General features: G+C 40.3%; 1 protein-coding gene across 2 annotated transcripts; it reads right to left on the reverse strand.

The window, feature by feature from the left end:
• Nucleotides 1–24645: 24645 nt before the first annotated feature.
• Nucleotides 24646–55320, reverse strand: RAMP3 (receptor activity modifying protein 3). Of its 2 annotated transcripts, none has more exons than XM_030445639.1 (4): nucleotides 55127–55320; nucleotides 40661–40690; nucleotides 36648–36735; nucleotides 24646–25045 (listed from the first exon to the last, which is right to left on the reverse strand). In XM_030445639.1, exons 1-4 carry the CDS (start codon nucleotides 55176–55178, stop codon nucleotides 24790–24792), a joined length of 426 nt encoding a protein of 141 aa, XP_030301499.1. In that variant the 5' UTR covers nucleotides 55179–55320; the 3' UTR covers nucleotides 24646–24789. The 2 variants fall into 2 exon arrangements, with proteins under 2 accessions (XP_030301499.1, XP_030301498.1); XM_030445638.1 differs by having other exon boundaries at nucleotides 36648–36780.
• Nucleotides 55321–72089: the final 16769 nt, after the last annotated feature.

Below are 72089 nucleotides of genomic sequence, written 5' to 3' on the forward strand. Positions count from 1 at the left end.
CCATACTGTCATAATATACTTACGCTTGGGATTTTAAAAACAACAACAGGGGGAAAAAAAGTCATTCTTTGTTTTGCATGGCATATTTTCATAAAGTATTGAAGGCTTATACTACCATCTCACAAGACTGTATTAATGAAGTACCATACTGGCATATGCAAGATTTTGACCACTGGAAATAGTATGCAAAACCTTTCTTCAAACCTCCTATTATCCTGTTGGCTAGTTAATCCTACATGTAAAAGCTGAGAAGTAGTTATGCATGTAAGACATCAAATCTATGTTATAGACTAAATAAATTCTAACTACCCACTCATATAAAACACACATTTTTCTTAGTATAGTCCCAAACCTTCTCAACATTACCAATAATCTCTCATTGAGTCCACCTACTGGTCTCAATGAGAGCATAATTTTCTCCAGCATTCTCCCTATAGATTCAGGGATTCCCACAATTTGCATTTAGTCTGCCTGTTTAAAAAATGTTAATTGCATCAGAATTATTTCTGTTGCATGAACCCTGTGGATAGAATCTCTTTCAGCAGCACAGAAGTTGTCTTAACAGCTTTTCAAGTATCTTTGAATTTGAAACGAGACTTCACAATGCTGTGACTCTCCAGCTGTGTTATCACTACTCACATCAGAGACACTCCCTTATTTTCTTGGCTTTTTCTATTTTTTTTTTTATGCCAAAAGATCTCATTTGAAGTGTCATTTTCCTGAAGCACGTTTCCTACTTCGCAACAAGCCTAGACAGAGCTTTTTCATACACACTGAGAGAAACTTAGCATGAAGAAGATCTCCATGCATTGGTTAAGTACTACTTGAGAAATATCATCTAAGCAATACAGCAATTATAATTTTTCTGTCACCAAGAAAAACAGTGAAAGTTAACATCTTACAGGATATCAAGCACGCAAACAAAATATACTGATGCCACACACTGTTCATTTTGTCTCATGAATGTCCTGTGTTGATACACAAATGTTTGCAAACTATCATCATAGTTTTCTAGTTGAAAGGTCTGCATTATTTCAAGGCTGTCAAACCCCACTTTTCTAGTGAAGTACTTGAGGTATTAGCAGCAATTTATATGGTGTTTGAAAAACATTGTCTTCCACAGACAGTACTCAATGTGCATTTAAACACATTCTTTCTTTAAGGCAAAACTGACAGATCCCAACAAACACCAGGCAGAACAGTATTTTTATGATGCCTTTTATTTTAAGAAATTATTTCTTCTGTCATCAGTTTAAAGTGGAGACTAGTTCTGCGAAAGAGGTCTTGAGTTAAAGTTTACAGCCACAACTCAAATGAAACAGGATTTTTGTTCTGTTACTGCTGAACACTTGAAAACTGTTCAGATAGAAATGCTCTATACCTGAGGTACATACCATGCTGGCGTATCTGAAGTACATTGAAGAGGAATGGTGCCAGACAGAGACAGCAGTTTAGTTGTAGAACAGATTTTCCTGCAATTTCCATGGAAAAAAATCATGTTTCTGTCCTGTTTTTATGAGGACTCAATAGAACCATTATGGCCCAAAAAATCTCAGTCCATTCCAATTTTGCAGCTGTGCATCATATGCACCCCTGGTAGCCTGCAGATAGATGTGTGTTCAGACTGTCGGTAGAACAGTCTGTATTCAGACTACCATCAAGAAGGAAATTTTAACACAGTCTGGAGCCCAGGACCTTAACAAGTTCAGCACTGGTCTCAAACTATTCAGCTTTGCAACATTACTTCGGCTTATGTAGCCAATTCCTCATGAGTAGCATGTATGTATCAGTATGGACTTGGAAGGACCACATTTGAGAAAATCTTGAGATAGTTATCATTTTGCAAAGCATCATATCCGTGCCTATCTACATGGGCACTGACCTCTTCCAGCATGACCTCATTTTTGGCCAAAAAGAGGGTCTTCTGGTTACAGATGACTTACTTTTGACCACTTGTGAAGACCTGATTCATCCTCTTATGTTTTTCTGATTATTCAACTGTTTTCCACTCTGCAGATAGCTCTTTACTCCTGCTTCAATGAAAATTTAGTATATTTAACACCCATCACTCCTGTGTTTCTCATTTCACAAAATTGTTCAAACTGTTCTGGGATGGTAATTGTTTTCCTTTTATCTTTGCTCTGTGCATGTCCCCCAGAACTCTTCTGTCACTTCCCCACTCTCTTTCTCTTCATCCTTGACAACCAGTATTTTTATCTCCATTCATGGCACATTTTGTCATTTGTCAGATGACAAACCATTGTATTCCTCTTTTCATTCCTTCTCTGTATTTATCTTTGAATTTATCTTTGATTTTTTTTTCCTTCTTGTTTTTCTAGGTATGAAAAAATTTGCTACCATAATTTGATTTACCTTAAAGCATATATTTTCATGGCATATTGCCATATGACATAGAGAAACCTGATCTAACTCTTAACAGACAAGCTCAGGACATGGGAGAACAGAAGATAAGCAATTGTTCCTGATACCCAAATTAGCTTATGAAGAGCTAGCTACATGGCTACATATATATATATATGGACCCATGTAAGATGCTGATACCTTGTTCCAGATTTCTCCCATGCCCCTGTGTCTCATGTGTTATCACTGAGGACATCACTATATAATGTAGTGAGCTAGACCACTATTAAGAGGATTGATTTACGGTAATGCAGCAGAAAACTACACTCTGTTCGTGGATTAAATGCTTCTCACAGGCCTAAAACAAGATATGTACTCCATCATGTAATGCTCTGCCATTTTTAGTGAGAGATTAGCATTATCTAGAAAGTAACAATAAGGATGAGATCATGATCAATTGCATTTTGGTACTTGAAGGGGAAGAACCATCAGGCCTGGATGCTTTTTAACACAACCCAAGTCTGACCCAGGTGCTCCTATCCTCACATATATCTTTTCTTCAAAAACAAAACCATAATTTATCCCTCTGTAGAGTGAGTGGCAATGAAAGATCTCAGAGTAGACGATTTAAACTAATAATACAAAGTTCAAGAGTCTAGTGCTATTCAGCATTGTTTTTAAAGGAAGTGCAGTTGTCAGTGGAATTATGTTTCATCAGAACTTACAGTACATTTCTTCCCCTGATGAGCCACTAAAATGAAGATATTAAGACTAGGACAGCAGATTGCATATATTCTGGATACAGATTATCCCATGAAGGCTAGGTTTTTATCCCCTTAGAAAAACTACATGAAAGCACCAGATTCCATCATCATTCCTTTTAAAAAGAAGCTCCAAATTCAATATATTTTAAGCCAAAAGAATTTACAAGTTCATTTATTTTTAATTTTCAAGCATTTATTATTAGATGGATTTTAAAAGGATTGAAAGGTAAAAACAACAACAACAACAAAAAACCCAAAAAAACAGCAAAACAACAAACCAAAAAACCCAAACCAAACCAACAAACAATTGAATACACAAACCAAACAAATAACCAACCAACAAAAAAAAAAACCAACAAAAACTACACCACAACAACCAAGAAGCCACAAATCAATCTTGGAGCAAAACATTTTGACTTTGGAGGTCAAGGACAAACAATTAAAAGTGTCAGATACTCTTTCCCATTTAAGTCTGATAATTGCAAGTTTATTTCACTACATTTGCAAAGATTACTGAGTCACTTTTAGCTCTATAATTACCAGCAAAATGCATGCACTTTCTCTGACTTCTCAGCTCCCCCAGTTCAAGTACTTTGTCCCATGAAATTCTGGGTTTCTCATCCAGCTATGCTCCTATCTCCCTTGCTTCCCACTTCTCTGAGTGTTTTCTTGTGGAAACTGTTTGTGAGGCTCTTCCAGATCTCCCAGAAAGGACACGTATTGCCCAATACTCAGAAGGCTTCTCCAGAACAGCCTCCCATCCCTACAGCCACTGTTGATGTTCAGTCAACCCAGCCAGGTGGCTGAGGATCTCCACGAGAAGAAGGGCTCCTCATCTTGTGCCTATGATTGTAATACCTCTTCAGAGTATGAGGGAGCCATAGCAGCTGACAAACTTCTTTTGTTTTATAGGCAGCTGCTCATACAGCCTTTATGCCTATCTGCACATCCTAAGCACATCCAAATTGTGAAAATGGAATCCATTACCATCTCTCCTAGGGGCCTCTCCAGTTCTGGAGTGAGTTGCATTTAGTCAACCAGCTGGCAACAGCCCGTTCTGATTGCAATTAAATCAAAGGCATGTACAGAGAAGAACAATCTTGAAGAAATATGCTTCCACTGAGATATTATTTATTTGGATAAAATCCAGAATTTTTTAATCCCCAGCAAACACTCTGCAATTAAATCCTTAAATAAATTTTTGAAAGTTCATGCTTACATCTTAAGCCCAGCTTGCTATTAATAATCCATTTTGGATTAAAATACTGCATGAACAGTTGCAAGCTCATTCTTTATTCAATAAATTTTTATCCACAAAACATATTTCAAGTGAAGTATGCTTTTTGGCTCCTTTTCCATAATGGCAGCTTTGCAATCTTTCATCTGAAACCTCCATACAGGAGGCAATCATCCCTAGTGGAAATAATGCAGAAACTAAAATTAATACCTCGTTACTCATAAAGCTTTAATAATCTCCCCTGCAGTAAATTGATTTGTGGAATATCAGACCCAATTACTGTTTCACTGTACAAGAGGTATTAAATTAAACATGGATTTTAGCCTTTTAAAATACTTCAGTTTGTGGTTTCCTCCCCATTTCTCCAACTTGCTCTAGGACACAATGTTTTCAGGCATAAACTTGCCTAGAAATAGTTTTTCCAGCCACAAGTATTGTAATTTTGGTAAATCCATGTGTTTTGTTTTTTTTTTGGTTGGTTGGTTGTTTTTTTTAATACTGTGGAACTACTTCTGAATGCAGTATGCAACATAGAATTCTTCCACAAAAGATACAGAAAATTAAAGCTCAAATTTACTGAATTTTATTAGTGCTCTTCAGACAAACTGCTTCATCATCTTAAATTCTCTAGCTACCTTCACATTTCTCATGTTCATAAATTAAGGCTTTGAATATGCACGTCATACAATAATATGTAGTAAAATCAAAAAATGAAAATTGTTGTAGTTAGGACAGCAGAAATCAAGACAAGAACACACAAATCTTCATCTTTCTGTCACTGTCACGGTTAAACACTGGCCCGGCGATTAAACTGAATAACAGAGGCTCTCTATTAATCTCTCTCTCCTTAATAAAGAAAGGAGAGAGAATAAGGGAGAGAGACTTATGGGTTGGAAACTAAACTACAAAACTTTAATGAAACAGTAATGATTTAAAAATTACTAAAGAAAAATTACTAAAATTAGAAAAATTACTAAATATATACAAATATACAGGAAAATGGAAACCACATTCCTCCCCCTTTTCCCCCAATAACTCTCACGTCCCCACCGAGGCTGCAGGGCAGCCCTGGGAAAGTCCAGGCTGGACTCCTGGAGTCAGCAGCAGTCGGGAACCGGAGGCAGGAACACACAGATATGGGCTGGCACTCTAGCAGTAACTATAAACATGGAGTGTTATCAATCCTAGAAGCACACACTGTCTGAGAAACTTGCTGTTAATTTCAGCAAGTGCAACTACTTAAAGAGACTCAGTTAAAAGCAAAAGTACAAGACAGAAAATCACCTTTATCCTGGCCCAAACCAGGACAGTCACCTATAAGGAATAACATGTGAAAGAATCCTAGTAATTTTCTACATACACAGAATTTTACATTTACAGTTATATTTTTTACATTTTCATTTTCACAGATCAGACAAAGCAGGGCATCACTGAAGAATAGTGATCTCAGGCTTGCAATAGAGGGTTAAAAAACAAACCATAATCTGGTGTATCTGCTTTAGAATCACAGGTTTCAGACCACAAATGTGCAGTGGGATGAAATTTCCATCTTCAGTATCAATGACAGGATAATTACTTTACCAGCTAAAAATTCTTTACACACAACAGTAAGGCAAAGTAATAGTCTACCTTCATATAAAACTATAAAAAATAGTAGAGGAATTAAAGGCCAGCCCTAGATGCAGGAAGGTAAATTATCCCTGTATTATAATAATAATGATCCCAGGGCTTGCTGCAGGAGAGAGAGAATTTTTTCACTTTTTTACAAGATAGGTTAAGGGAAAAATTGTTCCCCTAAAGACAAGGCAATAAAGCCTGAGGCAAGAAATTAGTTTTTCTTTGACTTTTGTCACAATATTCCTAGAGACAAGTCCTTATAAAGACCCCATAATCTTAATGTCTTCATAGTGATCCCATAATGAAATCAAAACAAAGATGGTCCCTGGATTAACAGGACTCTTTGCATGGACATTTGTCAGGAATTATGTCAGGAAGGGTCAAGACTACTTGGCGATCATGAAACTAGAAAAGTTGATTTTCAGTTGTGTCAAATCTGAGATTGTACAGGCCAACATGGGTAAGCTACTTTTCATGCTGACATCCCTGACACAACAAGACATGAGCTTCACCATAGTGCTTGTGGGCATAGCTGAAAGTCACAGATTAGATTGAAGAGCCCAAAATTGATACCACAAAGAGTAAACAAGGTATTAGAATAAAAAGCATATTTGCACTGTCTGCTAACATTTGATGGCTTGAATATTAAATTTTTGCTGAATAAAAATAGCTACACATAATAGCCTAAGCCAAAACCAGAGCTGAGATGAAATAATATTGTTTTCAAAGTTTGAAAGAAACATGTTGATAAGTGACTTGTTTCAGTCTGGAAAGGTAGTTCTGGAAGCAATCATTTCAGTCACTCTTCAACAATCACAGAAAACTATTAAGTATATTGTGTGCTCTTATCAAATGGTCATACCGCCCTAAGTCTGAAACTGGAAAAAGGGAAACACTTGAATTTTTTGGCAGTCATAATCTTGTAGCTCTCCTCCTTATTGTTTACTTCTCTAAACGAAACCATCTGTACTGTTCAACTCATCTCATCAGCTGAGTCTTGCTCACTGTCACAGCTTCAGTTCCAGGCTGAATAAGCCCTTCTGGGCTGTGACGGATTAGATATATTCAGTATTCAAGCTAAGGTCTCATGAAAGTACTCTACTCAGGAAATAATTCTCTTAAAGTAGCACTAAGATGGTGTTTCCCACTTTAATGACCTTAACATATTGGTAGTTTATAGTTAGGTTCTTAGTAATGGACTTTTAAAATCAGTATTTCAAAGCTGGCACTAACTCTAGCTCTGTTAGGATACTTTGGAGGGGGTTCATGCACAGGGCCATAATGTTAATTTTTTAATTCACCAATAATATGTTATGTGCATTTTGAATAACAGGTTACCTTAGGCCTGACAAGACTAATTGCATTTTCACAATCCAGCCCTTATTTACCACACTTTCCTTTTACTGAGGCTATGGAATATATGACCCAGCATATATTCCATAGATTAAGATCTCATGCTGAACTTCATGTATAACTTAATAAAACAAGCTGTGATCCTTATTGCGAGTGTAGTTTATCCTAAGTAGCAGCTGGCACATGGCTTCATTAAATAAGAGAGGTAGCTATGTTTTGGAACTGCCTTATCCACTACTGAGAAATTTAAAATCTTTTCTGGGGATCCTTATTTGCCCAGAAGAGAAACCACGTGCCCAACAGGCTTGCCAACATGACCAGAAAGCATCCTTCCTTTCCATCCAGAATTAACATGTGGGACAATGCAAGAACTTTCTTTGCTGCAAGAAAGCCCAGCCTGAAACAATTTTTTTGTATTTTTAGCTTTGCTAGTAGTGTAAACAAATAGCCTATTATTTAAGACGTTTATCTCCAGCAAAGAATGACATCATTAAAGCAACCTTACTGTACAAGCAGCTTCAGGATTCACTTCTACACCAAAGAGTTAATAAATTCAATTTTTTTGCTATTGCCAAAACTTCATCCAACAATTCAAGAAAAATTCCATAAAATAATTGCAAGGTAATTGTTCTCATTGCATCATTCTATATTCAGAATGGTTTGTTTTTATGATACCTGCATCCATGAACTAGAAGGATATCTGTACAGGTAAAAGGAAACTTAGCCTTGAAGCTCAGACTAAAGTACGTTGAGCTTTGGTGTTACTTGTATGCAATATCCCACAGCTGTAGCAAGTAAATAAATGCTGTCCTCTATATTTTTATATTATTAGAGGATAGTGATTGCTAGATTCATGTGATTGTGACAGTGAGATACCTCGCCTCTCCTACCATCTGAACAACAAAACGAATGTACGAATTGGGCATCCTGTGGCATAACTGACTTTTGCTTTGCTTTTATCTGACTAAAGAGGAATACAGCACAGAATTTGCAGAAGGCAAGGCTGGGGTATAATAATCTCTAGCCTGTACTGGTGTCAGAAAACTTCCAGAGATGATAGATCTTTTTTATTATTATAGGTAAAAAAACCCCAAAACTATCTTGCAGCTGTGGCTATCCATTCTCTAACACCCTCTAACCTGAGATGCGACATACCAACTTTCATAGTCAGCACTTTGTCCCAGATGATGCCTATGTGAATTTTTCTGGGATCTAACTCCTTCTAATCTTTGTTCTTGTCCCAGTAACTACTGAAATCTAACCACTTGTAGTAGATGCACTTTTAGGGATGGGGAGACAAAGCTGAACTTTATAAACTTTATGTATTAAGAATAGTTTATTTTTAACAAACACCAATATCCTGCACATAAGAAAGAGGATATCTGCGTAAGTCAGAGATAAAAATGGGTCATTTCTATCCATGCACACACTGGAAATTAAGCTGCTCTTTCTATCATTGCCATAACTGTTTTCTAGATAGAAAATATTAAACTGAGTTTGTGTAGGAACAGCAGATGGATTCTCAGTCCTTATTACCCTCCTGAATTTTATATAGAGATTAAAAGCCAGTTGGCCAGCTTCCAAAGCACTAACTAAATTTTTTTTTTTCTTTTCTATTTTCTGAAATATTCCTACACATTGGAAATGGAAAAGTGTTCTAAAGTCTACATTGAAGTCTTTACAACTTTTGATGCATTTAGCAAAATACAATTATTACTGAAATTGCTCTATACGTTTAATGTATACTATGGTTTATACTAAAACTTTTGCTTTTTCTATTTTATGGAATGTACCCACAAAGGTGTGAGATCACAATCTGAACAGAAAACAAAGTGGTTTTCCCACAAATATTAGCTAGTGTGTATGTAATTTTCATTTTCAAATTAGACTTCTCTGCGAAAAAAACAAAACACATACAAAAAAAAACAAAACAAAACAAAAACTCACAAATACCACAACCAAATGAAAATCCAAATCAAATAAGGTTTATTTTACCCCTCCATTTTGTGGACAAATAGATAAATGATTCTAAAAATCTTACAGCTTCCATATACTAGATGCAAACAGACATCCCTGGTCTATTGGGCAGCCCTTGGACAGCCCAAGCATCCAGAATCTTAGAATACAGATAGGAACTGAATTCCCAAGGGACATGAGTAATAGGGCAGCATTTATGTGTCTTCAGACATCTGAGGCACAGTGGTGGCAATAATGGTATCTAAAAACATCCAAAGAACAAGCTTAGATCCTATACAGCCACTCAAAACAGTCCTCTGTCCTGGCAGAAAGCCCCCCTTACACTGACACTTGCCTTTGAACATCACCTTACACACTTTGCCAAGTGTGTATACAGCTAAATTCTCAAGCTGCGAGTATTTGTACTGAAACTACTAAATTACTTTGATCATCTTTTCTACACCATGTTGAATTTAACATACTTGAAAGTCTACTGCAAATGAAACACTGGAAAAGTCCTGAGGTTAAGCCACTCTCCATTTATCCCCAGTCCTGGCTAACCAGGGAGGTTCCAAATGACTGGAGGTTGGACAATGTGATGGCCATCCACAAGAAGGACTGGAAGGAAGATCCAGGGAACTATAGGCCTGCCAGCCTGACCTCCATGCCACACCTCCATGTGATTCTGAATCACAGAACAACACAATTATTGAGGCTGGAAAAGACCTCTGAGATCACGTCCACCCTATGAACTAACAGCACTACATTGGCTAGATCATGGTACTAAGTGCCACATCCAGTGACTTCTCCACTTCTCTGGGCAGACCAGTCCAATGCCTGATCACCCTCTCCAAGAGGAAGTGCTTCCTGAGATCCAACCTAGCCTAGTAAGTGCCAGGCAAGTGCCTGGAAAGGTTATGGAGCAGATCATCCTACATGCCATCAAGTGGCATGTAGAAGATAACCAGGGGATCAGGCCCCATCTCATCTCCTTCTATGACTGACTGAGCCACCTAGTGGATGAAGGTAAAGATGTGGATGTGGTCTACCTCAACTTCAACAAATAATTTGGTGATTCTGTGACTAACCTCTATTCCTCTTTCAGCAGACATGTATTTAGGGCTAATGCAGTAAGAAAAATGGTGATTTATTCTATTAGCTGAAGCAGCCACAAGGAGAACATCCCGAGGAGAACAGAAATTCCTTTCATGGGCTCCACTAGCCATCTGGCAGCTGAACAGACCTTGAACGTGCTCACTGTGAGCCAACATATGAGTTTGAGACATCAGTGCTCAAAAGCTTGGCAAATATCAGGGGCCAAAAGGCTGAGCGATGTCCTTTTTGCTCATCTCCTTGGGATCTTCCCTCTGTCCCTCTCTGCTGAAACAAATGGAGAAGGGTTACAGAAATCGCCTATGCCTGAGCAGGGGCAGGTGAGAGCTGAAGAGAGTGAGGAAGGGGAGAGCAGTGGGAACAGAAGTGGAGGAGCTGACCCCAAAGGAACTGACATGGTTTGAATTAATTGAATGAAAAGCCTGGTGCTGTCCCTGCTTCGACTGAGAAGAAAGGAACTTAGTCCCCTGAGCACCCACCATTGACACTTAAGCTGTAGCAGGCTCCCCTGCTGAAGATGGAGATGAGATTTCCTTGTGCTTCATTCATGCCCTTCTGTTTTCATTCATCCTTGCATAAACTTGAAACATATAAATTAAGTTGTTCTTTCTATTTTGCATACTATTATTTATTATAATTTACTTCTCTAATTAATTTTTCTGTGCTGTGGCATTTTTGAGTAAACTAGAAGAAAATACCTCCTGCAACCTTCACAGTCCCATTTAGATCGTGTTTCTGAATTAGTGAGCATGGGTGACTTGGAGAACTATAAAGAAAAGCTGAATTGTTTTCAAATTTGAAAAGAAACGGAATCCTGAATCAACCTTCCCTAAATTGCCTTTTTACCATTTGGTACTTCTTCTAACAAATCTGCCAAGTATTAAAATGCTGTAATGTCTTACAAAAGTATAAAATGTAAGTAAGTACCCATAAACTTTGTCAGTAAAACCAAACATCTTGCTTCATAATTATAGTGTTTGACTTGCCTATTCAATATGCACATGCACACACTTTTCTGCACTACCAAAATGAGCATGCATACAGAATATCATGTGTTGCCAAGTAGAGCACATAATGAGGGAAGCCTACCTCCCCCAACAAGAGAATCAACATTTCAGAGGTTCTTCATTATGTTTATATGTTACACAGATACACCTTGTTCAAAAGACCATGCCTCCATTTGTGTGAGTTTGTGCGAGTGTAAGTCTCTTCCCAGTCCACATGATGAACTCCATATTTCTCTCTCACAGATTGTGCAGCTTGTGGGTGAGATGGATGGGACCTTAAAGATCATCTAGTTCCAGCCCGTCTGCATGGGCAGGGATACCTTCCACTAGGTCAAGTTGCTCAAATCCCCATATAACCTGGCCTTGAACACTTCAAGGGATGGGGCATCCACAGCTTCTCTGGGCAACCTGTTCCAGTGTCTCACCACCCTCATAGTGAAGAATTTCCTCCTAATGTCTAATCTTAATCTCCCCTATTCTAGTTTTAATTGATTCCCCTTTGTCCTGTCACTACACGCCCTTGTGAAAAGTCCCTCTCCAGCTTCCCGAGAGCGAAGCCCTCTTCTGGTCCTGGAATGCTGCTATAAGGTTTCCTCTGAGCCTTCTCTTCTACAGGCTAACAACCTCAACTCTCTCAGCTTGTCATCACAGGAGAGGTGCTCCAACACTCTTATCATCTTTGTGGCGCCCCTTGGGACTTGCTCCAAGAGTTCTATGTCCTATGTTGGGGACCCCAGAGCTGGACACAGTACTCCAGTTGGGGTGATTATGCTCTCTTACATCTTCAAGTTAGCTTGATTGGAAGGGGGACCATGATGGATGGTTTGGGTGAATAAAGCAAAGACTGCAAGGGAGAAGTATTCCCAGCAGGCAGGAACTGTCAATATAATGCACTGCTCCAACTGATCCCCTTACTGCAGAAGGATACTGAACAACAGCACACAAGGTCAGTGCAAAGAGCAAATAACAGCATGTTTGAGTTGGCCAGAATCTTGCTGTGCTCCCATCCTCCATTTCTTCTCTCATTTCTGAGGAAGATTTAGGAAGGCAGCACATCTGCCCTTGGGTGAAAGGAGCAATTCACATTACTCTCAGATGAGCAAATATTAGCCAAGGCTCTCTGTTCAAGGTTTATGGAAAATACATTCCAATTTCAAGCTCTGTTCATGATTTGTTTGTTTTAAGATATGCACCCCATTTAAGAGATTTCTATGTTTGGCATTATTTATCCTCCTTGCTCTCACTATTCATATGCTGGAGGTGATTCAAAGGTGATTTAATTGCTTTACTCTTAATTTACTTAATGCAATTACTAAATATGTGTTCCCATATGTGCTTCATTTCTTACTTCTGTGCCAAGGGCAAGGCAAGAATAAAATTTGGTATACTGAGATGAAGATTCACAAGAGAGGACAGGGGACAACTGCAGACAGCACTAACAAGTTGGTGGTACAAGCAAGCTGTCTACTCAACAGCACCTCTTTAGAATAGATATTCCTTGTAAACAATTTGCAAAGGACAAGGAGGGATCCTGGCTGTGAGAACCCCAGCTGCTTGTATTATCTGAATGTATTTTGTTTGATGTTCCACAAACCACTATCCTGTCACACACACACAGCATTTTCATTAAGTTATGGCATATGACATTTCAAGCACTAAAGGCACTTATGCAATGGAGGCACTCACTAACAACAAAACAGACAATGCCTCTCTTGCACTCCCTGCCCCCCTCCTAGCTATTTCCCCACTATTTCAGTCTTTGCTTTCATTTTTCATCAGGTGGGTCCATGCCCCATTAAAACTGATATCTATGATTCCTTTTGGGCTGAGCCTATGGTAGCTGATTGTCCTGAGCCACATATTAAAGACGACAGTGTGATCAGGGGCTCCACATGAGACTTCTACCTCATGCTCCCTTATCATAGAATCATAGAATCATAGAATTGGCTGGGTTGGAAGGAACCTCAGAGATCATCAAGTCCAAACCTTGATCCACTACTGCTGCAGCTACCAGACCATGGCACTGAGTGACACATTCAGTCTCTTTAAGTATCTCCAGGGATGGAGAATCCACTACTTTCCTGGGCAGCCCATTCCAATGCCTGATCACCCTCTCTGTAAAGAAATTCTTCCTAATGTCCAACCTAAACCTCCCCCGGCACAACTTGAGACCGTGCCCTTGTCTTATTTTCTCTCCATTTTCTTGTCTCCCCTCCTCTGCCTCACAACTCCTTCTGTTTTAACTTTTTTTCCTCACCTCATTTATCATCAGGTTCTCACCCAAATTGTACCTTCACCATGGATCATCTGCTTTTCTGGTTACTTCGATTTTGATAGTTTTTCACACTTAAATTGATGCTTGCGCTTTTCTAAACAATTCTTCATCTTAGCATGATCGTGACAGTAAACAAATGCCCCTGGCAGTGCATTTAAAAGATGTAAAAGATTTATTTTGACAGAAAGTCATTTTTTCTGGCTCTCTTTACTTCTCAGTGTTTTTTGAAGCATTTCATCACCTTAGCAGCAACAACAACAACAAAAAAAATCTGTGAAATTGTTGCACTGCCTGTCAAGATCAAAGTGACTGAGATCAGGATGCAGCTATAAGCTGAGCTCTTATGTTTTCTAATGTAATATTTATTATTAGATCTAATTGTTTTTATTTCCAGTGTGTTCATATTCAAGCAAACGACACTTACTAAAGAAATCTCATGTAAGGAAGCTATTTTCCAAGCTACTTATTTCATATTTATGTTGTTCATAAGCCATTTTATTTAAACTTGTAAATAAAAGTATTTCTAATGTTTTAAGAAATACATGGTTCAAATTGTTGGGCCAAACTCTAAGTCCATGGTTCTTCTTGAACAGCTTTTGATGTTCCAAATACAAAGGGAGCTAATAAAGGATAAACTAAACAAAAGGTATCAGAGCACAGCCTGATTGTTTCCATAGTGTTTGTCCTCCACAGAGTTGTAATTACTGACCCAGTATAAACATATTGTCTATCTGCCTTGACAGAAACTACATATATGTCCTGGTCGTGTGCTTTGATTTAGAGATAGTGTCTGTGTAAACTCCTGGTTTTGTTTAACATTATATATAATGTTAATGTTAATGTTAATAATGTATATGCATATATAGTATATTTATGATACTATGCTAAACAACCATACTGGTATAAACCTGGTGAAACTATGCAGAAAACCAGAAACACACAAACCCATTTTCTGATCTTACATCCTTTTTTCTCCACCCCCAGTCTCCAAGTAACATGGGATGGAAGCCTTATCATGTAATGCAATGCTGTATACCACAAGCTGCTTTGAATCATATGCTAAGCCCCTAGGTACACTCAGGCAAAGAGCTGACTGTGCTTCATGTACTTCACATGATACATACATTTCCAGCTCAGAATAATCCCTGTAGAAATCTATAGAAGGTAAGGGAAATGCAGGAAAAGAAGTGACCTTTTGTGATTCCAAACAATCCACAATGCTCATGTGAAAACCAGCACTTTACCTTTCAGTGGAAAAGTGCTAAAGTGCTTTCCTGCTGTGCTTGAGGCAGCATAGGAGCCAAATTTTGATTCCAGACCACAAAAGATGGCATTGTACTTTCTGACTCCCTGCCTCAAGATAAGGAAAAGCACTAAATTGTTGAAATTGCCTTTTCTCACACCACTGTAAATTCAGATAGTCAATCATGTGGCACCTGTATGAACCAGAGTGGAAGAGATTCAGGCATTTGGGTACCTAAAAGTTGCCATAATTTTTCTGGTCTACCACTCAGTGAGGGGACAGATGATGACTAGACTCTTAATGCTCCAGATATCTTGAGCAAAGACTGACAAGCTTTAAAGATTAATCATAAAGATTAGTCCCCTTCCTGATGGGGATAACAATCTTTCCCTGATGGATGAAGCCCCCCAACAGTAGCCTTCATTACTACAGTGAAACATCAGTGGCACAAAGTTATTTTAAGGACTCTCACAAGCAAAAATTGAAACTTGGCAGATGATGCATTTTTCCCTGTGCATAATACCAATGTGGTTAAATGGGTGTAGATAAATTAGCATGAATATTATCATTTTTAATCTGCAAAAGATTTCAAAATGTCAGGAGGTGCCCAAGCCAACAGAGATGGGCCAGTTCATATTCGTCATCACCCTATCTAAGACTTCTAGTCTTTTCAATTAGCTAATTCTTTTCTGTATTTCTGGAGTTTTGATTAAAGAATGCTAAGTTCATATTTAATCCTCTAAACTTGAATTTCCTGTGGTCTGCAAAATACATGTAGATATTTTTCATATATTCTAAGAGTGTTGTGTAAACATAAAGACAAAAACCAGTTGAAGACTCCATCTATGTTCATGTTCATCCATGTTCTATGTTCATCCAAAATGACCCTTATTGGCCCTCCAAAATAACTGGTAATTCTCCCCAAATATCTGTCTTCTTGCTTTACTCTGTCAAAACTAATTTTTCATTCACCCTGCTATAATTTTTTTCCTTTCTTAATTTAGAAAGTGTTAAATGTCATTATGAAAGGGTGTGAATTTCAGGCCTCACATATCTGGTCTATGTGGTATGCCTGGAAGTCATATCACTGTGCAGACTATATCAACACATAGAATCATAGAATCATAGAATTGGCTGGGTTGGAAGGGACCTCAGAGATCATCAAGTCCAACCCTTGATCCACTACCACTGCAGTTACCAGACCATGGCACTGAGTGCCACATCCAGTCTCTTTTTAAATATCTTCCAGGGATGGAGAATCCACTACTTCCCTGGGCAGCCATTCCAATGCCTGATCACCCTCTCCATAAAGAAATTTTTTTAATGTCCAACCTAAACCTCCCCCGGCACAACTTGAGACCATGCCCTCTTGTCTTGCTGAGAGTTGCCTGGGAAAAGAGACCAACCCCCCCCTGGCTACACCCTCCTTTCAGGGAGTTGTAGAGAGTGATGAGGTCTCCCCTGAGCCTCCTCTTCTCCAGGCTGAACAGCCCCAGCTCCCTCAGCCTCTCCTAAAGCAAGTCTTTGTGACCTAAGTACTAAGTAAATGGCTTCCCACAGTCAGAGCACAAACAAAAAAACAATTTACATTTCCTGGATAGTAGCACTGTTTCTGTTGAAGCCTCTGCTGTACTATTTGACCACCACAGAGTGCCAGGAGACTTCCCAGAGATAGATTTAAGGGTCAGTGACAGATCAGTCATCATCTAGCAATATAACCTTGAGGTGGTGGGCTGAAGAGAAGCACTGTCTCAGAAGCAGAAAAATTCATTCCCCTGTAGATGAGGCTTAGAGGATAAATAGAGTTAGCAGGGAAGTTAACCTGTTCTTTTGCCAGGCTATGACTGCAGTCTCACTGCTGTCAATGTACATGATTATGTCCTGTCAAAGAACAGATGCTCAAAACTGGGTTAAAAAGTTGCTCAGCAATGCTGACAAACAGTACTGAAAACCCTCCCTCACAGTGAAAAAATAAGTCCTTTTGGTTGAAAATTGGTTTCATCCATATAAAGGACCTATTCCTTTAAAACATCTGTAACAACTGATGCCTCACACTGCACATCTTTGCCCATTCCTCTTTGAGCATGAAATGAATAATGTAGTATCATGGAGTAATTAGGCATCTAAAGAAGATGCATCAGGATCTCGAAACTTACTGTGGAAAAATTCCAGAATTTAGTTGTTTTATTTAAATATCATGAAAAGGCATTCATCATGGATGATTTACAACAATAGATACTGCTTTGCTTTAATATACCAAAAATATTCCAGACTAATGTAAAATGTTAGATTAAAGATTTCCCTGCTTTCTCTATCTGGTTATACATGTGCATGGGTTTCATATGCATCAAATCTAAACATTAGTATTGCATAGGCAGTTTCACTAGAGGATCTTAGAAATGTTAGGAGGTAGCACAAGTTCTGAATATCATCTCTAGTAATTGATACAGACAGCACTACAGTTTCAGGTCCCTAACCAAGTCTGCAGCTTACCCATGTATTTCCACTTGCCCAGCTGTTGCTCTTACAACTTCTCACCATCTCTACACACCTGAAACAGTGGAAGATTCAGCATTGCAGTGAAGTTCCACTTACCATTCTACCCCAAATACAACTGTTTATAGCTCTATTCATCAGATCTTAATCCTTCTTCATGCTGTCTAGAGTAGGGAAACAATCTGCTCCCAGTAACTTTACCATGATTGAAAATCAAATATTATTATTATTATAGAAATAATCATCTGCCCAGCCTTTCTAGACATCATGAGGTCTATGCACACCCTGTTAGTTGACCTTTGGGATTGCCATAGCTCAGCATTGCTAAAAAGGGACATCTTTGTTAATGAAAGGTTTGTTTTCTTCAGGCAGACATTTCCATGTTGATTTTCTCAATTGAAATTCTAACTTCCTTTGTCCTAGAAGTTATTTCATGTTCTCTTTCCACTAAAGAAATACTTTGCATACCCAAAGCATCTGTTTCTGTGCTCCCTTAGAAATGGGTTCTCATTGAAAGCAGACATACAAATAATTCCATAAAGAACAAAGTAAAGTAAGGCAGCTCCTTCACCAGTTACTGTTAAACTGGAAATAGTTGAAAACTCAAGTAGCATAAAAGTTAAATAATTTACTCTTTCTACCCTTAATTCATTAAACTTTGAATCTGAAAACAGGGGTAGGGACATTTTTTTTCATGAACTCCTAGTGAACTAGTAAGAAATTTCATTAATGATGCTGACTCATTCTGTTTGATAGTAATCCAATTACTTACTCAAAGGAAAATGTTTTAAAGTCTAATATTAAACGCCAGTTCAACTGAGCAGGAAGAAATGGGTATTTTAGCATCTATATCAACGAAATTATTTAACAGAGTGCAGATGTTGTAGCCAGCTATTTTGTTCTTAATCCACACCAAAGAAAGCTAACCAAACATCCACTTTAAGCTTACCTTATTTTCCTAGAAGTTTATTGTTCTACTTAAAAAAAAAAAAAGTTAATCAATCCCATATTTAGTATTGTTTCCAGCAAAACCAAAGCAAATCTTTCACTATCAACAGAAGCTAAGACAAATTCATTATAAGACTGATTTGCTCTAGAAGTAAGGAAAATGGTGATAAATATATATTTTAACAATTGAAATGGATTATTAGGATTTATTTAATTTTTAAATTATACATATGTGAATAAACTAAAGATTTGGCAAAACAATTATCTAAATGAAATAGATGCTAATTTTTAGTTTCATACTGGAGTTTTTCTCTGATTAAAATATTTTGGTCATACAGTTGAAGAATAGATATAGTTCTGGGAGCTATGTGACTGATCAACGTAACATGAATAGCTGGAGTGAATATATTAAAAAATGTCTGGAAATCATTTGTCTAGACTATTGATCAAACAAAGCAAGCAAATGCAAAGTTTAGAAATAGGTAACCAGCCATTAAGCAAAACCTGTAGCTAGACAAACTCTCCAGGTCAAACTATGCTGTACAAGACAGGACATGAGAAATAAACTGTTGCACTGCTAAGCAGATGAGCTTAACTTCTTAATCATAGAATCATAGAATTGGCTGGGTTGGAAGGGACCTCAGAGATCATCAAGTCCAACCCTTGAACCACTGTTGCGGTTCCCAGACCATGGCACTGAGTGCCACATCCAGTCTCTTTTTAAATATCTCCAGGGATGGAGAATCCACTACTTCCCTGGGCAGCCCATTCCAATGTCTGATCACCCTCTCGGTGAAGAAATTCTTTCTAATATCCAACCTAAACCTCCCCCAGCACAACTTAAGACCATGCCCCCTGTCTTGCTGAGAGTTTCCTGGGAAAAGAGACCAACCCCCCCCTGGCTACACCCTCCTTTCAGGGAGTTGTAGAGAGTGATGAGGTCTCCTCTGAGCCTCCTCTTCTCCAGACTGAACACCCCCAGCTCCCCTCAGCCTCTCTTCATAGGATCTGTGCTTAAGTCCCTTCACCAGCCTGGTTGCCCTCCTTTGGACCTGCTCCAGGACCTCGATATCCTTCCTAAACTGAGGGGCCCAGAACTGGACACAGGACTCAAGCTGTGGCCTCACCAGGGCTGAGTACAGGGGCAGAATCCCTTCCCTGGACCTGCTGGCCACACTGTTCCTGATACAGGCCAGGATGCCATTGGCCTTCTTGGCTACCTGGGCACACTGCTGGCTCATGTTCAGCTTCCTGTCAATCCAAACTCCAAGGTCCCAAGGTCTTGGTGCTTTCTGTTCCAGGAGTGGTGGTTATTACCTTCACACCATATTTTCCCCTATGGCAGGAGGCCCGCCATGTTTAAATCTTCAGGAAGTTTGTCCACATTTCCAGTTCAAATCTGTCCATTCCCCTTCCCAAATGAACACTTATGCAAGAGCTGCCCTGTAGTTCAGCAGCCTTGACTCAAAAAACCCCTTTGTTCTGCTTGCAATGCTGAAAAATTTTGAGCAGCTTTTCAAATCATTACCTTTCTTCCACTTTTGCTGTCACATCTCAACACCTGTAGATGAAATTGTTATGCTGGCACATGAATGCAGGCACAATAGACTATCAGGTGCTGCTGCCTTTGAAATAAGTCTCATTTTGTCTGAGGACTAGTTATCAATGGAATGACCATGATTTTATGAGGAACCCAACTGAATGTGAATATCTCCTGAAATCATCAAACTGGAAATAGCGATTCCCTTTTATGTTTTGAAATTTTAGTTTTGGGCAGCTTAAGTGTTAGAGCCAAATCTTACGTATGGTACTCTCAAGGGGAAATAATCACACCATCATCTTTGAATCCACATATTCTGAAGCAAAACTGCTTTACTGGATCAAGACCATAAAGGAGTAAAACCTGGACTGCAAATGTGAAATACGGAGTACAGAGGCAAATGTGGTTCTAATAATGATGTAAAAGTAATTCACTTTATGATGTTCTACTGGAAAAATGAAATTGAAAAAGGACTGCAAGTGATGAACAAGGACTGCAATCATATGAACAAGATGGAAAACTCTGGAAGTGTACCTGAAAGCATATGCTCTTTTGCTGTAAGAAAGTCAATTGGATGTTTTTTACAGTCTTCCTCACAGAACCCAGAATGAGTTAGCTTGAATCTGAGGGGCTATATCAGAATGTAATTTGGTCTTTTGAATAGGCATCTTTCCTGATGATCTAGAAAAGAAGCTTAAAACAAAGGGAAATGGACATGAGGCAATGGAATAAGCTAGAGCATAGTAGGTTCCATATAAACACGAGGAGAAATTTTTTTACTGTGAGGGTGATAGAGCCCTGGAAGAGGCTGCCCAGGTAGGTTGAGGAGTCTCCTCTACTGAACAAGCCTGTCACTTCTTTTCTGGGCTAGGTTCATCCTGGGATCAACCTCTGTTGCATTTCTAGGAAGGATTTTCACAGAATCATAGAATAGTTTGTCTTGGATGGAACATTATTCATCTGGTTCCAACACTGCTCCATAGGCAGGGACACCTCTCACTATACTGAAGTGCTCAAAGCCCCATTCAGCCTGGCCTTGGACACTTCCAGTTTAAAACCATTAGCTCTCATCCCATCTTTAAACACCCTTGGAAAATATCCCTCTCCAGCTTCCCTGTAGGCCCCCTTCAGGTACTGTAAAGCCACTGTAAGGTGTCCATGATGAAAAACCCCAACTCTCTCAGCCTGTCTTCTAGAAGTGGTGCTCCAGCTCTCTGGTCATTGTTGTGGCCCTCCTATTGACTCTTTCCAGTGTCTCCAGAACTGGACACAGTATTTCATGTAGGGTCTTATGAGAGCAGAATAGAGTGAGAGAATAACCTCCCTTGACCTGCTGGCCACACTTTTTTTTTTTTTTTTTTTTTGATGCAGCCCAGGATACAGTTGGTTTTCTGTGCTGTAAGTGCACATTGCTGGCTCATGTTCAGCTTCTCATTAACCAACACCCCCAAACCCTTTTCCTCAAGGCTGTTCTCAATCCATTCTCTGCTCAACCTGCATTTGTGCTTTCAACTAGTTACTTTCTGTTTCAATCTCTATTTCCTACTAAGACTATGTTGTTACATAAAATTAATTTGTAATTACAAAGTGAGCTGGATTCTTGCTCCAAATGTGATTTCCTTGGCAACAGAAGCAGATTTTAGGGGAAAGGTAGCAATCTCCATTCAGTGGAAAATAAACACTTACCCTTACTAACACAGAATAAGTTATGTCAAAAGATTCAAGTTACTTGTTAATGTAAAGAACAGGACTCTGTGGTTGCTTTTTTCCTTAAAACACTATAAATGTTTCTCCAGATTTAACCACTGAGGCTGCATTAAATTATCAGTGTAATTTCCCACATACTGTTTCTCTGCTCTTCTATCAAATATATAACAAAAATAGTAGAAGATCACACTCTGGATGGGAAAGACGCACAAAAAATTTTAAATTTTCACATTTAAAGCATTTGATAGTGACAAAATCCATCCCTTTACCCTACAGCACATGAAGGAAAATTCACTGTCTTTTATTCAAAGAATTTTATATTTCTTCGACTCTTTACTATGTGGTTTCCAAATTAAAGTTTTAAAACTTGTTTTGGAGCCTGTTGCATTTTACAGTAAAATGAGGTTTAAAATGAAACTCCATGCAGAAAATAAAATTATTTGGTTTTGGGCACATAAAAGCCTTAGCCAAATCATCTTCCTGATAATTTCAATGGGTTGGATTTTATTACTTCATGACGAGTTTCAGTGATCCAAAACATTTTAATGAAGAAAATAATAGCTAAGTAGAAAATTAACCCAAAAGCCTCAGTACACATCATGCTTCTTTTAGAATGAGCAGTTTTCTGCTAGTATCTAGTGAATAAGCAGTATAATTGGGAAAATTCAGAGGAAACGCCCTAGAAAACTAATCATTCTAATATTAGGGTATTGAAAAAATAAGCTGGTGCCTTCAAGTCTTGTGGAAGGATATGAAAACAAACAAGTCCAGATACAGGTGTTCTTTCTGTATCTACAAATAAATCATTCTAGACCTCAACAGGTTTGAGAGCTGGGCAATCACCAACTGCATGAAATTTAACAAGAGCAAGTGCTGAGTTCTGCACCTAGGATGGGGCAACCCTGGTGGCAAGTACAGACTGGGGAAAGAGCAGCTGGACAGCAGTGTGGCAGAGAGGGACCTGGGCATCCTGGTTGATGTCAAGCAGAGTATGAGCTTGTGGTAAATGTGCTGTAAAATAGACAATAAATTTATTGACTTTTGTCCAGGAAAGAACATGGACACACAGTGGGAAAGCTGGGGGAAGGGCGTGGCTCAATGGAACACTGTGCAATTTGTAGGACATATATGAGCAGTGGCTAATGTTTCCTCACAAATAAAACATAAACTATAAAATAACAGTAGTTACAGACCATGACAGAGCCAGCAGTATGCCCTGGTAGCCACAAGGGCCAATTGTTTCCTGGGATGCATCAAGCACAGCATCACCAGATGATCAAGGGAGGGTGAATGTCCCACTCTACTCTGCACTGGTACGGCCTCACCTTGAGTACTGTATGCAGTTTTGGGCACCAAAGTATAGAAAAGGTAGTAGAGAGCATCCAAAGGAGAGCAGGAAGGATGGTGAAGGGTCTGGAGGGGATGACATGAGAAGAGGCTGAGGTTACTTGGATCGTTCAGTTTGGAAAAGAGGATGTGACCTCATTGTGAGGATGTGACAGGCTGAGGGGTGACCTCATTGCAGTATAGGGCTTCCTCACAAGGGAAAGAGATGGGACTGGCACTAGTTTCTTCACTCCTGCGACCAAAGACAGGACTCAGGGAAATGGTAGGAAGCTGAATCAGGGGAGGTGTAGGTTAGATATCAGGAAAAGATTTCTATCAGAGGGCATGCGAGCAATGGAAAAAGCTCAGGGCACAGCACCAAGCCTGACTGAGTTCAAGAAGCATTTGGATGGTGCTCTCAGGCACATGGTGTGATTCTGAGGGTGCTCTACACAGAGACAGGAGTTTGAGTTGATGATCCTGATGGGTCCCTTCCAACTCAGCATATTCTGTGATTCTATGATTTTAATTTCACTCAAGCCTGGAAATGCTTCTTGTTCACACAGACCTAAAGTTCAAGTACCGGGTCAGAATCTTAAAGCAGAAAAATCTAACTAGCAGAGATATGAAACATGATTACTTGGCCCATCAACTTGTATTTTATCTGTGTGTAAAAGGCATGGAAAAACAGAGTCACTTCTAACAGATATTGCTTGCTTATTATACAACATAAACAGAGAATTTGTTTTATTTTGGGCATGTGATCTTTATTTAAACTGTTACATAGGAATAGCTTTATAGAATAAGACTTCTGAGTAGATTTTTTATCTCTTTCCTCCTCTCTTTTGTCCAAGCTTTGGTGTTCAGATTTTATTTCCCACACTCCTTATAACATGAAGAATTATTTATGAATAAAATTATACTCTGAAAGGCACCTCAATCAATGTGATAATTTTATATTTATATGTAGGATATCACTTGCACAAACTGAAGTGAAAGTGGGAATTAGCATATAGTGAACACAAGTAATGAAGAATATGATGAAACAGGAAAAAAAAAAGTCTGGCATATGGAAGTTTCTTCACTGCTCCTTAGTATATTTGTAATCAACCAAATTCTTCTCCCATTTTCCAAATCCATGAAATAGACCTGTATATCTTCCCAGTTTGTCTGTAATCCATATAATTCCAAGTAGCCATACTTAAAGGCATTTTATAAATAATTTTATAAGTTGGTATAATAATTTCCCCAAAAAGGACCATCACTGCAGACATAAATTGTTCCTCTGACAGGACAGCACTTCCAGTTCTTGACAATGATGTTTTGATTAGCTTCCAGGAAAAGATGCCACTTGGTTACACCCATATTCAGTTCCTTTGCCAGTGATCTTTGATCCAAGTCACAGGGTTTATAGACAAAAACCTTGAGTATCTTGTACAATACCCTCTTCTTGGAAATCAATGTGACACCATGCATACTTTTATAGAGTTCTGCAAAACTTCATTTATCAACCAGCTTTACTCACAAGTAAGTGATTTTACTCCTTTTATAGATAAGGGGTCCACTTGAGTGAGGTCTCTCCTGTTTCTGGGACTCACTTTATGAATGATGATGAGGCCCGATGAACATAGAGAGCTTTGCTCTCACCTGCAACACTGATGGCCAAGGTCAAAATCAGTGACTTTTGGCAGCAGCAGGAATCTCTGCATTCACAGGAGAACTGGCTCTCAGCATCTCACATACTCCATTTCATCCAATCTGAAATCTTTGAGTTTTTCTCTTTATCTTCCTTTCTAAGTGTTTTAGGAAGAAGGAAATTGAGAAAAAGAGGGCCCAGAAGAACAACTTAAACCAGGGTATCACTTCTCTTGCTGCACCACACTACTAATGTTATCATGGCACATGTCAACATAACTGGGATCAAGATCAGAGTTACGAGAATTTCATCTGGTGGATCTTCCCAGTGAACCTTTTCTGAAGTACAGTTTGAAAAGAACTGTTTATGAATTCCAGTGATAAAGCCCTCTGTGAGGGGGTTTGGCCAAAAGCAACTTGCATTGTTGGCTTCACGTTCTGTGCACTGGGTGAAGTTGTCGTAATACCTACAAGAAGATGAAAGTTAAGAGAATTTTAAATCAAATGTATATTACAATTAGAGAAAGCTACACTGGGTGCTATATAGAATCTACAAGCGTGGGTCTGTCACATAGATCCTCTTCTGTAGGAACTTTAATGAAAGTTGCTGATAACAAATACTGCACAGTGAGCCAGAAGAACCGACTCCCTCATACAACCAAGAGATGTCCCAGGTCAAAAGTCTGTCTTTTGGATGCTGCCTTTTGGAACCAGGACCTCCTAATGCCACTAATAGAACTAGAATGCACTCACTGAAGCTATTTACAACATCTTTAAAAAACATACACACAAATGTGCCAAACCCAGGACATTTTAAGCAGAATATGGGTAATTCACACCTCATCTGCCATTGGATATGATGTTGTGGTCAAAATGATGGGACCAGGCCACCGTATGTTCTTACTGTGTAACCATTTAAGTTCGGTTGTATCCTCAGGAAATAAGAAGATAATGGGAAAACAAACACATAGAAAGTTAGCTTTTCCCAACTCCAGCGATGACCAGCAGGGGAAAAAAACCCTAAACCAATCATTCCTAATTATTTATCTTCGCAATACTCATGAAAGATTGAGAACTCCTCGTAATACTTAACACTTGATTTCAACATAGCAAGTGCACAAATGTACCTGTCTAGGGATAAGTTATGTTCAGGAGAAATGACTATGCTTCAGGAAAAAAAAAAAAAAAAAAAAAGGAAATATGCCTTAATTAGAAATTGGATAAGTTTTGTGGTGCTATCATAAGCCAAAGAAATTCAAGAAGTGAATGGAGTATGGGGGGAGAAGACAGGAAATTAAGACGGCAAAGATTGTCTTGTCAGTACATGAATAGGGCAGGAAATAAGGACGTGCATGGCTCAATAAACTTACTTCAAAGAAAAAATAAAACTAGAAAGGAGAGAGCAAGAAACCATACAACTTCCCTCTATCCCAAGGGACAGATAGCATCCTGCACTTTACCTGAAGGCCCTATCCTCCCTTTCAGTAGGTATTAACTCTCCTGATGAATGACTTGTTCTGACGTTAAGTACCATGGAGTACTACTGTTGGCTCAGTCCTCTGACGTGAGGTAGTGGAGGACAGAAATTCAGTGAGTCAAGACTGAAGTCTATTATATGTCTGTCAGGGCAAATGTCTGCTTGCCCATGCTGCAAGCACATAGATTGAGCATACAGGCTGTAGAGCATCTATATTTCCAGAGCTGTGTTGACAGAAGGAGAAAAAGCCTCAAAGGAAGGTTGTTCTACAGTCTTCTCACAGTTCTCATTACCAGGGAGATGGAGCTGATGCCTCTTTATTCATAAGCAAATACAACAGATGATCTGCCAAGTTCACACCCAAGTATTCTAGCAAGCAGATGCTTATGTTCATACTGTATGAATATTTTAAGCAAAGAAACTAGAAAGGAAGCTTTTGTGACAATGTCAGCAGCCATAGGGAAATAACAGAAAAACAGACTAAAAATAAAATACAAATACTAGCTGTTTATTATTTTAGTAGTGGCATTATTCCATGGGACCTGGTAGCATTCATTCTTTATGTCCTTAGACTAAATTAGAAGCTGAAGATGTCTAGCTGAATGTAAGAGAGACAGTCCCAGAGGACCTAAAAGATAATACCTCTAAAGACATGCCTACAAGGTTCAATAGACTGCAATGCAGAGTCAGCTGGCATCCAGTTGCCCATGCAGGTCAGTGTTCTGTCAAGCAGAGACATGAGGTGGGGCTTCAGACAGCACTGGGCTTCGGTCCAGCCCTGCTTTGTGCCATACTCTCATGAGCCAGCTGGTCTGATAAAGGACTCCTTCAGATCTCTGATGCTACAGCTACTTCAATTTGACCATTTGTTTATGCAGAGTAACAAAAACAGTAAGTCCAAGCAACCAGGGCAGACTTCATATGTAAGTATTCTAAACTGAGAGATTTAATGATATAAACCTTTTTTCCTATTTCTTTTTCCTGGGTGTAAAACACTTTCTTCCAAGAATTCTGTAGAATTTTTTCATAAATGTTAGATGGTGTAAACAAAAACATTTCTTACTGATTTTGCATTTCAAGTACAACATAGTAGAAAAACCTGGTTAAATGTTGCCAAAAGATAAAACTTATTAGGGAGTTGTATTTGAAAGACTGAATCCTTGAGAGCCAAAATGGACTAATCCTGATCCATACTACACAGCTGGGCTTCCAGACAGCTTTTTTAACACAGGCACCTGTAAACACAGTCGTTTTCCTGACCAGCAGAAAAAAAAATTCACAGGGAAAGAACTGAGGAGCCCTCCTCATTCATTCCAGTTTACATCTACGAACAACTGCTTTGGATTCCATTTTTATTTATTAAGTTGATGTTTATTTATTTATCATCATTTATTTATTTATTAAAATGTCATCCGCTGAGTGGAAGGTGTTATCAGATTCTATTTAGTCCAATGGAGCAAAAGCTTTTTGTAACATGACAGCATCATTTTCTTAAAAGTGGAAATGGTGAAAAATATGACTATACCCAGCTGTGAAATAGAAACCAGAGCTCAATCAGGTTTACACTGTGAAAAACACCCACTGTAGCATGAGCACAGATGGAAAAATAAATTAAGATTTTTTTAAAAAAAGCGTCTGCTTCCAATTTGAACTTCCCATCATTATTTCCATACCTCTCCTTACTTAATTTTTATGAGCATGCCAAAAACATAGATATTTTTCATATTATTTTTGGAAAACTAGTTTTATATGCACCAATAAAATTCCTGTAATTACAAAACCCATTTGCTTTGGGAGAGGAATGGCAGATGTTTCCTGTTCCAAGCAGGAAACAAATACTGGGAGTCAAAAATAAGATCTTAAAATCCAGATCATGTCAAGTACTACTTGTGATTTTTGCAGCTTTGAATAATAAGCATATCCTTTTAAATTGCAATTTGTCCATGGACAATTCACAAACAAGACCAAAACTGATAATAAAATTTACCACAGAATCTATGGAACAGTAACAAAATTAGAAAAGGACTTAAGGTATAGCATAAAGATCTGATAGGGGAAATGACATGTCTAGAAAAGTCCTGCATAACTACTAATAACGTACATGATAATGTTTAACATGACTTTGATGGTACTGTTTTTATAAACCACTAAAAGTGGATTTTTTCCTTTTTTACATCTTCCTCTCTTACTTGTGGAGGTAAAGACACATGCCCTCTCCTTAAATAACTTCTTGTTGAGCTCTGTGGTGTCCAGAGTCTGTTCTGACATCTTATACAGACAACAGAAGGAAATGTTAAAGAAATGCTAAACATTAGTTTCATGAAAGCTGAAAAGAATGATGCTCTCCATTGTTCATTATGACGTGTCAACCTTTGCTCTTTCAATCCTTACACATTCAGCCCTTATCATAGAAAAAAAATCTTTAGTTTAAAAAAGTTGCTGTATCTCTATTATTTTTCATAAATACTATAGTCATTTAATACATTGCAATCAGATTTATCAAGGCAGCTAGCAACATACAAACCTGCCCTTTGCAAATTATACAATAAGCTGATGAAGATGACTAGAATATTTAAAAGTGCAGAACACTGCTTTTTTTGTCTTGGAAATACTGTTTTGCAAGGGGAATTAGAAATGCCAGAGTCTTGTCAATTAGCTGTGTAAAATACTTTCTTAAAAGTACTACTTAATAAACTTCTGTAATTGAGACAAGACCCTAAATACAGAACAAATTCATACCTCATTGTGCTCTCAACAGTTAACCACATGGCTAGTACTACATGTAGAAAGCAAGAAAACCTATTATTTTGCCTCTGTTGAGTTAATCATCTTATTATATGTTCATGGTTGGTCCATTTAGAAAACAAGAATGTGGAAACTGTCTTGCAAGCCAAAAAAGAAGAACCACAAATCTTATATTAAATATTCATTTTCATAACAAATTTATCTTCTTTGGCATCTTAATTGGCTCTAAAAATATATATTTGAATTGGGTAATTGATACCTTGTAGTGAAATGAGGCAACCAGGTGCCACTAATTGCCAGGGAGTGAGCATGAGCTTGTGTCAAGCCCACCTGTGCCTAATTAGGGTGGCCCCCTGGTCCTGCTCATGCGCAGTGGGGGCCCACCCTAATCAGGCACAGGTGGGCTTAACACAAGCTCATGCCCACTCCTTGGCAATTAGTGGCACCTGGTTGCCTCATTTCACTACAATACCTGTTAAGCAGAAATCATATGTATTGCTTATTTTGAAATAGTCTTCAATAGCAAACACCATGAAATTTGTTTTTTATTACTGATCTTGCCACAGTAAAATTCAAGAAGGGCATGAAAGGTGTGTTGAAAGGGCTTATCAGCTAACAGTCATGAGATTTAAAAACAGTGCTTTCTAACACTGCCTCTAAATTTCTTATTTTTTGCAAGTGACATTACTCATTAGGATTATTCCATACTTATGTCTTGAACTATATGTTGTTTGACTTGGACATTCCAATCCCACCTTGGGAGTGCAAGTTACCAACCATCAGCCCAATGCATCTACTGCTGTACAGCTCAATTGGACTCCCAGCATTCTCCTTAAAATACTGTAACTGGTGTCTTCTAGTGACCTTAACTTCATCAGTGCTGAAAACTCTTCCAGAACTTTAAGAAGTATTTAGCAATATTTACTCTGTTTATCTTCTGGCAAATGCCAGATTATGCTCTGTTTTCGAAAACAATGACTTGTGGCAAATAAATGTGACAGATCTCAACATTTGTTGAAAAAAGCACTTGAAAAACTGAAATCTGATATTAAAAATGGAAGCGTTTTCAGCTATTGCTAATGAAAAAGTGGTGGTTTTTTCTTGTTTAGTAGCAGGCTCAAAAGATCCCTCTTTTCTTATACTTAACCACTTTGATAAAGATTTGAAAAAATATCTGTAAACTGAAGAACAGGAAGGCTTGAGCTCTTAAAAACCTTGAAGAGGTGGAGAAGTGGCTGAAAAAGCACATAATTTTGGTATGACAGTCATCATCATTTTATCATTGGCAGACTCAGAGTCTCCAGCTTAACAAGAAAGTGGTTTAACAAGAATGAAGCAGTTGTTGTTGATGAAGAACAACTTCCAGTCATCTTCTCCCCATTCCACAGCAATGGGATCCCATATTTGAGGCTTTTCTGGACTGCAGTTACATGTGTTGTGTTATAAATAACAAATAGCATTGTTTTTCTTCATTAAATGTGAACTCTTAGAAGTATGTGTATTTTAGGCAGCCTTCCAAGAGAATGGCCCACTTCTCCTCATCCTGTTCATTCAAACCATTTAGTGGTCTCAAGGAAGCTCTTCAAAACAAGGTTTTCTTTGTAAAAAGCATTTTTTTCAGTGTCTAAGATGAAAATTAAAGAAATCTCAGTAGATGAAAACTTGATAAATCTTTGTTAGTTTGTAGCATTGCTATTATGGCTTTGGAGGTTTAAGCAGGTCTTCAAATAATTTAATAAATCCCATTGTCCTTAATACCTTGTTAAAATTCAGAAGTCATAGTTAGAATAATTTACTAAAAGATATTATGTTCATGAATGATTTTCACCACCTTTTTGCAGCAGTAAGGTGGCCACAACAGTCACAGATTTAGGAGTGCACTGTGATAACTGTGCACTTAAGAGAAGATACTAGCAACTATTGTCCAAAGCCATAAGCCTAATTCAGACCCCCATCTGTAATTATCAAATAGAGATCTAATTTTCACAGCTATGAATTGTACAAAATGTCTTTCTCTCTCCTGTGTAGTAAAGAAGAAAAAAATATAACTCCTTTAAGTAACCATATTTCAGCCTTTGCATCTACCAGGATGAAAGCAATTATGAGGTAGTGGTGTATTTGTGCCTTACATGGAATCCTGGTCTCTGAATTCAAATTAACCACTTTATTCACATCCATCAGGACATAATTTTATCTACATAATATGAAACAGAGCTAATATATTTTGCAAGAAAGTAATGGATATTCACCTGAAATGCTCTTCCTCTTAAAGACAGCCTCATTCAGGACACACTTTTCCTCTGCATTAACTTCCAAGAAACTTTGTGGCTAGAACGGCTGATCCTAAAGCACAGGTGAATTGTGCATGTTTTCAGCACAAACATGAGTCTCACAATCTAGTCAGATTTTACAAACTGTAGGGTTCTTTTCTATCTAGCTTTTTGAATAATGATGACAAACATTATTATTTTTGCAACAAAAAATTTCTATTGTCAGCTACCAGCATGATTGCAACACAACTACTCAAATATGACACTCTTTTCCATTGCTTTACTTGCTCACACCTAACAGCTTTTCTTTGCTTTGGAAAACAAAGGCATGAGTCCCAAAAGAAAAGTAGTAAGTTTTTGGAGGTAATTAGTATCAAACTGATTATGCCACTGCTGCCATAATCTTTAGAAGTTTTAAGAATTCTTTAATACAAATGTATTGTAAGCTTTGATATTTGAAGAGCTGAAAGAAATACACAGGTAGAAAGAAAGGGTGAAATACTAACATTATCTGCATTTCACCAAGAGCTTAAAAAACAAAAAGCAGCAATGGCATCTGTATGGAAAGCCCAAAGGTTGATCACCCTATTAGAGTAGAAAATTATAGCATCTGCTACAGCAGTCCCTGGTTTTCTGTATCATATCAGTCACTTACTGACATGAGACCACATGATGTGCAGGTTTCTTCAGCATTCCTTCACAGAGACACTAAACTGACAAAAAATATTCTACAAAATCTAGGCTAACAAAACTGGAAGTGCTTGCATGAGGCTAAATAAGGAATTTTGGTTCCCTTCCCCAGTAAATTTTCAGAGAAAAAATTATAATTACTCTTCAGACACATATAGATCATTAGTCAAAAACATTGCAGAAGATAATCTGGAGAGCAGGCAACAATACAGTGAGCTTTTCTTGTGGAAGTCTATTGGTGATTTGCAGCATTTTATCATGACTGTGTCCAAGAAAAAGCATAACCAGCTAACTAGTCTGCTTACTGGGATCTAAATCCTATCACAAATACAGACACACACCCCTACACAGCACAGCTGAGGAAGAGTGGGACTCCCTTTAATCAGTACTCTTCTGGATCCAAAGCCACATACATGCTGGCCACTCAAAGGTTCAGCTCCTGGCAGCCCCAGCTTGTCTTTAGTATGAGAAAATCACACGCAAAAATCCTGAATTGGGGCTTTTCTGATAATGAAGGAAAAAATGAGCCAAGGGTTTTTTCTTTCTAATTGTGAGACATGTTACTGTGGGAACAAACTAGCTCACATAAGCCAGTGCCTCACCTTAGCTGCAAAACAAATCCAGTGCTTTCTCTGAGATTTTTCACAGTACATTCCTCTTCAACAGATGTTTTGAGATTAGCAGCTGGTTGCAATCACTGATCAGCATCTAGATCAGACTTCCTGAAGCAGTCAGTGGGAAAAGATGAAAAAACTTACACAACCTACAAAGAAAATTACTCCATCTGGAGTAATTACATACACACCCAGCCAGCAGAAATAGTTAAATCCAAGCTTTAAGAACAACGGGCATATAATTTCATTGTGGATTGTACATGTTTCTTCTATAGTTTGTTTTCCCATTCATCTTAATGTCATCTGGCTTTCTTTTCTTTAACATTTTACTATGTTTCTTTGAAAACTAGGCACTTCTATTTGTTTAGTTGTGCCAAATTGTAATGGGCAAAAATCCAATTGATTTCAAAATTGAGCAAGAACTTTAGGACTTTTTTTTGCAGAATATTAGACTAAATTTAGATCTAGTCATGCACATCTTCTTTCCTTAATTCCCTTTTCAAATCTGTACAGAACATAGGTGGACCTCATTCATCATTTGCAATGGGACTGAAGTCTACTGCTTCTGTTTGTAGGATTAATTTTTGATGCAAAGGGTTCATGTAAGATATATCTGGGTCTCTTGCTTAAGGATTTAGTCATACCCGGCCTCTCAACTACAGTCCCATTGCAGCCAGACCTGCATTTATCACATGGAGTATGGTGAAAAATAACTGACCATTACTAAAGGTCTAAAGTTTATGGACACTAGCAGATTTTATTTATTTAGCTGCTGTTGCTAAATATTAAGAATATAATATAGTAATACAAAATATATGTAATTATATACTATATAATATATTTTAGTGCGTGCATATAGATGGATACAAAAAACAACAGATATTACATATTAAGAATAAAAAGCTTTCTATGATCTCCAGTCTCCTGACAAACAGAAAGTTCATTTGCTTTTGTTAACTCCCCACATAGCTTTCACTCACACTTCAGTGTCTGCTTGTTCACTAGCCATGTATCATAATTTCCCACCATTTAAACCACTGAGTTGCATTTTCATCTTTAGGGCTCTCTCTTAATAGCCTAGAAGCATCAAGAAACCATAAACAACTGATCATCTCCCTGATCCCCTCCTCTTTTGTCAATGAATGCCTCCAGCTGTTTTTTGAAGGGTTTACTTTTCTTGTAAGGTATTTCTTCTTCTTCTTCATATTGTGATGCCCAGGCATGAACTATTGAAACCCAGGGCATCTAAATGACTTAATGATATTTTAAAATACCACTTGGATGTCTCATCATATTTAAGCTTTCAATGACCACTGGACAATCTGATCCAAAGTATTTGTATACTGATATATAAATATACCTCACAGAAAAGTGCAAAAATCATGGAATCATAGAAAGGTTAGAGTTGGAAAGGACCTTAAAGATCATCTAGTTGCAATCCCCCTGCATGGGCAGGGACACCTCCCACTTGATCAGGCTGCTCCAAATGGCCTTGAACAATCACAGGGATGGAGGTTCCACAACTTCCCTGGAAAACCTGTTCCAGTGTCTCACCACCCTCACATTAAAGAATTTCCACCTGAAGTCTAATCTAAATCTCCCCTCTTCCACTTTAAAGCCATTATCTCTTGTCCTCTCACTGCAAGCCCTAGTAAAAAGTCCCTCCCCAGTTTTTCTGTAGGCCCCCTTGAGGTACTGGAAGGTTGGTATTAGGTCCCACCAGAGCCTTCTCCAGGCTGAACAACTTCAACTCCCTCAATCTGTCTTCATAAGATAAGTGCTCCAGCTCCTCATTTTCATGGCCTTCCTCTGGACCTGCTCCAACAGGTCCACATCCTTCTTGTGTTGGGGGCTCCAGAGCTGGACACAGTATTCCAGGTGAAAAATAGGGAAACCTTCTGATAGTGCATCTGCAAAACCTTACCTTATATTTTATGTTTTATACATGATTGTTTTACATTTCCAGCAAGATCGGGATCAGCTTGGTTTCTAGTACTAGCTGCCACACTTGAGAATTTCATCATTTAAAGAACATGATTTCAAATAATAACAAACACAAATTCAATAATACCTAAAATGAAGTAATGAAGCTGTCAGAAAATCTTACAGTATAGTTTAGTTACAGTAAATTAAGTAACTGAAATGTTAGATCACTGTTTGGCCTTACAGTGAAGCAATGCAGAGAGCTGCTATTTGCAATCCCACACCAAGGACAGCCATTTACCAATGAGAGTTATAATTTCTCCATGGAACAGATTGTTTATAAAAGCAGATTTCCACAAAGCCAAATTTTGCAAGATCTTTGTAATTGAAAAACACCAAACAGAAATTACAGAACGACAAAACAGTTTCCTGTTCATTTTTATCCCACTATCTGATCCAGGTTAACTAAGTTTTACTGCTTGAGGCAAGGGAAAACATAAATGGAAAAAAGGCAAGGTGGATTCTTAATGCTAATTGAAAATCAGGAGAACTAAGAGATTTAGGTTGCCTCCAAACCTTGAAAACACCTGGCATCAAAATATTTAAACTCTTGAAGAAATTTTAGTGCAAAGCTTGAGAAAAGCTGTATTCTTCTTCACCTGCATTAGCAAAGGCAGAGTCAAGATATTAAACTCCTGTTGGTACCTCTGTCTACTGTAAATAGTCCCACTAGTTGAGGACACATCAATGTAAACAAGATATTGGGAAAGAAGTCAGTGTTGTGATTATAATAAAACTGTAATGAAGACCAGATGGAGCAAAATCACAGTGCTTCCTTCAAAGTAAGAACTTGTACATAGATGAGTTGCAAAATTAAAATTGTTGCCCCATAACATACTGATACTTGTTAAATAAATTTAGCAGTACCTGCACTGCAAAGATTTTCTTTTCTTTAGTATATGCATATTTCTTTGTGAGACTTGAATGCAGTTTCTGCAAGTTGGATAAGGGTTTATCTCCTCTTGCTTTTGCCCATGGCTGGAGAGGGCTGCATTGAATACATCCTTCACTCCAGTACCATGAATTTTAAGAATCTACCTTCTAAAATATTGTAGAATCATCTAGGAGGGACAAATAGAAGTGCTAAGAAGGAGGAGTATCTAAGTTTTGTCAGATTATGAAACGTTATCAACAGGTGGGACAGCTTAACACAGGTGTTAAGTGGTAAGACATTTTATTGTGTATTTTGTCTCAATGGTCAGCTAGTTGAAATCTTGCTTGAGGTGACTGCAAAATCTTGCACTATGTGAAGTGATACTAGATAGGAGACAAGATGAATGATCAAATGAGACAAGAATATATTTGTGGCTAGATTATGATGAAACAGAAGTGGTGTCAGCTAGCTTAACACTGCTTCACCAGTCCCCCCAATATAGCACCAGTGTATTACACAAGATACTCTGCTTCAGGCTGGCTCATACCACACCAGAGCTAATTTACTTGAGTCTTGTTTTCTGAATTGCTGAACAACTGCAGCTTCCTCTGGTTTCAGTTTGTAAAATGCCACCAAATACACGAGCACTGTTTTCTTCAAACCAGAGTTTAAAGTGTGCAGCTTTATAGAGAGGTGTTTAAATACCTCCAGCAACTACAGAACAGTCATTGAAATAAGAATGCCACCTTCACTGTTAATCATCCAAACAAAACAAGTGGTGTTCACTCTCTTCATGCTGTCTAGCAGGCAAAGAAACAAGCTGCTGCAGATTCAGTAAGACAAAGTATTTTACGTTTGGACAAGACAATACACGAGAGGTGGACTTTGGAAACTGTGACCAAGGAAATACCACTGTTGTCTTACTGAAAAAAGGAAGTCAGCGAAGGGAACTGCAATGCCAACAAGACAGAAAGGAGAATACCATGACAGCAGAGACACACTCCTTTAATGGCTTCACAGAGAAAGCAAATTAATTATTAACATTTGCCTGAAATGCACAGAAATACAGATTAAATGTAAACATAACTGGCTGAGGTAAAAACTATAGCAGCTAGCACTGATTAGTCCACTTGTTATTTTTTATTTAAAAGTGCTCTGTTTTGTGCACTTTTCAAGTTACCTGCTGGGTCTCTCTGTGTGCATTTGACCATATTGCAGGGACTTAAGAGCTACTGCAGCTGGCAGACAAATACAGGAGGGTTTCTATTTATCTGTAATACAACCATTTTACATGCATCAGTGATATATTAGGGATGTAGTTATTACATTGTCTTCAGTATGTGAGGTGATCATTTTTTTAAAACCACAAACACCACTATAAAGGTAAGAACTATCAAACCCAAAACTAACTCTTACGTGATAAATTCTGTCAGGTTGCACCATTTTTCTGAGTCCACTTTCTTCATCATCTCTTCAAAGGATTTTCCACAGGCAGGCAGCTTTTCTAACATAAGGGATTCATTGCAGAGATTAGGCTGCTGATGTGCACCTAGGCAAAATCAGAAAGCACCTTACAAATCAAACACTGAAACTGAAAAAACACGACCTCATCACTCACGAACTGCTTGGCATAATATTGCTTGCCACTTACGTTGTTGTAAGTTGCATTCATATATGAATATGAATTCATATTCAACTTCCTAAATGATTTCAGAAAATAGATAAAACATAACTGTACATAAATATATTAAAAGCATACCTTAGTATAAAATACTATAGGTTACCATATATAGTAAAATCTTTTAGACCTAGCATGGAGGAACCTACCTAGTCACTTTTCTAATCTTACCTAGCTTCTACTTGTGCTAACTTACTACTGACCATTTGCCTTTTTTTTAAAAAGCTAACTAGAGTTACTGATCAATGTAGAAAGGACATCTCAAGTTTACAGAAATGCATTCCACTCAACTATCTAGATGACTGTCAATGTACTTCAACAGCAGAAACTTTTGTATTATTTTACCAGCTAAATGGTTTGCATTGCCACAGTCATAATCAAGCTTTTTCTTTATTATATCCACTAAAAGGCATTATCTACCATTAGCAGATATTGATGTTACAGCATACAGCTACTTGCAAAGAAAGATTTAAATGACTTGAGTAAGCCTGTATATTTTGCAACCTGTAATGGCAACCCCACAGTATTTAGTCCAAGTCAAAAATTATTCTCATCCAGCCCATGTCTGCATTGGAATACAAAGACAGCATTTCAATATATCTTACAAAATAAAAATTCTGAAAAAAATTATTCAAACTGATGCGTTTAATTTTTATAAGGCTGGAACATTTTGTTTTGATGAAGTAGTTAAATATGCCTTGTTTTACCTTTATATATGCCACTATTTTGATTGTTCTTATATATACAAAACTCATGTATTTTGTACATTAAAATATATCTGTGATTAAATGTGTGCCAACATATTTAGTATCAATGCCTAAATTAAATGAGATATAAAAAGACCCAGTATGATTTCTTGTCTTCACAGCAGCACAAATCTGAGAAAAGTATCTACCTGAACAAAACTGCAACCCTAACAAACCCATGTGCCAGGCAACACAGCCTGAGAATGGAGGAAGGGGTTTTTTTAAGAATAAAGCCAACGAGCACAACCCACTTTGTCCTTTTAGAATCACAGACAAAATACGTCCAAGTAGAATCAGGTTTTGCATCTTTTTCTTCTGAACCTGTATTTTCACCTAGATTCCGTTTACACCAAGGAGACAGGGTATTACTTTTCCTGCTACTAGTTACTTTGAAAGTAGGATCCAATCATTACAGAAGAGTTAGTTGTTCCAATTTTGTGTTGTGACTGCCAAACACACTGCCAGGTTAAATGAGGTCAAAGGTATACAAACCTCTGTTTGATAAGAAGTCACTCTCAACTGAGCACTGTACCTTACTACTTAGTCCAAAAAAAGCTAAGGCAACATGACTGGTTTGAGGCTTCACATCATGACCCAGCCAGCCATCACCCAGAAACCAGAACATCTCCATTCAAAATGGGTTATGTGACTGTAAAACAGGCTCTAGTGCACTTTAAGTGCATGATATAACAGAGATGGCTCGCTCAGACCCTGGGCAGGAGTGTCTTGCAATTTAACTACAGATATTAAAGCTGACTCCTTAGCTGGGGAAGTCACTGACTGAGTGATGCCAAGTGCCAAAGAGCAGACAGCCATCACATCTGACCAAAGAAACACTTCACTTTCACATTCTTTCCAAGAGCAACAGACCTTAACTGGACAGCCTATGATGCACCTAAGACCCTAAGCCTACTATTTCATACAGACCAAAAACCTCTCCAGGTAAACAGGTGACTCACTGGGCTCTGACCCTACCTCCTTCATCATGTCTGACTGTCAGAGCTCTTAAAAGTTGACACTAAGCCTTCATTTGTAGTGAAATGAGGCAACCAGATGCCACTAATTGCCAGGTAGTGGGCGTGAGCTTGTGTCAAGCCCACCTGTGCCTGATTAGGGCAGGCCCCCACTGCGCATGAGCAGGATCAGGGGGCCAATAAAAGGAGCTCATGCCCGCTACCTGGCAATTAGTGGCACCTGGTTGCCTCATTTCACTACATTCATTCACATCAGAAAAAAAATAAGAACTACAATTAAACACCATTGATAGAAATGGAGAAAGTTATGGAGCATGGGCAGTGTAGTTTTGTCCTTGGGAAATTAACATGACATCATGGACCCTGCTTATTTAAACACTCCTTCCAATTAATCTGGCAGCTGCAGCAGTTAGAAGTTATATTTTCCACAATGAGGTCTGCAGATGAGCATTAAAGCTGGGCAGAATTCAAAACCAAATATGAATACTGCATAGCTGGCAACTTAAATCCTGCATTGATGCTTTGACAAAATTTAAGCAAAGCTACCTTGCCTGGCAGGGTATTCTGAACAGCCAGCTATCATTTGATTTATAACACTATAAATCCAACAGAATACAAGTTTCTCCTTCAGTATCTCATGTGTGCTGAAAATTTACTCCAGCCCCTTCCCATGAGGGTGTTTAAATGGATCTTCTATGGCCTTGGCTTTTTTGGTTGCTCTCTTTAGAAACTAAGTAATTTGGACAGTGAGATGGATTAAGAACTGGCTACACAATAGAGCCCAAAGAGTGGTAATCAATGGTGCAGAGTCCATCTAGAGACCTGTGACTGGTGGAGTCCCCAAGGGATCAGTGCTGGGTCCAGTCTTGTTCAGTGTCTTTATGACCTTGATGATGGGACAGAGTGTCTTCTCAGCAAGTTTCTGATGACACAAAACTGGGAGGACTGGCTGATTCACCTGAAGCCTGTGCTGCCATTCAGCAAGATTTGGACAGACTGGAGGGCTGGGCCAAGAGGAACCCCATTAATGAGGTTCAACAAGAACAAGTGCAGAGTCCTGCACCTGGGAAGGAATGACAAAAATAACAAAATGCACCAGTACAGGTTAGGAGGTGATCTGCTAGAGAGCAGTGCCATGGAGAAGGAACCTCAGAGTCCTGCTGGACAAGAAGTTATCCATGGGACAGCAATGTGCCCCTGGGGCCAAGAAGGCCAATGGTATCCTGGGGTGCATTAAGAAGAGTGTCCAGCAGATCAAGGGAGGTTCTCCTCCCCCTCTACTCTGCCCTAGTGAGACCTCACCTAGAGTACTGCATCCAGTTCTGGGCTCCCCAGTTCAAGAGGGACAGGGATTTATTTGAGAGATTACAATGGAGGGCTGTGAGGATGATTAAGGAAATGGAACAGCTGCCTTATGAAGACAGGCTGAGAGATCTGGTGCTTTTTAGTCTGGAGAGGAGAAGACTCTTATTGACATAATCTGAGGGCTGGGTGTCAAGAAGGAAGGGACATCCTCTTCCCACTTGTGTCCTGGGGCAAGATGAAGGGAAATGGATTCAAGATAAAGCAGAGGGAGTTCCACCTCAACATGAGGAAGAATTTATTTACTGTAGGGGTTACAGATCCCTGGAACAGCTCCTCGAAAAGTTTCCTTCTTTGAAGACTTTTAAAACCCATCTGGATGCACTTCTAAGGGACCTGCACGAGTTTTGGCCCCAATGATCTTCAGAGGTCCCTTCCAAGCCCTGACATTCTCTGATTCTGCAGGAAAAAGTTCTGATAGTTGAAAGGCACAGTCTAACAACACAAGAGTTTTTGTCTAAATCCCTGGCCAAAGGAGTTCAAGACTATTAGTATCTATACAATTTTACTATCACTATTGAGACTGACCTTTACAAACTACACACAGATGATGGAGAAGACCAGTGGTGAAATATGCATGTTGGCTAACTGAAATTAAATAGAATGGAAGCATTTCTCAAAGGGCTGCCACTAACAAAAAACCCCCAGAATTTTAGAAGTAAAGCTCACCTGTGAATCCAAGCATCATTAGACCGTTAACTAAGGGGAGAAAAAAAGAGACAAGTTAGATACCTCCATACTATTATATAAAAGAATTAGTGCAGACAGAAGCAAACCTGAGCATAATTTAGTTTCAAAGAATACTCGAATCGTTCATTCAAACATCAGCTTCAATTTTATTTAAGAGTGTGTCTGATTGGAAAAATTAACATTTAGAGAACATTATGTTTTAAAATTCCTTTTTATCGATCCTTTAAAAGGCTGCATCCTGCAAGACTGTTATGTGTCTGTCCATACCACTCTTTCCAGTAGATTCCAACATTAAGGATTTGGGTCAGGGAAATTTTTACTTCAAGCTTCTTAAAGGTGAAAGAGATGGAGAAAACACATTTGCTCAAAATATAGGTGAACTGCATATTTTGAAGTGTAGACAAACAAATCCTTTTGCTATTAAAACTAAGCAAGTACAGAAATACAAGGAGGTGTGTGCTCTATTAATTTAGCAATATAATGTTTGTTTCATGGTCTTCACCTTTTGTACAATGAATTCACACATCTTGAAAAAATTTTTCAAAACCTATTCTCCCACTGATGTTACACTAACACAGGTACATCTGAAGAACATTCAAATGGAAACATAAACTATGCAAACAAAAGTCTTCTAATCAGATCTTCAGAATACCCAGTTGTCAACAGAGATTCACTGTTTTCACAGTGGCTACAGCCCCACTTATGATTTTGCAATTACAGCTACAGGATGTGGCTTCAATTATTTATGTCCTACTAAAAATAAAAATGCTGACAAATCTTTATAGTGTTAACTTTGCATCAGAAATGAAATCAGTATTTCACACAGATGGGTGCCTCCTGCTCCTTGTTCATACCCTATGTGTCACTCCAGTAAAATGAATCAAGACATAGCAGAATATCAGTCCTAATCATATTGATGCAGTGTGTTCACTGAGATATGCCAAGCCCTCAGCTGAGTTGTTGCACACATACATCCGAATTTAATTCCTTCTAAGGAACATACTTCTCTTTCACACAAGCATTAATCTCTTAGTTACTAATGAGCCAGAACTTACTGAAACTCTGAAAAGTAGGAGTATGTTGTGTCCAAACTTAGAGCTGAAACTCCATCATACACTCTAATGGCTGTATTTCTGTCACAAATAGAACACTTTTGTCTCCAAAAGTGCTGTTATATTAGCTGTTAGTATAAAGTATTAGCTGTTATACTAGTAAATATACTTGAGTCCCACAGTAGGTTTTCTTTAATCCTCACTTGAAAATGTGCCTTATCAACTGCAGAAAACTGAAGATCAAATTAAAAGCTCACACTTCTTGGCTACCTGGGCACACTGCTGGCTCATGTTCAGCTTCCTGTCAATCCAGGCTCCCAGGTACCTCTCTGCCTGGCTGCAGAAACACTCCCCCCCTAACTTTGTGTCATTTGCAAATTTGCAAATGGTGGACTCAATCCCCTCATCTAGATCATTAATTAAGATATTAAACAGAGCTGGGCCCAGCACTGATCCCTGGGGGACACCACTGGTGAGCGGCTGCCGACTGGATCAGCACCGTTCAGCACCACTCTCTGGGGGCCTCCAGAAGTTCCTAACCCAGCACAGGGTGCTCCTATCTGAGCCCTGGGCTGACAGCTTTTTCAGGAGGATGCTGTGGGAGACGGTATCACAGGCTTTGCTGAAGTTCAGGTAGACTCCATCCACAGCCTTCCCCTCATCCACCAGACGGGTCACCTGCTCATAAAAGGAGATCAGGTTGGTCAGACAGGACCTGCCCTTCCTAAACCCGTACTGGCTGGGTCTGATCCCTTGTCCATCCTGCAGGTGCTGTGTGATTGCCCCCAGGATGATCTGTTCCATGACCCTGCCAGGCACTGAGGTCAGGCTGACAGGCCTGGAGTTTCCTGGGCCCTACTCCCATCCCTTTTTGTGGATTGGCGTGACATTCGCCAACTTCCAATCATCAGGGTCCTCCTCAATGAGCAAGGGCTGTTGATAAATGATGGAGAGTGGCTTGGCGAGCTCTTCTGCCAGCTCCCTCATCACCCTGGGATGGATCTCATCTGGTCCCATAGACTTGTGAGGATCCAAGTAGCTCAGCACATCACAAATTGTTCCCTCCTGTATTACAGGGGGTCTGTTCAGTTTATTTCTGTCTACAAGCTCCGGAGGCCAGCTGTCCTCAGGACAACCTGTCTTACTGTTGAAAACTGAGGTAAAAAAGGTGTTAAATACCTCAGACTTTTCCTCATCTTTGATAACTATGTTTCCGCCCATATCCAACGAAGAAGGGAGGTTTTCTTTGCCCCTCTTTTTCTGTTGATGTATCCATAGAAAGACTGTTTGTTATTCTTAACAGAAGCAGCAAGATTAAGTTCAAATCATGCCTTCGTCTCTCTAATTTTCTTTCTACATGACCCAACTATATTCCTAAACTCTTCCTGAGTAGCCAGCTCTTTTTTCCATAGTCTGTAAGGTCTCTCTTTTACCCTAATTTCCTTCAATATCTCCCTGTTCAGCCAGACCAGTTGTCTTCCCTGCCAGGTTTCCTTTCAGCACTCAGGGATAGCTGCTCCTGAGTATTCAAGACTTGCTTCTTGAAGTATTCCCATCCCTCCTGGACCCCTTTGTTTTCAAGGGCTGTTTCCCAGGGTACACTCTGCATTAGTCTTCTGAATAGGCCAAAATCTGCCCTCCAGAAGTCCAATGTAGAGGTTTTACTGATGGCCCTCCTTGCATCCCTGAGTATTGAAAACTATTATTTCATGGTAACTGTGCCCCAGTGCCCTGGTTTGGGCCAGGATAAAGGTGATTTTCTGTCTTGTACTTTTGCTTTTAGTTAAGTCTCTTGTAAGTAGCTGCACTTGCTGAAATGAACAGCAAGTTTCTCAGACAGTGTGTGCTTCTAGGACTGATAACACTCCATGTTTATAGTTACTGCTAGAGACTGGTATGCAGAGCCAAGGACACTGCTCAGCTCTGAGGAACATTTTGCCCTCCAGAAAGAATAAAGAGGTCCCACCTGCAGCCCTCCTTTGGGGAGGAACGGACAGGATAGATGCCAGAAATGACCAGAGTATTCCATCCCATACACGTTACACTCAGTATAAATTTGAAGGATCACAAGGTTTTCCAGCTTCCAGCCTCCTGCCCTTCATGCTTTTCCTGCTTCCCTTTCTTCACCCGTTCCCTGTTTTCTTCAGCATCCTGGAAGGATTCCATCCATTCATCTGCCTGTGGTCCTGATCCATGCCAGCCCATATCTGTGTGTTCCAGCAGTTCCCTACTGCTGCTGACCCCAGGAATCCAGCCTGGACTTTCCCAGGGCTGTCCTGCAGCCTCACTGGTGACGTGAGAGTTATTGGGGGGAAAGAGGGGAGGGAACATGGTATCAATTTTCCTGTATATTTGTATATATTTAGTAATTTTTCCTATTTATCATTACTGTTTCATTAAAGCTGTGCAGTTTAGTTTCCAACCCATAAGTCTCTCTCCCTTATTCTCTCTCCTTTCTTTCTAACGGAGGAGAGAGATTAATAGAGAGCATCTGTGACTCGATTTAATTGCCGGGCCAGTGTTAAACCATGACACCCAGACAGCTTCCAACCACTACATCTCCCAGCCCCTCGCTGTTTGTGAAAAGAAGGTCTAGTGGGGCCCCATCCCTGGTAGGCTCATTTACCAGCTGGAGCAGGAAATGATCATCTATACACTCTAGGAATTTCATAGACTGCCTCTTTGCTGCTGTGTGAAGTTCCCAGCAGGCATCTGTCAGGTTAAAGTCACCCACAAGAACAAGGGCTGGTGTTTTTGAGACATTTGCCAGCTGCTTGTAGAATAATTCATCACTCTCATCATCCTGGTTGGGTGGTCTGTAACAGACTCCCACCAGGATATCAGCCTTGTTTGCCTTCCCCCTGATTCTGATCCACAGGCACTCAACCCTATTGTTACTGACCTCAAGTTCTACAGAGTCAAGAGACGTTCTAACGTATTGAGCTACTCCTCCACCTCTCCTACCTTGTCTGTCCCTTCTAAAGAGCTTGCAGCCAGCCATGGCAGCACTCCAGCACTCCAGTCATGGGAGTCAGCCCACCACATTTCCGTGATGGCGACTACATCACAGCTTTCCTACTGAACAATGGCTTCCAGCTCATCTTGTTTGTTACCCATATTGCATGCATTGATGTAAATGCACTTCAGCTGGGCTGCTCATTTCACTCTTAAGTCAAGCTTTCCACCCTTAGGCTCATTTCTGGAGAACCCAGCTTCAATCCCCTCCCTCTTCAAACCTAGTTTAAGCCCTCCTGATCAGCCCTAACAACTTACAGGATAACTTAACTTTTGCCCCTGCTAGATAGATAAAGCCCATCTCATTTGAGGACAGTAGGTACCATGGAATTTGCCCCATGATCAAAGAACCCAAAACCCTGACATTGACACCAGTCCCTAAGCCATGAATTAACTCGCTGGATCCTCCCGCTAGTTCCCTCACACATTGCTGTCATTAGGGGGATGGAGAACGCAACTTGCACTCCTGATCCCTTTACCAGTTGCCCCAAGGCCCTGAAGTCTCTCTTAACTGAATGTATGCTTCTTGTTACTACATCACCACTACCCACCTGAAAGACCAGAAGTGGGTAATAATCTGAAGGACTCACAAGGGTGGAGAGATTGCCTAAAATATCCTTAATCTGGGCACCAGGGAGACAGCAGACCTCTCTGTGAAGCCGGTTTGGTCTGCACATGGGGCTCTCTGCTCCCCTCAGCAGGGAGTCACATACTACAATGACCCCTCGACTTTTCTTTTTGGGGTCAGTTTTGATTGCTGTCCTGAGGTGAGTCAGCCTTGGTGATGCTTCTGGTTTTTGTGAGCCCTTGACCTTGCTTGCAACCAGATCCTCCCGCAGAGCCCCATACCTGTTCTGCAAGAGCACTGCAGGTGGTTCACTTCTTAGAGGAACATGCTTGCTCTGTTTTCTTTTTTGTTGGTCAGTGACCTGTTCCCATTGACCCTCCTCCTGTGGGTTACTGTGAAAGGGCTGGGGGGCTTGCATATGAGAGGATATGGGATCCTCTGCTCCCCTCAGTTATTTCCTGCTCTGGTTTTGGAGAGATCATTTGAAGACTGTTATCAATTTCCCTCTCACTCTCCCTGGTGTTTCTTAGCCTACTCATCTCTTCCCCAAGTTCCACCACCTCATCTTGAAGCTGTGCCACCCAGCTAAGCAGGTCACCAGCCTGCTCACACCACACACAGCCATAGTCAGAGATGTCCCCTGCTGCCAGTGCAAGGCTGTGGCATTCCTCATAGCCTGTGGCCTGGATACCAATATCCATTTTGGTGGGTGCTGGGATCACAGTCTTCTGCCTCCGAGTAGCCACCATTCCTCCTGGAGTAAATTGCAGCTCCCCGGCTCCCTGTCTGCACGAACTGTCCCAGGCGAACTGCCCTGAAGCCTCCATTTTCCCGCTCCTGATCTCTGTGCTCCTCAGGGATGTTTAAAAAGGCTTGCCTGGACATGGCCCTCGCTACGCCTGACTGGTTGAGAAAGCAAGCTTCCAGGTTTCTTCCTGCGGTTCTGGGCAGCTGTACAGAGTGTCCTGATCTCAGGAACCCCACCCTGTACCGCTTGATCCCACAGCTAGCCCCTGAGCTTACTTCATTTTTTTTTTCTCTCTTACTGCCTATGCTGGTCGCTGAACCAAGTGCCTACCAAATCAAGGCTCACAGGTTTGTGGTCACATAGCCCCCTGCTCACTGGAAAATGTGCTTTTTGCATTTTCTGATCTGCTTATAATAAAGTCACACAGGATATTTTGTATCTATCTTCAACCCACAGAATCCAAATACCTTCAGAGAATGGTCAAATAATAACCTAGACCATCACATGCTATCATGCCCACCCCTCTTTGATTTCTTTACTTCCAGATACTCAACTCAAAACAATGATGTAATCAAGAGATGACAGCTTGTTGGCTGTGATAGTCTACACTAAAGGCTGAAGGATTCTAGCAGGTCTTTCCATCACATCACATCACATCACATCACATCACATCACATCACATTACAAGATACACAGAGGAAGCAAAGTGGGTCACAGTGTATGAAGATATTGCCATGATCTCAAAGTTGCCATACACTCCTCCTACCTGAACCAGTATCTAAAGGAGGGGAAAGGAGGTTCAGTTTAAATGTACCAGTTTCCTACAGATTAAATCATGTTAATAATGCACCACAGCAATGGCCTTCGACTTTTATTTTCTCTATATAGTGGAGCAGCATGTATGATTTTTCCTAGCAGTAGTGGATTCTAATGTGAAGGCACAACCAAATAGGAGCCAGAGCAAGAGGCAAAGGAAAGCACCACCAAATCAAAAATGGAGAAAAATAGGTTTGTAGAGTCTTAAAAAAAAACGGAAAAGATAAGCAAGATAAGTAACAGCAAAAAAAAGAAAATCTAGAAAAAAACCCCCAAGTTTTTATTAACTACATACTTCAAAATCTTGTATATTAAAAAAAAAAAATAAAAAAAAATCTGATCCTACACCTTCACTGCAGCCTCTCATTAATCTGATCTCTGATTCTGTGAACAGACATTCATCTCACATTAAAAAGGGAATTCAGAATGGGATTCACAGCAAAATGCAAATTCACAATTGTGATATATGAAAGGGCAATTGTCCTATAACTTTTCAAGTATATAAACTTACATTTTTCTGTTAACTGGGTAAATATTTCTCAATATTTATTTCCTGCTATATTGTTGTTATTCACTGGTATTTTTTTCCCAGTGACTCAAAAGTAGCACTGAAAGTCTTTATATTGCAGCTACTTCGTAAATCCCAGCATATGAATTACTGTGTGTTCTTCCTACTCCATGTTTCTCCATACACTTCATTAAAAATTCTGAAAAAAATGCATAAGAATATTATGTTAGAATGATAGACTCTTACTGTCCCTTGTTTGAACATTTCTTCAGGATGCTGTATTTAGTGAAAGAATAGTTTTTTAACAGCTTCAATAATTTCCCAGAATACAGATATAAAAGAATTTGTTTTACTTGACCAGTGCATGCAGGTTTTCACCAGCAATTACAGCAGTGTAATCCTTTATTCTTCTAAATTTGTGAAGTCTGATTAAAAAACATATTTTCATCAACCATAATTTTCATCAGAAAAAAAGAACATATGACCTCAATTAAACCCTGTGTCAAGACCCTATTTCTGTAACTCTTTTTAAAGATAATTAAATTACCATCATATAATCTTTAACTACATGTCAAGAAATCAGATTAATGTTGGAAGTTTGCACTAAACAGAGATGTGCAGCTGCAGAATCTGAAGTTTTATTGATAGCACTGTATAACTTTAAAAGAACTGCTCTGACATGTAGCTCATGAAAGCAATTATAACTGCAGTTTGAAATGGCAACTGCTGCTCTGCAGTCACGTAGCTATGATTTGTTGGAAACACAGGAGAGATTAATATTTTGTTAATTTTTGTCATACTGATCAAATCTCATTACCCAGATTTCTTCTACACACCTGACTTCAAATACAGAAGAAATTAATCTTATAGAAGTGTATCAATGTTTCTCCAGGTATTTAAATGTTGCATAAAGTTAACTGTTGCATAGGTGGTATTAAAAATCATGGTAAAATCATCAATCTATTGATATAAAACCCAAGTGACACTATTACAGGCTTTCTGGCAGGAATGCAGACACACTTTAGGGTATCTAAAGCATAAGAAACTCCCATGGAAATAACTTCATCTATACTGAGACAATGTCTAGAGGCATCCTACTGCATCAGAAAAAAACTAGTCACAACTGGGGTAAGGTTTCTTTTCACCTGTCTTCCTGGGTGCTAAAGAGCTCAAGAGCCTCATTTCACTAGTGTCTGTAAGAAAACAGAAGGAAAATATAAGCTAACACAGGCACCATGTAGCTCTCTTTCAAAGACTTCTTTAAAGACCCCCTTTCAGGAAAGTCAAATGTATGTGTCCAAGATTCCTCAGATTCTGAAGAGGCTGAGTAATGGGAAATTTAATGGGAAGGCCCACAAAGGGGCCATGAAGGTCTAAAACTTCCTGCTTTGCATAACAGTTTCTTCAAATATATTTTATTAAACCCACTTCTTTGCCTACGTAAGCTCTCCTTCTGGCTTTTCATAATGGCACGTGAAGGTACATCTCTCTGTTCCAATTTTGCATCACATTAAGGCACACAGTTTTCTATCATGAGCTCATGTGCAATGTTGGCAGGAGGGGCAGAGGTGGACCAAGTTAGTATATGGCCATGGAGTTGGGAGTGCAGAAACTGGTCCCAACAGTAAAAGAAACAGGTCAAAAAACTTCCCATTTCCATCCTTTAGGCTAACAGCCAAGGTTTGCTACTCCAGTTTCTGGGAGAAAAGGGGCTGATCCTTAGCTAACATAGAAGAGTACTCATCGAGTTTTCATTCCCTCAGTCTGCTAAGGAGCTGACTGACACTTACTTACCAGTCATGAAGACAGAGTTACTGAAACAGATTTGGCTTAACACCCACAGTACCACTGCCTGAAACTCAAGAGGAGAGTCTTACACATTGGTAGCTTCCTACAGGGTGTGGAAGCTTGAAGCAATCTGTTTCTCAACACACCTTGTTCAAGTGCCATAGTGAGCTGGCTGATCCTCCTTCTGCAGCCTATGCTTAATGATCAAGCCTTTTATCTTTACTGCCCTTATGGGCCTATTCATACCCCCAGAAACTGCAGCTCTGAGTTATTTTTTGAATGTTAAGTTGCTTCTCCGAGCTCAAGTCTGATTCCAGCTAATCACACCAGGATGCAAACACCCTTAACTGAGATAACAAAGAGATATTTTAGCATGAAATTGCTATATAGATGGACAAAGCATAAATTTCTGCTATGAAAACATGTTAAACACACATAGGGAAAAACACACATAGGTGATGAGCTGGGGTGAATCAGCATGGGCAAGAGCCTCTCTCCCCCACCTCCAACTAGGCAGAGCCACAGGTGGAAAACATGCCCCATCAGTGGCTCTGAAGTGGCAAGAAATGAGTCAGGGAATGCAGACAGCAGCAGGAGATAAGGACAGAGAGAGGATGGGAGAAAAGGCAACCCAGTATGTAGGCCCAGAGGACATATAAGAAACAGACAGTAAGCCAGGATCACTTACGGTGTAGCTCAGGCCACAATGTGTGACACAGGCCCCATATATGTAGGCAAACAGGGACCCAGGGCTGTTCAGGGCACTGGTAATGCACTTAAGAGTACTGATGGCATTTTACCAAGTAGCCTGCAAAGCACAGATTTCCACCTGTACTTAATGAATGTGATTCAAAAGCTTGTCCCACTGGATACCTCTACCTACTACACAGTAAAATGCATGTACATATTTATGGAGAAAATAAAATGGATCTTCTCAGATGGCTCACCTTAAAAGAGAAAGCTAATATGAATGACTATATTGGTTGAAGTCTACAGGCTCCTGCAAAAGTACAGAAAGGAAAAACAATGCTATTGGTACAAAACTAAAGCCCAACCCAATCATCTTTAAATAATCCTCGCTACAAAATATTTTGTCTTATTTTGTTCTTGGCAACTGTCCTTTTGACACTTTTGCCTTATAAGACAAGAGCTAGCGAGTGAGGGACAGGGCCAGGCCTTAAAAATGTCATCACATAGTGTGAAAGAGGCTAAGGAAATGAGGCAACTGATTTTCACAAAGCCAGGCAATGACAGGAACCAAACACAAAGGAAAAATGCCAAGAATAAACAGAAGCTTGCAAAAAATAAAATGCATGTAACTGAAATAAGAGATGGTATTTTTTTATAGCCGGTGGCTTTCAGATAGTGGATAAACTACACATTCCCACAGCAGAATCAATTGCTTCAAGTAAACTCTCTTCACATTGTTTTAGAAGAGTGGTATAGACAAATGTGCTCCTTGATGAAAATCCTAACTGAAGATCCTTCCAGCGAGTAAAACCAAAGATGAATACAAAGAGTTCCTCTGTTTCTAGAGCAGAAATAAACCTGTGGCACTAGCAACAGTTTAAAGATGACACCTGAAAATAATAACGTAGCGACCATGATCAAAGGTGTCTCTAAGTTCCAGAGGACTATGCTCCTCAGAAGGTGCTATAGAGTCAGCAGAGATGAGCAGAACAGTTTTGTGAAGAAATTCAAACCTTCTCTGGCTGGATCCATTTCCATGCGTGTTCCCCTCCACTTCTGTGCATGTTCCCCAGCATGTACAGTAAAGGTTGTTATTTGAGACGCATATATAGGTCCTCCAGAGGTTTCATGCTCCTCATTGCTACCTAACTTCTGCCTCTGAGGCCCGGGACTTGGGATACAGTGATTATCACATAGATTTATAATCTTGATAACCAAACAGATAATAGCTCTTCACAATTTATGATTACAGATAATTATAATTCTAGCAAGAGGAGGTGAACAGCTTTATTTTTCATCCTCTAAATATCTTCATTTCTTTAGGTTCATTATAGCCTAGTCATGTACTGCTACTGCATTCTCCATTTTTACATCCATTATGGTAATAATGACAGAGCTAGCATGAAATCCAAATTCACAAGAAGGAATCAGCATCATGCTGAGTACAGTGTGACCCCAGTAACAGTCCTGTGCCAAGACCTCTGTCTCACCACTATGTCCTTCTCCCAGAAAGTGTTGCCAAAACGACTGAAGAACATGAAAATCTCTCTCTGCCCAAAAGATTAATTTTGAAATGTGCCTTCTCTCTGGTACACTAAAAAATGAGGCAGCATAGTTCAGATTTATTCAGACAGCTTGCAGTTACTGTGGAGAGACACATCCAAACAGCATGAAAAATGTGATTGCCACTGAAGTTGGTCATCCACATCCAGAACCTCAGTCTGACACTGTATATCACCAGATCACCTGGAAACACATATTTGATTCAATGGAAACCCATTATTACAACCCAGCTTCCTGTCATTAGTCAAAAAGGCTGGAAAATACAAAAGAAAGTAGGATGCAACAAGGCTTTCCTATAATTAGGAAACATCTGGTCAGCACCATACTGGCTGTATCCATCCACTGGTGAATCAGTGGATCAAGTGTAAAAAAACTGTCTCTTGAGGCAAACGAGGACTCTAATCTGCTGCTGTGGTGTAGACTGAAAGATCAGCCAAACAAGTTTTTAATATTTTTTTTCTTCTTGTAATTAACCTCAGGAAGGTGAAATGACTCATGAAGGTTTCACAACGAGGGTCAGGGCACACTACCTTCCTGAGGAAGTGTTTAAAACCATGGCATACTTGAAGGCATTCCCTCATCGGACAGAACATTTAAATCAGGATACTTCTATCACAGAAGGCCTGAGAAAATAATTTTTCTTTTTCTGACCAGACAACAAAACCCCCCGCCCTGTACATACACCTTCTCTTCACACTGTGTGTACTCCTCTCGTAGACTCATACTGCTGTTACATACCCTGTTGAGTCAATACATCAACATATGGATCAGGAGACACAGAAAGGGTGTGGATGGTGACAAGGCTGTCTGGATCCAACAGCAAGCCGGAATAGAGTTTGCATTTGCACTTGGTGCTTTGCTTTCAGCATGGATGTTTATGGGGTCTGCTGACAGTGTTGGTGTTAAAAATTCAGAAAATGAAACATCGTTTTAGTAGAGAAGTGTTTATGTTAAAACTCTCTGTTTTGTTTGTTTGGGGTTTTTTGTTTGTTTTCAAACTTCAACAAAATTATTTCATGTTCGCTTTTTATCCCCTCAGAAGAGCCCAAACACCCCTGGAGTTACAGATGCCATGTTCCAGCAAGGGGAGCTCAGGATCTTACAGAATGGAGCCTTTAACACAATTTTTTCATGATTATTTGCAGGAAGAGATATGGTCTTTAAGACAGAAAGCAAGAAAGGGAGCCTGGAGCCAGGTTCTGTTCCCAGCTTTTCAATTGTCTGGTTGTTCACCTCTAGCCAAAATGCTAAGCCTCTCTAACTACTGTGAAACAGGATTTTGAAATGCAAACAACTATAGACAGTCTTTGGAATCTGCATAGGAAAACTGTTCCACAGAAGAATCGCACAATCATTCTCTATGAGTACATAATACATACACATACTGAGAAAGACTGCTCTAGAATTTAAAAAAATATCCAGCTTTATTCTGGTAGCAATTTTCTAGCCATATACTAAAGCAAAACTAAGTAAAAGTTGAAGAAGCAAACGTTTGGACAGGGATGTCAAAACAGCAACTACTCCTGTAAATAACCTATCTGGTCTGTTACAAATCTTTGTAAATTCCTGCAGATCTGCTAAGAAAACTACAGAGGATTTCACCTGACAGCTGGCATTTCCATCTCTGCATCTCACCCTATTCTGGATGTTGTCAGCACTTCATAGGGGAAACAGTACTGATGACATCCCCGTGTACCAGGTTCTCCAGTTCACACATTCCTTCCCCACCAATACACTTTATCCGCACACCTCCCACACACTACAGAAAATCCAATTTCTGTAATCACTGGGCTTCCAACAAACACACTGCCTTTTTTTGCCATCCTCTCTAAGGAGGGGCAACACAGCAGAGGGTTCTACATAGCGATAACATTTCAAAAGCCCCAGGCAGTAAGATAGGCAGAAAGCAGTGGTCTGAGGTTACAGAAGTACCATCACAGGCCCCACCCACACAGGCTTACCACTGGATTCAGTGAATCCACAGAGTGAATCCACACTGAGTTTTACCATTGTGAGAGAGGTCGTGGGTCTCTAGTTAATAAAAATAAGCCATTATGCTAAGCATATTCAATTCAAGATAAAATCTTCCCCAAATATGTGATATTAAAAGTGTGTCTGTATTACTCAAAGAAGAATTCTAGTTTTCTACCACTTAAAGCTTGCCTCTAAAAACCTCAGTTTCATATCATAAAACTTCCAGGGCTTTTCTACTAGGAAATTAGCCTAATTTCCTTAGTTCTTTATTATAATTATCCTTTCCAACATCCAGCACAAGTAATACATCACAAGTTAACAGATAATCTTTGTGTGTGTGTGTGTGTGTGTGTTACTCTGTTAAGAAAGCAACTAGCACAACCACGAATGTCTAGCACTATTGATTTACCTGTGTTTCTTAGGTAGAAAATGTCTTTCTGTAGCCTTCTGAACTACAGGGACACTTGTTCCACTCATTCTCTGACAGTACATCTCCAGTGAGCAATTTACTTTGTGAAAGTCACAGCAACATCAGGTCTCTCTATACAAAAAGATTACTGCCTGGTTCCCTGAGTTCAAGACTGCATTAATTTTTTTTTTTTTTAATTCTTTTTCAGCTGGGAAACAACAAGAAAAAACCCTGGGCAATTAAGGTAAGATTTTAGCAGCCCTCAAGCCACAAAGAATCAGAAAATCTATGCATTTGATAAATCATGCTTTTGCTAAGCCAGGTTAATACGATGCTACTTAACACGGTCAATATAACCATCCATGTATTTTTTGATCTTTTAATAAGATGTCCAGTGTTTACCAGCTTTGTGCTTTGGAAGGGACATAAAGTTAGCAAACAAAGTCATAAAGTCCTCAGATAACCCTTCATGCAAGGCCTGATTTTCTTCTCCCCTATATGTGAACTCGTGGGAATTCACTACATTTCTGAGTTTCCTATTGGGTGAAGATCAGAACTTAACTTCTCACGGCAACTTTTGACCTGGCTGCATTATACAAAACCTGGAAGTACTAAACCGAGTCACCTGACAAGTTAAAAAACACAGCATTTTTAGCAGCAGAGTTACTCTCTTATTAAGTGAAAGATCTGATAGATGTCCACACTTTCACAGCTGCCTATTCCTAACTGAAACCACTCTAACGGGAATCAACCCCTCGCCTGCAGCAGAAAATCTTCCTTAACAGCCAAACCCGCCTCCCTAGAATCGGATTCGGGATCCAAGCCGGAAAGCCTGACTAAAGCTAGAAGCTGGTGAGATCATTTTTCCTGGGACGCTGCTTTCCCTGTGCCATTATTTCGGGGCTCCTCCGCGGCGCTGGATAGCTGGCAGCGGGATGCCGGACTCGACCATCCTCAGCTCCGGACCCCGGCCGCGCTGCCGCCGCTCTCCTCGGGACGGAGAACCGCGGAGGTGAAATAGCCCCGCGCAACGGCCGCACCCACCCGCAAGGCCTTTTCTGCTGCTCTCTGGGCGGCCCCCGCAAGGGACCCCCGAAGAAAGGACTCCTCCCCAATGGATGCTCCTGCAAGGGGAGCCGGGGAGCTCCCCTGGCCTCGGCAGAAACCGCTTCCTGTGGGGGCCGCGGACACACGGGGACAACGCCCGGCCAGTCCCCGCCGACCCTGCCAGGCGGCTGCCAGGTTCCCGGGGCGGAGGCGGCGAGCCCCGTCGCACCCTGCCGGGATGCCCTTGGCCGGCTCCCTACCACTTACCCCACAGCAGCACGACCGGAAGCTGCCGCCGGCGGCAGCAGGGCACCTCCATCCCGGCGAGGGGCCGCAGAGGACGGAGCCCGCATGTGGCAGCCGGACCGCACCCGCGCAGCTCTCGGGCGCGAACCCGCCTCAGCCCCCGCGCCGGGGAGGTTCCTCTTCATACCTCGGCATCTAGCCCGGGCGGCGGCGGTGGCGGGTGCGGAGCGGAGCAGTTCCTCTGTCCCTGAGGTGCTCCCGAGTGCCGAGGGTGGAAGGATGGAGGGAGTGCGACCCCACGGGCGGGAGGGGCGTGCGCCGCCGAGTGCCTGCACCGGGAGAGGGGGCGGCTGTCTCGGAGGTTTCGGGAGGGGGTTGTGCATGCGCGGGAAGCGTGCGCCTCTCTGCAAGAGAATCCCTGCCTTCAGCTCTTCCCAAAGCTACAGTAAGCGGGCTGCCTTTCCAAACCTTGGGACCGGGTGCGTGTTCGTGGGAGAAGGACCCTCCCCTCCGTGAGGAAGTTTGTGGTCCCAAATGTCCGAGAGGCTCAAGGGACCCTTTGCCTCCTGCCCTGGAAGCCAGAGCAGCCTCTCCCCTCCTGCCGTAAGAGCCTGGCAGTCAGGATGAAGGCATGAGAGGTTGCAGGGCCCTCTGTGTTAGCCCTCTCATTTCGGTTTATGTGGCACCAACATATTAACAGGCTTAATATTTACAGATGACCTTGCCAGTGAGCTAGCCTGACCCCACACAGCACCAGAACTGAGAAGCTCTGGTTAAATGCTTAATGTATTCTTACGTTGTGATCTTCACTCTGCATGGCTCTGTTCAAACAACGGTACAACGAGTCTTTTTCATCAATATTTAACGGCTGTGTTCCTGGAGCTTGCTCTCTAGTAAATTAGCATCTCCAGCAAAAAACAGCAGGCTGAGAAGCTTCTAAAGAAGCCTTTTTGTAGCTAGAAATAAGCACTCCTCAGCATTAGGAGTGTATTTCTGGGTACATGGACACTCACCTTGATAGCTGCCTTTCAGGAGGACATCAAATTACTTCCATTACTGTTATTGTTAAAGGTGAAATGTACCCTAAAACTTGGAATTTAGAAGAGACTTTCATGCCATAGACAAGAAAAAAGGGTCTTTTTATGTATCAGTGGGGTTGTTCCCATTCACCTTGCACAGTTGCAAACCATGCTGCTTTCAAACATGGGAGAGATGGACAGAATTACACACTGCAGGTGCTTCCAAAAGCAAAGTACTCAGGGCACCAAATTATCTATGCTGTTATCTAGGCTGAAGGAAACAGAAAAATTAAGAAACCTCAGAGAAGTGTTAGAATCCACAGTGCTGAAATAGCTCTGCAGACATTTCAGCATGCTGGTGAACCTCCTATTGTTTGCATGCCACTTTTTCCTCTTAGCTGAAAGCAAATCTTGTAAAATACCATGAACCATAAATAAACCATTTATTTAAATGATAAATAATAAATGTTTACTTAAATAATAAATAAACCATCTCCAACCTAAGATGGAGATCATCCTTCAGCAGGGAGACTGTCACTTCTCCTTTGGAAGGAGTGCTTGCAAGCTGCTTCTGCCTGTAGGAACTGTAGTGCAGTGAAAAGTATGGAGATGTGTATACCACAGACTTACTATAGCATCCTTACTAACAGTAAGATCCATATTTCCCTTATAAAATCTGTTATGGGCAACATCTTCAGTTACAATTAGTATTTTCAAGAATTTGCACCGATCTTCAGGACAGTTAGTGTATATTGTGCTTTATATGAAATATTACACATTAGTACACAATATAAAGTATGCAGGCAACAATATTAGGATATAGGATATGGAGATAAGGCTGGTAATTTTCCTTTTGTATGTGTTTTCTTCATCTGTTTCAGATGAGAAACTCAAAAATTTTAGAAGTGAATGTTACTGCTTTCAACCAGCAATATTTAGTAAACCTCCCATCTTATGCTTGCAGCAGATAGCATGAAGGAGCTAATAGTATCTTCAGGGTAGAAAAATAGCTAAAATTTATAGGCAAATTCAATAATTTAGAATGTTGTCAGGAGCCAACTACCTTAGGTGATACCTCCAGCGACATGATCTTAAGTAAGTCTGAGTCACAGATGTATCTAAATAAAACTTCCTCAACATTAGGACCATCAGCAAAAGGCCACTTGGGCTGTTTGAAGGTTTTCATTAAGACTGCCTTTCCCCCTTCCTTGCAGTAACACTAGCAAATTTACTTCAGAAAGACTCCAAACTTTCTATTCTGCAAATCTGCCTTAGTAGCATCGTGCCTCTACATCAATAGTAGAAATCTGATTCACCTTCAGACAAGAAATGCTGTAAATTCCCTTGGCTGCACAGAGCTCTGAATCCCATCACTGGCTACATGCTGCAACCTCAAAACCAGTCTGCTGTGATTTCCAAATATGTAGCTTCCAGGGGTCACACAAACACCTTTTTCCCTTTACCCAACAGAAATTTAAAAAAAAACACACACACACAAAAAAACCCCACAACAAAACAACAACAACAAAACCCACTTAAAAATATAAATCAGGGCTGAAGACATTTCTTTATGGAAAGCAACAATTGCCTTTCCTTGTTGCCTCAAGTATTAGCCTGGATGGAGTGGCCACTTGCCTGTGTGGAGAGACCTTGTCTAGTATTCGAAAGTTTCCTTCTCCTCTTCCTAGCATGGCAGTTTTGTATAAGAGATACATTAAGATACATTGGAGCCCTGCACCAACTTATAAAAATGGTCCCGCAAAAGTCACGGTGGAGAGAAAGGAAAGCAGAGAGATTTTGTGGGAGAATGGCAAACGCTACCTTCTGTCTCCCTCTGCTGGAAGGAAACTTCTGAGTCCAGGGTACTCCACCAGGGTGCTTGCCTCTTGTTCTACAGCCAGTAATACAAAAGGTTTTGTGTCATCAAAGGACTTGAGCGTGAATCTTTAAGATCCAGGATGTCTCAAGGATTGCCAGCTGGTTTTCTCTTACAAGAAGTAACATCCCAAAGCTGCTGGTAACTGTATGCCATACATATTGTGATCTTCTCTACCTGTTGCACACACCTATTCTTTTACTGCACCAGGCAGAAGCTTGAGCATAATAGCAAGTCTTGGTAATTTGGCTGAGGGATGGGAAATAAATCATGCCTTTGTTTTTAATGTAAACATTAGAAAATGAACACAAGGCTCTATTTCTTCTAGACTAAGTAAAGCCAAAGTTCACTACCATTTCACTGTCAGTTATGTTCTAGAGGCTGAATTTTTACCAAGAAAATGCATTTGTTTTTTCATGACAGGCTGTGTGATCATTTTGGGAATGCCAGCAAGGGAATATGTGGACTGTCTCAGTATATGGTTTTGTCTCTGAGAAATAACACAGCTTGGGAAATCAGAAAGATACAGCAAGAGAGATGGATATGCCCGTATTTTTTTCTTTTTAGAGATAATAAAATGTATCTTCATACAAAATCTTACAGAGCTGAAGCCTAAAATCCTACAGCATTGAGTCATCAAAACTCTTGGAGCCATCTAGAGGGAAATTCAAGCATCACTTTAAAACTTTTGAAATTCAGCTGACTCTCTAGAGATTGGTGATGCAGCACACAGTACCAACGTAAATCTACCTGCAATAGAAAGCAGTAAAGTCTGTTTAAGTAAGTCTGAGCCCAGGATTTCTGACTCCACATGTGTTGTTGGATCAGTGCAATTATGAACCATACAGAATCTCCTTAGCATGAAAACAGACTAACTGTCCTTCTTAGATGCATGAGAGACTGGCTCTAGGGCTGAGCAAGACAAATCTTAGGACACTTCTTAGAAAAAAGAGAAAAAAAAAAAAAAAAAAAAAAAGAAAAAAGAAAAGGTATTTGGAGGCACAAATTGAGTATAATAAATGACATTTCTAATGTCCTAATTCCTACCACGGTTCTCCTTGTAAAATACAGTAGAAAAATAAAATTAAAAAAACAACCATCTTTCCATTAAGGTCAAGTTCAACCCTCTATTACATTTAATCATCTAGATTTCTACTACAACAAATAAATAAATAAATCATTCCATTTTAATCTTGCCATATTTACACCCCAGGACACCCCCAATTCATGCACAGATCATTTACATCTCTTTCCACAGACACATCTCCCAGCGTTCACTACAAATTGCATCAAATGTGAAGCCAGGCACAAGGAGTGCTTCATAGTATTTAACTTGGCCAGTTTCCCTTGCAGTGTGATAGTGTGGAGTTCCATGTTCCATTACTTGAGGAGGAGACCCAGAGAGCTTCCTCTGTGGTATGCATTTGCTTTACTAGTACTATTTAATTTTCCTCTCACTTAGAAGAAGTGCACAGTAAATACTTCTGCTTTTAGCTGAAACTTTGGAGAAAATTCCCTGCCAGTATGGCTAAAGCACATCACTGATTGTCACTGCCATTAGGAAAAGGGGAAGGCTGGAAAGAAATCACTCATCACTCATTGCTCAACTTTACATCACTATCATAGATCTTTCCAGGGATCTCAAATGTATCCTTTTCACCCTCTGAGTACATACTTACATAATTTTTGTATTTCCTCCAAGTTGCTTCTGTATAGGAGACCAATTATTTCCTTCACATAGCAATGAAATCATAGTCCTCACTTGAGAAAATTACATGTCTCAAGCACCTGGAGCAGCACAAAAAGAAAAACAGGACACAGGTAGGAACAGTGAGTAGAAGATTTATTTTTTTAGCACTTGCTATCTTCATTCTACATCAAACAGCAGTGCATGCTGCTGAGATGGGTGTGCTCTGTCTCCACTGAGAATTAACCTACAATTAAGGAGATTCTAGCCATTATTAAGAAAAATAAATAGTGCAGGTTTGGATTAGTTAACATGTAACTATATATACCCTGGAATAAAAGTATAAAATATGGAAGAAAGGATTCTCTTTTCAAGTGTTCACTATACATGAAAGGCTTTATAACTTTACTCTTAACAGAATATCTAGCCCTTTATATTTAACAGACATGCTGTAAAAATCTCTCACTGTTTTATTTTTTGTACTACAATGCATCTCATGGAACTGTCAGTGAAATCTTGCACAGGATCCCTTCTTACCATTTCTCTCTTTTTATTGCTATTTCGGAAAGATCAGAAACAACAAAACGGGACAGCAGTAGTCCCCATTAACAAGTTACATTTACCAGATACTAAATTGTTCCCCAGAAAGAAGTGAACAACTAACAGAGAAGAGCATGAATACTTCAACTAACTTAGATTAACTGCAGTAAGCCACTATTTTATTGATAGATACAGATGTAAGATATTCCAAAGATGAGCTACCTTTACCATTGTCTCCTATGATCTCTAAATCAGAGGAAGGATGTAAGTGGGTGACAGAAACAGCAGCTGGTGTGACATTGGCATGCATGCAAACTCATTGTCTCCACCTACTATATCAGCTGATTTTTTAATTAGCTGCAGCTGAGTTATTTCAGGTGGATTTTACTGTTTGCTGTTGGTGAGGCAATGGGAATATTGACGCAAAGCTCAATGTAAAAAGTTAGGGAAGTTAGAAGTATTAGAAAATATGAAATATCCCCTGGCTGAAAAGCCAAATGAAGACTTAAAGTTCACAGTAAAGTCAAACACTGTTGAATACGTTCAAGGTGGATTTTTTGCACTGATGTTGCAAGTGTGTCATTTGCTTCAGTCATCTCTCAGAGCTTCAAATAAATCAGTTTCAAAAACAACTCTTCCAAACTGAGTAACCCAAACCAAAAATATAATCATACATCCCCAAAAGTGCTTAAAATGCATGTTAGGGGGAAAAAAAAAAAAAAGCATAAATATTTAACCAAAAATAGATACCTATGCACACCATAACTTAGGCAACGACTTTTAAAAGACTGTATTACCTCCAAATATTTTCAACTTGCTCTATCTTCTCCCAAACATTCTCTTATTTATTTTTTATCTACTCTTCAGAACATTGCTATTCTAATTCTGAATCAAATATATGCCTTCAGTTGAGCTTGTGAGGATAGCTGTGTTCATGGGTTGGAACAGAAACTCCATCCCTTAAAGAAATACAATTCCTTTACTAGATTTCTTGTAACATTTCTCACTTTCCTGGTAGAAATTAATTAAAACAAACAAACAAACAAACAAACAAAAAATCCCCACATGATTTTCCTGAACAACATTTATTTCATTTTTTCAGTTTTGCTGAGTATAAAATCATCATTTTGGATAGTATTGTGTCAGTTTGTGAGTTAGGCTCATAAAGTTTGAGCATCAGACTGGCCTTCAGGTGAACACTTGCATGGATTTACATTAAATTGGTCTTTGTAAGAGATGGCCACAGATGCTGTGTGCAATAATAACATATAAATTTACTTTTCTCATTTAATTTTTTATATACCTTAGCAAATATTAATTAATTTATATAAGAGCTTCCATTGAAGTAGACTTCAAAAAGATGCTGCTCATTCTTAGTGAACTACAGAAAAATGGGTTGTCCAAATAGGAACTGAGAAGACTCAAGCAAAAAAAGCACTACTGTTATCTAGAGATCATATTAATTGGTTTTCTTAATCTAAGAAATCCTTTGAAGGGAATTATGTTGACAAAATAAGAGAAAGTAATTATCAGCCCAGAGATAATACAGATTGTAACAGGTAGGATACTCAACTCTAGCAGTGAGAGACACCCTGTGGTAACAGCCTGAATTGTCATTCTTCCAGCTGCATGCAAAGAAAGCAGAGGAATGAATGATTTGCTATTATTAAGTAAGAGATTTTAAAGCCACTTCTTTTAACAATGCATGTAAAAAGAGCACAGACTTGATGTAAAAGTGGCAATTTCTGTTTGCAAAAAGCTGGTTACAAATTGAAGCTCACCTTTAAGAGCACAAATCAGTGTTGATCTTTTTTGTGCCTTCCTCTCACCCTGTGTGACATGTGACTGTCCATACAGCTAGTGGTCTTGTTCTGTCCATCGTATCCATTATTAATTTAATTAATAATAACTGCTTTTACCACCAGTTCACATCAGTTCCCACAAGATCATCACATTAAGAAAGTCTTACTGCTTAAATTTGGTTTTTCAAACTTCCTGTTTTCATTTACAATGTCCTTCAAAGTCCTCCCCTCCTTTGCTTTTTGCCAACACATTTGTAAGATTATATTGCCATACCTCTCTGATGCCCAAACAATTAAAGGGTACAAAAGAAAAAAAGGCTTCCCCAACTGTAAAAGCCACAAGGACTCACACCCATGGAAGTCGCTGTGCCTTTGGTCAGATGTGGTATCATGATGTACCTAAGCTGTGTGATGAAGTCTCCTTTCAAAATCTTTTGCTGCACTCTGATGCTCCCATACAGGGTAGGCCAGACAGCAGACACGCCTTGAAAGGCCACAAGCTAAGCTGGCCACAGGCCTCTCTCTGCAGTAGGGAAAGGAACAGGACCCCAGTCAGGCTGCTCAAAAGGAGTTCTGTCCTCAGCAGCACAGTGCTGTCACCCCGTGCTCCTCTGTGCATGTTTACAAAAGCCTCCAAAATGGCAGGATCAGGTAGAGCTGCTTCCAGGTCATTTTTCAAACACAGCTAAAGGGTAGTGAGGAGAACAGCTAATTTTGTTCTTTGCAAGGCTTCCTGTCTTTCCCATCAGTGTTGGGAATAAAAACTGATCAAGGGATTTTTTTATTAGAGTGTACACAGTGCCTGTATTTCTGGAAAGGCAAGAGGTAAGAATGATTCATCTGTTCTTCTAGACCTACACATAAGCTAAAAATATTGCCTCTCCTTTGCCCAGTTTTATCAAAATAGCCTTAGCATAAATAGCTTAATGCAATGGAGGTGGGAGAATGAGAGGTTAACCTGGTGTGTTTTCACAGAAACTGGCTCAGGGACAAGCATGTGTGTCTTTACACTGGCAGCTCCAACGGACCAAATCTCAAGCTCCATTGAAGTCAGTCTGACAGCAAATAAAATACACAGATGAAGAGAAAGAATCCAACACTTAAAGGATCTGGAAAGATTATTTCATTCTCAAAGCATAAAAAAGTAAATGAAAAATTTTGCCTATACATATAAATCTCATTTAAATTGTTACATTAAATTAATATTTCTGACAATGAGTAGCATCAAGGTAAGCTGTAGTTTAATAAAATCAGCTGCAAACATAGAATCATAGAATCATTAAGGTTGGAAAACACTTCTAAGATCATCAAGTCCAACCATCAACCCAGTGCTATTATGCCCACTAAACTGTGTCCCAAAGTGCCACATCTACAAATTTTTTAATACCTCCAGGGATGGACACTCCACCACCTCACTGGGAAGCCTGTTCCAATGGTTGACCACTCAGTATGGACATTTTTCCTAATACACAACCTGGACCTCCTCTAGCGCAACATAAATGCATTTCCTCTTGTTCTGTTGTGTGTTACTAGGGACAAGAGACCAACCCTTGCCCCCTTCAACCTCCTTTCAGGTAGCTGTAGAGAGTGATAAGGTCCCCCCCAGTCTTCTTTTCTTCAGACTGAACAACCCCAGTTCCCTCAGATGCTCCTCATAACACTTGTTCCCTAAACTCTTTATCAGCTTCATTGCTCTACTCAGGACTTGCTCCGGTACCTCAATATCTTCCTTGTAGTAGGGCACAAAACTGATCATGGTATTCACCAATGCAGAGTATGGGGGAGGCAATCACTCTCCTTGTCTTGCTGGCCACAGTATTCCTGATACAAGCCAGGATTTTGTTGGCCTTTTTGGCCACCTGGATACACTGCTGGCTCATGTTCATCCAGCTGTCAACCAGTACCCCAAAGTCTTTTTCTGCCAGGCAGCTTTCCAGCCACTTTTCCCCAGGCTTGTAGCATTGCATGGAGATTCTGTGACCCAAGTGCAAGACCTGGCACTTGACCTTGTTGAGCCTCATACAATTGACCTCCACCCACTGATCCACCCTGTCCAGGTTTCTTGGGTTAGTGCAGTGATGTTTTGGAATGGAGGGAGCCTCATGGTGTGGCCTCTGTGAGAAGCTGCTGGAAACTCCCCCAGTTCCAGTACTGGTTCTGTCTCTGCCCAAAGCCGAGCAGACGTGGGAAGCTGGATACACTTCTGCAAGTAACATACTCAACAAAATGTGAAACAAAACTGCAAAAATATAAAAAAACAGAGCTGAAGAGCAGAGAAGAGGAGGAGGTGAGAGAGCAATGCCAGAGAAAAGACACAAAGATCAGTGAAGGAGGGGGAAAAGATGCCCGAGCAGAGATTTCCCTGCAGCCTGTGGTGAGACGGCCATCTTTCCCCTTGCAGCCTATGGAGCAGTCTGTGGAGCAGTCCCTGAGGAAGTACAGTGGTACAGACCTTGAAGGACCACAGTGGGGTAAATGTGGATCTGTAGCCCCTGAAGTGTAACAGATGGGTAGACATGAAACAGCAGCCTGTTAAAGGCCATGTAGAGAGGCAGCGATGGAAGACCCCATGCCAGAGGAGGTGAGCGCTCCCAAAGCATACTGTGACTCAGTGGGGAGCCCATGCTGGAACAGCCATTTCCTGAGTGATGGCACATGGTGGGAATTCCATGTAAGGGTTGGGGCCAGCAAAAGTTTTCAGTGGCCACTCTTTGCATTTTTTTGGCAGTCCCGTTCGTTCGGAGTTTTGGAAGCCCTATTGAGCAACAGTGAGAGAGTGGCTGCTTAGGGGTGGTATATGCCACGTTTATGGTAAAATGCAAAGCTGTAGCCCTATTGTTGGTGGTGCTGTGGGTAGGGTTGCATATATGGGTTAGGGCCAGCAAAAGATTTCAGTGATCACTCTTTGCATGATTTTGGCAGTCGCGTTTGTTCAGAGTTTTGGGAGCCCTACTGAGCAACAGCGGGAGAGTAGCTGCTGAGGGGTGGTATTTTCGAGGTTTTTGGTAAAACGCAAACACGTAGCCTGATTGTTGGTGGTGCTGTGGGTAGGGTTGCATGTGAGGGTTAGGGCCAGCAAAAGGTTTCAGTGGTCACTCTTTGCATGATTTTGGCAGTCCCATTCGTTCGGAGTTCTGGGAGCCCTATTGAGATCAGTGGGAGAGTGGCTGCTTAGGGGTGGTATATGCCACGTTTATGGTAAAATGCAACCCCGTAGCCCTATTGTTGGTGGTGCTGTGAGTAGGGTTGTATGTGAGGGTTAGGGCCAGCAAAAGTTTTCAGTGGTCACTCTTTGCATTTTTTTACCAGGTCTGTTCATCTGGAGTTTTGTAGCCATGTTGAGCAACAGTGGGAGAGCTGCTGCTTAGGTGCTGGTATGGTTCAGGTTTTTTCTACTAAAGCAAACCTGTAGCCTGATTGTTGGTGGTGCTGTGGGTAGGGTTGCATGTGAGGGTTAGGGCTAGCAAAGGTTTTCATTGTTCCCTCTTTGCATGCTTTTGCCAAGCCCATTCTTATGGAGTTTTGGAGCCATATTGAGCAACAGTGGGAGAGTGGCCTCCGAAGGGTGGTATTTTTGAGGGTTTTGGTACTAAAGCAAACCCGTAGCCTGGTTTTTGGTGGTGCTGTGGGTAAGGTTCCATGTGAGGGTTAGGGCTAGCCAAAGTTTTCAGTGGTCCCTCTTTGCATGTTTTTAGCAGGCCCTTTCGTATGGAGTTTTGGACCTACAGCGGGAGACACTGCCTTACATGTCTGTGTGAGTACACATGCACATTATACACTTTAAAAACATATTCCTTTGTATGCATCAGCCTTCTGCTCTCTTTCTTCTTATACATGATAGTAATGATACACATGAAGCGTTTGCATTTGCTTCTGCTTGGAAACTGCAGCTGAGTGTTGATGTGACATGAAGTGGCTATGTATTTACTCGATTCCATTTACCAGTAGTGCCCTCTGTGGGTTACTGTTCCTAGGAGAACACTTCAGTGAAGATTCAAGTGTGCTAGGTGGGGGATGCTGCAGAGGTGAGGGGTTTGCAGCAGTGCAGTTGTGCTAACTGCAGGTCAGCTGGTGGTTTTCACCTGAGTGGTAACAGATATGTCTTGCTTTTGGGCAGGAGGGCAAGAGAAACTGAAGACGTAGGAAGACTGGAAGAAGAAGTGTTATTAGAGGAACGAAGGTTGCCTTGCTGATAGAAAAGGTGGTCTTTCTGTGACTTAAGGCATAAGGGTATGCTGTTGTTCACCTGACTCAGATATGGAAGGGAACCACAGGACAGGGGAACGTTTTCTGAGAAGTGCCCCAAGACTGCCCTCAGGACTTGTTTTATTGTCCATTCATAAGCAGCTCTGAAACTGAGTCCCTAGGCTTGTCTGGAGGCTTTTCTACTGTGAGGTGGTTCCCTGAGCATGGGTGAGGAGCCATGCAGCTTGACTATTGACACCATAGCAAGAATGTCAGGCAGCAAACCCAGGAGCATGCTATGCTCCTGGTCAGTTTTCCTGCTCTCTCTCTGTTGGGTGCTGTAGAGGTAAAAACTGCGCCCTCTGGCACTGGGAGAAGTTTGGAGTGTACTGAGTGTACTGAGTGTACTGCATCAATGGAAACCAGTACCTCTCTTCACCAGAAAAATCTTTGGATGGTGACATTGAAACGTGGTTTTCTCTTTGTTCACAAAGATGCCTGTTTATTCTTGCCTTGGTGTCTCCTTTACTAGGCAACATTAGTTTTTCTGATTTAATTGTTTTGTGTTTGAGAAAGAAGGTGTTATGTATGTATTTTATAGCTGATCAGGGAGATGCACAACTAAAGGAAATCTCAAAAGATATGGTGAATAATATGAGTATGGGAATAGATGGCAAGAACACATTCTAAGTCTATTGGTTTATCTGTCTGTGACTGAAGTGGGTTTTCTTTGCCCCAGCACTCTTAAATGACACTTCCCAGTGTGCAGCAGATGCTGAAGGTTTCCCTTGGAGATGTCTCAGGAAGCAGCTCAGGAAACAAGGCCTATTTCTGACACCTGCACATCCCCCTGGTTACCCCAGCCCACAGCTCCTCCAGGGCCAGGGATGCTTCAGGGTAGCTCAGGGTTCCATGTGCTTCCTCCCTCTTTCATCCCATTAACCCATGGGTGATCCATGGTGTGCATATGTGAGAGAGAGAATCTGCTTGCAACTTCAACCCTTTATGTGTAAACCCAGTTGCATGGCCCCCAGATAGGTGGAGTAAGATACAATCATTGCACAAATTGTGAGACAGATCGCTTTGAGCAAGAGACAGGAGAGATAATTACACAGGTGAGGACAAGAGGGACACAGAAATTGTGACAAGGCACCATGAGAAGGCAGCTTGTGCTACAAGTGGGAACAAAAGGTGGATTTCTGAAGTGCCACACTTTGGCTTTATCTGTCTGCTGCCAGGGACAGTGGCACGATTTGCTTGCTGCTCTTGGAGGAGTGCTTGCAGGGCAGGACCGTCTGCCACAGTATAAACACAGGACCTGATGGCACTGGAGTAGGGGGGACTGCAGCTTCTTGAAGTGTCCTGCTCTCAGGGTATATCTGCCAGTCCTGGGAATTGCCAGTCCCAGGCTGGACCCTCCCATGCTTCCTCCTACCCCAAATAAATCAAGACATGTTTTTAAAATGAAAAATGTCATCAAGAATGTTTAATGTCTTTGTATTCGCCTTCTGATCTCAGCATCTTGGGGGTATGCCTATGCCTTCAAGCTGTTACCAGCTGTAAAGAACAGAAACACTTTTGGAAACCACTTTTGTAAGACCCTTTCCACACTGCACCCTGTCCCCCAATATGTTTTACAAATGATATAAAGCCACAATGGGCATGGGAACCTCGATGGGCATGTGAGCCATGATGGACATGAGAGTTCTGCTCTCTCCTCACTCCTTCCTGCCCAGAATTTCAGCTGGCAGAAACTGCCCAGAGGAAGAGAAGCAGAATTATCAGTGGCTTTTAGAGAGCTGGCTTCTGCAGAGCCTTTTTGTTTGCAGCCAGCCTCATGGTCCCAGCCGTGTGCTGTTGGCCTTCCTCAATTAGGCTTCTTGACTGATGGCCAGTTTAATGAGCCTATGTACAGAGGGTCATTCAACATGGCAATTATACCTATAAATCTATTTGCAGCAGGGCTCAAATAACCTTTTGCACACAGTTCTTCATAAAGTGACTGTCTGATTAATTAACATTAATTTATCCACTGCAAGGAACCAGATGTAGTCTGTATAAAGACTCTGCTCTGGTATACAGACACTGTGTGGACTGGGAGGATTTGAGGATGGGAATGGCTCTGATGTTGTTTAAAGCCTCTCTTTCAGATTTCAACACCTCCCCCCCACCCCTTTCTTCCTTTCTCTCTCTGGTCCCAATTGATTAACATTCTAGGGCAGCATCATATAACAGGGGGCAAAATTCAATTAATTGAATATGAAATATTTATAACCCTACTCTATGTGTCTATCAGAGAAGGGCCCTTAATAGATCTTCTCATTAGCATGGACTGGTGACTCACTTCTCTGCTTTCACAGTCATTTGGAATTAAAATCCAATTAATCTAATGTCCCTGTGAATATTATTAAACTATTGGAAAAACTGCATAGAAGAGATATGAGGCAGGGGGTGAGGGGCTAAGAGAAGTAGAGGGAATACGTCTTGAGTTCATGGAGATTCATTTCTTCTCTGTTAAACACATAGTTGGGAACGACTAACTCCCTGTTTTCTGGAAAGTGGATAGATAATTCTTAATATAAAAAGCTTGAGAATGGAAAAATAACTTGCTTCCTACAAGCAAAACAGTGTCATCTTTTAACACGCAAATCAATGCCCTTAACTCCCCTCATCTTTCAGGTTGCTTCTAATTCATGGAGCCTAATGTGGAGCCTGAAGTGTAGGACAGATTTGCACAAGGTATTTAGGCACGATGAGATCATCCAGGGGTTCATTCCTAACTTCTCAGCAACATTTAGCTGCCTGAGGCTGCAGAGCTGGTTCTGTGGCCAGATACCCCAGTTGCCTGTCCTGGGGACTGGGAAGGCATTGCCTTCTGACCCTTGCAAGAAGTGCTCTTCCTATGAAGAAGGGGGGTGTGGGGAGAGGCAGGGTGAGACTGTGCCTTTCCAGAGCCAAAATAGTGAGGACACGTAGATCCCCAGGATGTGGAGCACTCCTGGATTGCCTTGTACAGATGTAGCCTTGAGGACTATTTAAGAGTTAAATATCCCTGTCTCTTCAGTGGATAGGGTATTGACCTGAAATTCAGTGAGGAGGGATCTTAACCATGAATTTCATATGCAAACTCTGAGCAGGAGGCAAGTTTCTAAATTGAATATTCCCCTAATGGGAATGACTTGAGGACAAAATCCTTTAATGACTCAAAGGAATTCAGACACTGTTACAAGAGCTTTTAAGTCAGGAGAGAAGTATTTCTGAGCTGGAAGAATATTCTGGATATCCAGATAGCAGAGTGTTCCTCATCTGTTTTAAAAACCATCTATCCACAAAGGTTTTTTCTGGTTTTGTTTGTTTGCTTCTTTTTTTTTTTTTTTTGAGGTGGAGGTAGCCTATTCCTTTGAACACTGCTCCTTCCTTTTTCTTTTTTTTTTTTTTTCTTTCTCTTTCTCTGTTAGCTTAGTCCCAGGATCATCACGGACATAAACACACATTATGACACAATTACTATACATCCCAGTGTCTTTATGAAGACTTATAAAGCCAAACTTTAGAAGGACAAAACATACTTACCCTGTCACAAGGCCACAACAAGTGGAAAACACTTGGCAGTCTGTACAGAAGCTCTGCAGTTAAGCAAGAGCAAGGAATACCTGTGCATATTGGGCAGAGGTCAGGCTGAAATACTGCTTTCCTTCTGCATGTCTGGAGTTTTGTCACACGTTTAACAACTGATTCTGATTTATTTATTGTATCTAGTAAACTGCAGACTGTGCCTCCTGAGTGTTATGGTGAAGTACATCATGCAAACTTCAGCTGCTCTGGACTTGGTGCAGCAAATAAATCACAGGTCAGTTTGTGTATTTTTAATTTTCTGAGGGCAATCTGTGCCTAACGTGCCTCTTTTCCCATTATTCTATCCTAAAAGTCACCTAGATCTTTTAAAAGTTGCTTCATTTAATAGTTATGAAAATCCCATAAGCAAATTTGGTTTGGTGCTCATCTGTGCAGATGAGCTGAAGTCAGACCCAGAAGAAACATAACCTCCTTCACAGGAAATCTGAAAAGCCTTTTAATTCAAAGCACAGATTTTCATGGAGCAGAAAGCAAGAACCAAAATTTTAACCCTCTTCACTCTGGAGAAACCACAGCACCTGAACTTCTATAGCACTTCACAGGACAAACCCAGAAGGGTCTGAGGGTGCCATGCTGGTCTGCTGAAAGCTGGCACCACTGCAAAAAGCTGCTGTTTGCCCTTGGTAGCATTACATACCTGCTTTGTCTGTCTGCCTCTAAATCTATATTTATTTATTTATTGCTGCTGACCTGCAATGATGGATATAGGAATGAGGTTGAATGTGAACTGCAGGCTTAAAATTTTATTATCTAGGGCTCTAATTGGGTTTATTTTTGATATTGGAAGAGATTGGTTATGGCAAAAATCTTGAGTCCAATCAAATTAAGAGAAGAAACAAGTTTTTCTTTTCTGTAACTCTGTTTTTCTTGCAGCAGGTCATTGGATGTTGTCCCCAGTTTATTCTTATTCCATCAGAGAAAATTGTGGCAGCCCTTCTAAGTGGCTTCTCTCTCCCTTTATGTGTTGTTTATGGTCTGTGTCCTAGCTGAAGTCCCAAACCCCAGTGGTCAGGGACAAATAGTCTTGATTGTCCCTGTCTTCAGGATCATTGCAGCAGGGAATTAGAGAGAAGGCAACATAAAATGTACTTGTCCTATGCTGTGAAGACTGCACTCTCACTTTGCTCTGGTATAAAAATGACTGCTGATGCTGAAGGGCAGTGGAAAATCAAATCTCTGGGTCTTCTTTTTCCCAGTATTCTCTAGTTCCCTGCACGCTGCAGGTGCTGTATTATTATTATTATTTCTTCCACATTGCCACTTCATCTGCAAGCTTCTTTTGAGCAGCATTTTATATTTTGTGCTCTTCTCCAGCAGGCTCCAACTTTTCTGGATGCCGTTTCCTGATCTCTTTCCCAAAGCAAGGGTATGCCAGCCAGTGCATCAATCAACTTTTGTTTTCATTATGCCAACTTCCTGCAAAGTTTCGAATTAATTTTAACACCCCCTTCAATCTTAAGGCCTACAAAAAGACCTTGGTTCTGCCTACCTTGGTGAACTGGGACTTGTTCAGGAATCCAGAAGATGCTTTTGCCTTGGTGCTAGGGGTAACCATTCCCCCCCCACCTGCATTCAGTGGGCTCCTGGCACCATCAGTCTGAAAACATCCGGACACTTCCCTAGCACTGCAGGAGGCGGAGGATGGGACTTGGCTTCGGATGGCACAACCCATGCCCTGCACTGTGCTGGGTTGAGCAATCCCAGCAGGCCAGTCCCTTGACTCACACCCATGTCCCTGTACTCAGGCAGCTTGTGGGAGCTGGAGCCATTCAGTAGAAAGCCAGCTGAAGTCAAGGGATAGTCTGTGTTTCCAAGGGACAACCTCTTCCATTTTAAGAGCCAAGCCCTGGTGTCAGTATTTGGAGGGACAAACCAGGCTGCAGAGAAATAACCATCCCATGTCTCTGGAGTCACAGGTCTACAACAGTGCAGACTGCCCATGAGCTGCAATCAATAAGCCACACAATCAGATGTTGAAGAGAGCTCCTCTGCCAACACCCACCTACCCACCTGCAGATAAGACTGAGACCTGAGTAGAGTGAGAAATAGTCTGAGTGAGAAATAGCCTGTTTTTTTGGTTTTTGGTGTTTGGGTTTTTTTGTTTGCTTTTTTGGTGTTTTTTTTGTCCTTCCCAGCATCAAGCAGCAAATGAAAATACCTTTTCAGTCCTTGTACTATTACCCATATGGAAGGCACCTTTAGTGCACATTATTCATTGCTGTAATAGCTGCACCTGTGT

The sequence above is a fragment of the Calypte anna genome, chromosome 2, assembly GCF_003957555.1.
Source record: "Calypte anna isolate BGI_N300 chromosome 2, bCalAnn1_v1.p, whole genome shotgun sequence".
NCBI classification, from domain to species: domain Eukaryota; kingdom Metazoa; phylum Chordata; class Aves; order Apodiformes; family Trochilidae; genus Calypte; species Calypte anna.

What these genes read in the sequence shown, in the direction of transcription:
- RAMP3 (XM_030445638.1), bottom strand. Translation starts at nt 55,178, where the DNA reads ATGGAGGTGCCCTGCTGCCGCCGGCGGCAGCTTCCGGTCGTGCTGCTG. An exon ending in AATGATGCTTGGATTCACAG is followed by an intron (nt 36,781 to 40,660) that starts GTGAGCTTTACT and finishes GATTTTGCCTAG; the next exon opens with GTGCACATCAGCAGCCTAAT. An exon ending in AACCTGACAGAATTTATCAC is followed by an intron (nt 25,046 to 36,647) that starts GTAAGAGTTAGT and finishes ATCTTCTTGTAG; the next exon opens with GTATTACGACAACTTCACCC.